This window comes from Glycine soja, chromosome 6 (assembly GCF_004193775.1).
Source record: "Glycine soja cultivar W05 chromosome 6, ASM419377v2, whole genome shotgun sequence".
Taxonomy (NCBI): Eukaryota; Viridiplantae; Streptophyta; class Magnoliopsida; order Fabales; family Fabaceae; genus Glycine; species Glycine soja.
In genome coordinates this window covers 8,564,105-8,626,613 of record NC_041007.1, presented here as the reverse complement: position 1 = coordinate 8,626,613, position 62,509 = coordinate 8,564,105, and the positions used below count along the sequence as shown (strand labels likewise).

The following is a 62,509-nucleotide window of genomic DNA, read 5'->3' as shown; positions in this document are numbered from 1 at the left end:
TGGCTATAACTAGTGTTATATTTGCAACAAAGCTATTTGGGGAATATCTTAGTATGATGTGTACCTGGGTACTTCTGGTACCACCTTTGTATGACTCCTTTACTCCCTGTTTATATATATACATATATATATATATATATATTTTGCTTTGTTTTGCCTAGAAAAAAAAATTATTTACTTTCTCTAGAATTTTGAGTGAACGTAATGTTATTTTTACATGCACATTATTAAGCCCATTTACGGTTTACTATATTCGTACAATATATGAAACAGGAGATGTTAATTTTCATCCTTTTCCCTAACCATATACTTATCACTATGACTACGACAACCAAAAATCGCCCAGTCGCCCAATGATTATTTTTCCACCGATATATTTATTTTCTGAAAGTAAAAATTTACCTATTAATTCTCTAGTTCACTTAATCTTTTAATTTAATTTCCTACATAAAATTGTTGATGAGAAATAAAAGAAAAATAAGATATAATTTAAAAAGTTTAATTATACTTTTATTTATTTTTAGTTTGAATTACACATGATTTTAATCGTGAAATATTTTTTAAACTAGTTAAGTATTTAATTTTTAAAACTAACAAAAATTTGTCCCTCCATCATTTATTTTAAAACTATCATATTTTAACTTTTTATCAAAATATTTAAGAGATTTATGATAAATTTGGGATATGAAATTATTTAAGTTATAAATTTAGTGAAACTTTGAAGGATTTTGTAGAATGTAAGATTAGAATTTGAAGAAAAGAATATTTGTGATTTTTTTATTTATTTTGAGTGAATTTAATATTTTGATTGATAAGTATAAAGACTCGTTTACTTTGGACATTTTATGTTTTTATTTTCATGTTAAATAGAAAATAAAATAACAATATATTAACTAGAATTTAAGAAAAAATTGAAACTATTTTAATTAAATAAATAAGTCCAAAGTCAAAAAAAGAAAAGAAAAAAAAATAATTTTCTTGAAACACTTTCATAAGGCCCACAATAACCAAAAAAGTCTAGTTTGATGGAGTAAGATATGTGACTTATTATGCTCACAATTTTATACAATATTTGCACCCTGAATCGTCAAATAAAGGAGTTCCTCCATCAAAAACGGTGTCTAATTAAACACCATTCGCAACCTTTACCCTCTTCCAACACCAACATCCTTACAACCACTATGGCAACGTGGATGATGATGAAATTCTTATGCTCAAACTTAAGTCCTCCCGATACATGATGGACACATTTAGGTTTTGGAAGTTTGCCATCGACTCATTGAGAAATAATTAGAAGGGTTAAGATCTGAGATGCTAATGACATTAACAAAGTGTGAGTTTTTTTATTTTTTATTTGTTGACACCAAACTCAAGTAATCAGGATATTTACAAATTACAAAAACATATGCATTGGTAAATTAAATCAATTGTGTTAGACTTTCTTAATAAGTATGAGTTTTAATGGTTTGATGTTGGATGAGTGTTGGCGTTTAGATGGTGGTGCAAATAAAATAGAAACAACAAGAAACATGCTTTATAAATCTTGAAAATTTCAAAATAAAATGTTATATTTAGAATTGAAATAGAAGACATTTTAGCAAGCTGAATGGGTCCTAAGAGACTTAGATAAAAGAAAATAAGTAAAGAAGCAATATTTGATTAATTTTAAATAGAGACCTAATTGGTGGAAACAAATTAAGGAATTAAAATCACTCGTACAATTAAACTTTTAAAAACATGAACTTTATTTTCTCCGCCGAATTAAGGAATTAAAATCACTCATAAAATTAATGCTATCCTACCTGAATATTAGCTAGCAACTATAGTATAAGGATGAGAAGAAAGGTACTACGATAGAAGGCTTTAACTTTAAAAATGCTTTGAGTTTTAATTTCACATTTTCTTTTACAATAAAAAGATGTGTAAACACCACAAACCTATTTAAAATAACAAAAAAAAGATAGAAGATAAAAATGCATGAGATGAAGATTCTCTAAAATTTGTATATAAAATTTAAGAGTAACAACATCCTTCCTCACAAATTAATTTGTATAACTTTTAAAATAATTTTATAAAAATTAATAAACTTGCATGCATGTAATTGTTTTTTAATGACAACTCAATCTTAGTGCATGACAATTTTTTTTCTTGAATATAAAGAACCGATAAATCTAGACCATAAAAAAATATTATTTTTAACATTGCCTGCATTCGTGGGATATAATTGCACCATCATGTAATTTTTTTCTTTGCACTTACTCTAATTCTAGGAGATGTAAAATGATAGGAAAACTATATAAAAAAAATATTACTAATAAATTATTTAGAGTGGAAGAGTGTTCTTGTATGTTACTCTTTTAAAATGGATGAAGGAAGTACCATTGCTCTCTACCAGAAAACCCGTTCGATCTCTAACATCAATTCAGATCCTACTTTCTAAAATGCATCTACCTAGAAAATCATCAAAAAGTTCAAACCCAAAAAACAATGGAGGATTAGTCAGTCTCATATCCCCTTCCCTTATCTGTCTCCCCCACCTTTCATCCTCTTTCTGCAAGTTTGTCTCTCCCTTCCTCCTTTACACCCATTTGCCTCCAATTGAGAAGAACTAAGCTGCAGAAGTTAACAAAATAAATATTTTAGAAAGGGTTGATTATTTATGATGACATTGCTGAACATTTGGATATTTTAACACACAAACCATTTGAACCTAAAAGCATATAAAAATCCATATTCATTCATGTCCGGTCGTCTAATCCAGCAAAAAGAAACAGTTTTCACATGTCTGTTTTGTTATAGTCTCTCACTCTCCGTGCGAAAGAGATGAAGACACCAACCAACCCTTCCTTGATTCGGTGCAGCAAAACCATCACAGCAAGTCCAAAAAAAGGAAAATTGAATAAGGAAAAGCACTCTGAGCATACAAACCAAGATTCTATTTTTAATCCCAATGAAACAACTTGGACTAATTCCCATTTGAATCCCATTCTTGGTCAAGCCATAATTTTACGTCCTTAATATATTCTCTCTATTCACACAACCTATTTCCCTCGTTACAAAATAAACAAGCACTAGGAAAAAAAAGCAAGCAGTTTTCTTTTTAAGATGTTTTGTTAAATTACAAAATAATTTTACGTTCCTAATACTCCAAATTTTGTTACACATACATTTTTAATTTTTCCGCTATGAGCATGGATAAACAAAATAAATCAGTGTAACCGTTGTGTTATGATGTTACGATTAATGTTAATCTTCATAACGAAGGAGACACTATACCTTTGAACAAACCCTTAAAACTCACCATTCCAAATGTTAGTGTTAAAAACTAAGAAATTCATAATGAAACAATAATGAAATAAAATAACTTAAATAAAAGTTGTTAATTTAGTAACTATTACAAAGTAGGGAATTAATAAGAAAAAAGGAACAGTGTTCCAACCTGGGTCGGTTTGAGGCTTGGGTTGCATCGGGGAGCGCATTAGGTGTTGGTGATGCGGAAGAGTAAGAGACTGCATCGGCGCGTGAGAAAAGGCGTGATCAACGGCAGGGGAAGGCGAGAATACGGCGGCGAGGTGGTTGTTGAATCCGCCGGCGTGGGAAGCCGAAGATGCGCCACCGTCGTCGTGGAAGCCGAAAAGATCATGCTGATGAGTGGACGCGGGTTTGAAAGGAAAAAGCGAAAAAGTGCGTGGCTGCTGCTCCGGCGGTAGTAGGGAAGGTGCTGGAGGCAGCATGGTGTGGGATCCGATGTGAGAAGCAAGTTCTTTCTTGGCGTGGTGGAGTTCATTCTGAAGCTGTTTGAGCCTGTGCTGGAGTATGGAGATGAGGCCCACGCAGCCATACACTGGGTCCCGCAAACGCGCTTCTGCCTCGTATGCTAATGACTTAACCGCGTCTTCGCGTTGCGCCGCGTTAAGCTCGTTGAGAAGCTTGGCCACGTTACTTGCCCCGAACACCTTATGCACGTAAGCGAACCGCTGCGGGTTGTCCGGCGGAAAATACGGCGCGAAAACACACTCCTGCGTGCACTTCCGACGTTGAATCTTGCACGCCGCACATGGCGAATTCGACGACGACGACATTATTACTTACTGTAATTAATAAATAAATTATTACTTTCCACTCTTCACACTGTGATTAATAGTTACAAAATGTTGTGGACAAAACAAAACACACCGCTTTAGAGAGAGAGAGAGAGAGATCCAGAAAGTTCCATGGTTAGAGGAGATGATGATGTTGGCTTTGGCTATCCCATTTTATTTTTCAGATTTTGTTTTGCTGCTGCAGCATCCCACGACCCCGACTTACCCGCTAACAGTGCCACGCACTTCACCTTTTATTAAATTAAATTGATAATTATCTTTAAATATATTTTTCCTTTTCAAATTTTAATTAATTCGTAGTTTAATTTGGATCCTACTGTATCATTTATCGTCACCCTTTTTTAGGAACATATGATTAATACTCGATTTTTAAGATATTGGCTGTGTGGCATAGATTTTGTAGTATATCACGACTGAATTAGAGAATATTTCCTTCAAATTATTTTAAAAACAATAATTTATTTGCATTAACTTTTTAATGAATAAAATTTACACATAATACATTTAGGATTTTTTTTTTCACATGGGAGATTAGAGAATATATATATATATATATATATATATATATATATATATATATATATATATATATATATATATATATATATATTCACACCTGGATTATATATTAATCACTTTAAAGAGGGAGGGAAGGTCGATTCTTCTTTTCGATTATCACGTGTTAGATTTTTTGATGGCAACTTCGAAGTAGTATATGTATATAGTACTGCTGAGTAATTGAAATAATTGAAAATAATGGAAATAAAACCTTTTTCTTTTTAGGGTTATAAAAGCTTATTCTTGAACCGTATCTTCAATTGCATCGCAAAATTATGGGTACGGATATCCGAATTTCGGCTATTAAAAAAGGATGATGTATTTTTTAGGACAAATGTAATTACAGTTATTTGTTAAAAATTAACAGTAAAGATTATAATTAATAAAAATCAAGTGCATGTAATTATGTATAATATATTCTAAATTTAGTTTAACCTTAATTAATAATTTTAATAAAAAGCAATAAAAAATACTTTAACTTCTAACCTTTTGACCTAAAAAAGTTGCCTGTTATGTTTTGATTTTTAAAAAAATTATTCTGTAACTACTATTTTAGTATGTATATTGCATAGAACAAATATTAGTTTTTATTAATTAAAATTCATTATAAATACTTATTTTAATATATAAACTACATTATATATGGTTAAAATTCATGATAAATAAATATTTTGTAATATATAAGTTATCTTTTTTTATAGATTTATAACAACTAGTTTAAATTTTCATATAAGATTAACAAACTATTAAAATTCAATTTAAAAATAAAGAAAAAAGACGATAGCCTGAAAGTGATAAATCATAAGTGATTAAAAATATAAAATATTCCAATAAAGATAAAAGAATGATAATTTTAGATGGTTGGAGATAATTTTTTGCTAGTTACAAAAGTAGTGTGAGAAATGTTAAATTAATTTTGAATGAAATTTATTTTAATTAAAATTAATTGTAAAATGATGTAATTTATGTTTGAATATTTTTACTCTAAAAACAATTATTAGAAAACAATTAATCAATACAAAATCTACTTAAAGTTATTTTAACTCGATCAATTTTTTGATAGGAAATCAAATTATGAATATTTACCTAAAATTATATTAATTGATATTTAATGTAATTTGAAATCATATAGCATGAATCCAAACCCGCTATTGATTTTTTTTTTCTTTGGAGTACATAAATTAAACTTGTGAAATCAAATTATGGTAGGTGGTAGATTGTATCCTTGGTTATATAAGAAACAAAAATAAGAAATAACCAAGGAGCTATAGGATGAATTCTTTTTTATTTCCTCTCCTTTTGTGTATGGATTGTTGTGTCATTAATCAATGAATATCTTTTGCTGATAAAATACAATAAAATGTAATGTGTGAAGTAAATTGATTTTGATCGAAACAAGGTTAATTCTATTGTCAGAATGTATAAAATATAAATGCAATAAAATCATGAAAAGCATATATAAATTAGTAGTACCGGGTAAAGTAATCAAGAGGAAGGTGCAGTTATTGGGTGATTGAGGTTGAGGGTGCATTGCATTGATGAAGATTGGTGTGTGGCGTGCGCGTTCCAGTGGCGCAACGCAATGACAATGATCCCACTTTCCTTTCCACCATTACGCAATGGACAGTTGTAATTGAATAATAATAGGTGCTAGTAGCACTTGTTTCTGGGTCAGAGACAGTATTTCGTCCGAGTTCTTCTCCATCACCTGCGGCACTGTCGTTTTGATTGACATACCGCTAATTACCTTCCTTGTTGTAACTTTTGCTGTTTTACTCACTCATTCTCATTTCCAACTGACAAAACCTTAAGCTCCCCTCCTCAACCGTCGCCTCTTCTTCCTCCTCTCTCAACCATGCAAGCATCCTCCATTCATTTTCTTATTTTCCACAACTCAAATACATATTATTGCATGTGCTCTCTGCTGCTACAATTAATAAAAAGAGTCGTTAGTATTTTCCCTTGAATATTTATTGGCGTACGTACTTTAGGGTTATTAGGATTATGATTTTATCACTTGTGGTTTTTGTGGTGGGTAAATGAACAAGAGAAATGTTGAGAGGAAGGGAGGGGGACAAAAAGGAAGGAAGGGAAGGAGATGGTGAGGACCATGAGATGAAATGAGATGAGACAGTGTCAGTGATTCAGTATGTTGGTTAGCAATTGCGTGCACACGGATTCATGCCATTAATGTATTCCCACTGCCCCCTCTGCTACCTGCTTCTTACTTGGTACATTTTTGAGTTGGCTACCAACACTCTGCATCTATCCATTCTTTTTGTCCTCCTCTCTCTCTCTCTCTTTTATATCATTTTTCGAGCAAATTACTTCTTTTGTTTTGCTCATTAATTCGTTTATTCAAATATATTTATAATTAATCAAATTATTTAGGCACTGGTTTATACATTAAATTTTTTTTATTAAAAGATTTCTATTGTGAAATTTGTTTCACGTGCATGGATTTGACATGTTGATATGAATTTCGAGGAAAGCTTTTTCATTAATGAATATTCTGATGCCATCACTAACATTTCTGCATTGCTGTGGTCTGAGCATTGAAGTGATGTGTGGTCTGGTGTTACACCTTTCAGCGCCAGGGACGGAGTGGAAAGAAACCAATCCTTTGACTAAGCTTTCCCTCTTTCCCATACAGTCGTATACATTGTGATATTAGTCCGTTTAAGTTTAGATTTACATTTGAATAAATGTGTTTGACCGTAAGAAAATAAAAGGAGAGAAAATAGATAAAAATAATAATAATGACAATCAGTTTATAAAAATCAATCAAATACTATGAAATTATCAATCATTATTATATTAACAGTGAAAATTTCTTTTTATCCATAAAAATTAAATATGATCTTAAGAATTTATATATATAACACTTCCATAACAATGAGAATTAGCAAAACTAAAAGAAAAAATCTATTAAATTATAGTTTGAAACATCCATGGATATGTCACATGACATTTACATGTGTGTTAGGCAGCATCCACATGCCACATTATCAATCAAGTGCCATGATAGTATTTTCTTTAAAAGAAACAGACTTTACTTAATTGCGGGACTAAAATAAGTGACGAATTATAATTGTTAATTTTTTTAAATTTTATTTATGTTAGGAACAAAAATAACAATAGGTGAGTGATTGACAATTTCACCAACAAAATTGGTTTTTTTTTTTATTGAAAAAGATATTTTTAATATATTATTTGTGTAAAAAATTTATAATGTAATTATATATGTAAACAGTAAATTTTTTTGCAATAAATAATCTTTTATAAACTTAAATTAAATTTTCTGTCAAAAAAATGATTTTGATATAAGTTTATGATAAATTATGCATATTACTCAATTAATTGAGTTGAACATCTCTCATTTATAAATTAATTTTAGTACTTTTTTTATTCAAAAAAAGTATCATATTTAGAAAAGGAATTATTCCAAAAAAGTGTCAACATTTGATTTTCAACATATAATAATTATTTTTTTATTAATATTTCTAATAAGTGTCATTTTAGATTTTTAATATAATATTAAGGTTAATTTTGTAAAATTATTTTTTAAAATTTATTTATTTTTTAAAATTTGTATAAAATAATTTAGAATGATACTTATTTCGGGGAATGATGTAAATTATTTTTTTTTCTTATAAATATTTGCAGAAAAAGTTGTATTGAACAAAAAAAAAAAACCAATTGCAATAGTGTTGAAATTGCAAAGCCCAACGAGAGTTTTGATCCTCCATTCCTCGTTGACCCAATGAGAGAAAATCTACCGAGAGTTGCTATTATCACTGTCATTTTTGTTAAGTTAACCTTCTACTTTTCATTTTTCTTACAAAATTAAATTCGACAAAAATACATTTCCATTGAGATGAACACACAATTTAAGTACAAAAGTGCATTTCCGTTGTGCACCTGAACAAGAGCTGTTGAGATACTCAGCATAAACTTATTTTCGTGGTATATAGTGAAAATACATTTGTCTCCTAATAAATAACATTTTGGAAGACATATTTTGATTATTTACATGTATAACCAATAAAAATTAAAACAATAAATATATTAATGATGAATGAGATTAAAAGAATTTAAACAAGTAAAAATATGTGGAAACAATATTATGTCTCATTAATATTTTCCGTAACTATAAGAAAAACCAAATCAAAAAATTAATAAAAAAACATAAAAAATTTAGGATAAATTTAATGTTATTAACTAAATTAATTATTTTTTAATTTTTTTAAAATTATTCCTATGGGTTAAATTAAGGCAAATGCTTTTTTTTTTACAGGAACTAAGGAAAATCCTAAGAACACTTCTTAAGGAATAAAAAAACACATTCAAAGTTGGAATTAATGCACATCTATTATGATTTTCAATACATTTTCAATGTAAATTCAGAGGAAGAAAAAAATTATTTTAAATTCCTTAACCAGTGCTCACAGTGGTGAGTAATATCCATAAACCAATTTACTAATAAGTATTGTATTAAAATTTCAAATTGAATAATATACATAAATTTGTAAATATATTTAAAATTATGAAACAATAATGTGTATATTTATGTAGAATCTTAGAATTTTTTATTAAAATAAAAAATTTTAGTATGATAAAATATATATTTGATTAATTCAATTGCATTTAACCTTAAAATAAAAAGAGTGGCATATCATTGTTTAAAAGAAAAAAAAAAGATAAGATACTTTTTAATTAAAAAAGTACGTCAATTTATTATACAAAGATAAATTTAAAAGCCATTCATTTGATAATATAAATAATAGATTTTTGGGTACAGTCAAATAGTTGAATTTTAGAGATGAAGATAAAATGTTAAATTTTTAAGAAGTAAAAGTAATTAATCTAGAACATAATAGTTGATTAATTTTCCTTATATTTGATTTTAGAGGAGGAAGAATAAGGTTTGTTCGTACACTAATCAGGAAAATTAATAAATTTTCTATTTTTTTAACGAAATTATAAGACCTTTTCCTTTTATATCTATGTATCTTAACTTTTTCTACTGTACTTATTTAATTTCTCCCTCTAGGATAAAATATCTCTTTCTCTAAGATGTGCAATAAAGTATTCACTTCCTTTACTACACCAATTTCTCTCTCTACAATATGGTATCAGTTTCTCTATTGGCAATAGAGTATTCACTTACTCAATACACACTTATCTCTGTCTATAGTACTTCATTGCACTGGGGCATTATTAGTAGCACTTAATGAATTCTGTTTATGACAATCAGGTTTGTCATTGCATTGTTTTCTCTCTCTTAAATAAAGTTCACACTTCTTTATTTTGTAATAAAGTGTCCGCTCCGCTAATCTCTATATGCAATAAAGTATCCATTTCTCTCTCTCAACAATTCCTCGTTGTATTGGTGCACACATCTCAAATAGTAACTTTTAATGGATTTTATTTGAGTGCAAGTAGTAAATCTTTTAATCATATTTATTTTAATTAGTGCATTAGAATTTTCGTAATCGATTAAATAATTTATGTATTAATATTGTAAAATATTTTATATTGTTGTCTAATTACAAATTATTATACATAATATATATTAAATTTATAATAATTACCTTAAAAATTATATTAATATTAATTTCAGATTATTTAAAAAAATATTTTTTTAAACAGTGCGTAAAAATTTCTGTAAAAAAAAGTTCTTAAAATTAAATAATTAAGTTTGGTACATTATAAAATAGAAGGAAGGATAGGAAAATAGTCTTCCTTTCATTGTTTGGTTTCCTTTCTTTTTTTTTTTTACAATTATTTGGTCATTTAATTTTGAGAGGAAGAATAAAAAGTAAGTGAATCTCACATGTTTAGTATTCTAGAAGTATTCCTTCTAGAATGAGGAGAGAAACAAGTAAAAATATTATTTTATATATTAAATGACAAAAAATATCCTTACTCAAATATATTTTTATTAGGAATATTTATATTATTTTTATACATATTTTATTTTTATCCTTTCAAATATTGTAGAAAATCATTTCATTTTTATTATTTGTTTAATTCTTTCTCTTTCATTCTATTCCTTTAATTCGTTTTCTTTCCAAAATGGAATACACCAAAAGGAAAAACAAACACACTATACGCGTCTTGTCTTTCACTCTTCGTTTCAAATGAACACAATCATCTTATCTGTGAGAATCTGATACACAGGAAACCTCGCTCAGCTTCACACGTGCACCAACTAGGTACAGGCAAGCAAGAACTTGCTTTGATTTTCAATCCTCCATAATATAGAAAATGAAAGTAAAAGGAAGGCAAAACTACCGTTATTGCTTTCAGTGCCCCTTTATCCTTTTGTGAACCTTCTTAATTTTTACTATATTTGTTAAAATTATAAAAGGACAGCATTATATATTTACAGACAAGTTTCTATTATAAGATTAATTTTCTCAAATTCTTTTTTGTTAAGTCTCTGTTTCTTTTCCTTAAATAAATTCATCCTATGAAGGAAAGTTTTGTGAAGTCATCCGGTTGTCCATGTACCTGCACTTAAATCTTACCGCTATATAAAATTAGGAAAATGGTAAACTAAACTACAAAATTGAGATGAATATTCTATATATATGTATATACAAAATTCTGTTCAGCTTCAAATGTCCTCATGTGTTGATCGGAGACAATACTATTTTTTATTTTTTGTTTTTGATTTTTATTTTTCTTATAATATTTTGTGAATAAACAAAAAAAGGTTGTGAACAATCTAATAAGATAAAAATTATTTTCTTTAACTTTAAAGCATATTTTTAATATTCAGATATAAAAGAGATAAAGCCATAAACCAAATATAAAAGAAAATTGTGTATAACATCACATAATATGCATTTAATTTTTAAATAATAAAATTGTTGTTAAAAAATACATATAACTTTAAATAAAAGCGCCCTTGAAAGATGTAAGATGAAGAGTTAAAAAAGCTTAATTGTGAAATTAATAAATTAAAAGAATATTCTTTTTAACGTCTGTCCATGCTAAATGACTCTTGATAGTGGGATCAATGTCCATGCTAAATGGAAGTTTTCTTGTAGTCCACAATAATTGAAAATTAGTTACAAGGTGTGTCAAAAGGTGATGAGTTAGGAGAAAAAATTACCATGTTATTGCTGACTCGAGGTTTAAGTGTGTTTTGGAAACGATTATGAACCCAAATTGACATGAATTTTTTAAAGCAACAATTTTTAGCTTCCACATCAACATAACATTTGATGTAAAATCATGAGATACGTGCGTTTAAAACGTCAGTCCAATACTACTTGGAAGAGTGTTAATGACATGCTGGAGTAGTCAGCAAAAATTTACCTATATGATTACTTTACAAACCCGAACTGGGAGTTGACATTCTAGAGTTGCCACAAAAAGTCTTCCTACCACAAGTAGTTCCATGCAAAAGTCTACCTACAACGAGCAATTCCACCCAATTACATCTATTTAACTAGCCTATAAGCATCAAAGCATTTCCTTGAAGAGGGTTGCCCACCGGTGAAGAAAGTAACTTAAGAGATATTGGAACCCACACCCATAAAATAAGTGCGTTTATATCAAATTTTTAACTACTTATGTGAGTACATATTGAAACATTAGTTAAGAGAATAATTATTTTTATTTGAAATGTACTCTTCCAAGTCATGTAACTAAAACATATTTTTATGCAGCTTCTTTTATTTCAAAATATCTTTCCTAATTTGTTATCTAAAAAGTGTTGCATGAACGAAATATTGGTTGGATTAAACCTTTTATTCTTGTGGCCGTTTTGCGCCTTTTGTTTTATATAAAGAAGTGAATTCAAGGACTTTCACCCCCACAAACACATATTATATAACCTCTGTGCAACTTGAGCTCCCATAGTCATAAATTTAATTTTCTGTCTCTTTTTGTAAGTTATTTCCTTTCTGTTGATTGGATTTGTATTTGTTAGTTCTTTTGATTCCTTCTTATTTTTACATATAAATTTTTTGTTATTGATAAAGATATCTAAATTCTCTTACTTTCATTGAGAGGGGAAAGCTTACATTCATAGTTGTCCCAACCTCTTTACTAACTTCTAATGACAAAAGCAATATAACTTCTTCTGATTTTGTTGATTTTTAGGGTGGGAAATTTATGTCCATATTAATTATTCCTATTTTGTTATCAACAATTATGGTGACAACCCCCCCCTCTTGAGAGACATGATATGCTCAAAAGGGATTGGATCGGTCTTATTATCATTTTATCAATTTTGATCGGCACATTTGTATATGTTTTGTTGTTTAGCCACACATATATTTCTCGACTTATTTTCTAGTATTTTTATTTGCAGGATTAAAATTGACACATCTATTTTCTAAGCCAGAAGATCTTAACTAAGGTAATTTTTTTTCCTTTGAGCTTTGGTTAACAGGAGAGGGACATTGGTCCCAATTTCATGATAATTACATCAAAGGAAAAGTTCTTGTTGCATTGAAAAGACATATGAATAAGATCTAATTGCCTTTTACTTATATACTTGTGTTGGGTGTATGTTTTTCAATTATGTGTATGTTTCGGAGAATGTGTGTGTAAAATTGATTTTGATTGAATTGTGTGTTTGAAATGATGATGCGTTAAATGTAACTAGTTTTTCTTTTATGTTCATACTCACATCAACATTATATCATTTATTGTTTGTTTTTATTATTTTTTTTATGGTGACACAATGATACTTGGCTGTTCTCCACCAAATCATCGAATTGATTTTGACATAGTGATTTTTTTTTGGGTTTCTTTTAACTCTAAATGCATTTTTAAAAAAATATAAAGTTTTGTTTGGATGAATGTTTATAAAATTGATTTTGAATAAAATTGATTTTGTAAAATTAATTTTTAAGTGAAGTAATTATTGTTTGGATGCTTTCATCTCCTAGCCAAAAGCAATTTTGCTACAACAGTCGGTGTAAATTTTTTAATTCAATGCAAAAGCTACTTTTTTTGGTATTTTTTTATCTATACTTCTAATCAAATTGAGGTTTTTAGGCATAATCAAATTTACCTGACAACATACAAATATCTTTATTTTGACAAAATCAAGTTAATTAGATTGAACTCAAAATCAATTTTCATTATTCTCACAATGAAACCAAATCCACTACTCTAAGTATAATTTTTTCAACCTAACAAAAATATTTTTTTCACTTTTAGTTAAATTAAGATTTAGAGGTAAGATTAATTTTACCTGACAATAACTCAACATCTGTATTTTTATTAAAATCACATTTGACAGAAAGCAAAATATTAGTCCTGATACTTTTCACTATGAACTAGTCACACACTAAATATATGTTTATTTTTTTACCTATTTTTTCTTGTACGACGACACCCATTCAGGCCATTCTTTCTCCAAAATATATAGGTATATCAACTAATGGCGAAATTTGGACAAATTGGAATCAAAAGTGTTCAGCCTTTTTCTCCTATGAGTTATGTGAGCTTAATTATAGTTATATAAATAGATGATATGGTGTGGTGGCTATTACACATTGTCCCTAGCGCTAACTATGGTTTACGGGATACTTTCTCATCTCAGTGAGTAGTCTCTGGTTTGGATTTAAGCAACTATCATTACTTAATTTTTTTTGCTTTCTAGAGACACGAAATCAGCCTCGGCTGGTGGTGGTTTGGAGGTGTATAAGCTCCATTTTGGTCACGAATATAACTTGTTTTATATTAGGGAATTACTTTAGTAGAGTCAATGTATTCAAGGTGAGCTCTTAATATATATGTATAACTATTGAAATAGTGTCATGTGTCATATTTAAATAAAAAACATAGATAATAGAAAAACGCGTACTAAAATTTTACTTGTGATCAGTTTAATATGAGTTAAAAATGCTTTAAAAAACATGAAATAAAAATAGAATAAAAATTGAATTAATTTTCAATAAAGTTTTATGAAAATTCACGTTTTTCTTTTAACTTGTATATATATGGCCTTTGCTTCAACTTGATATAGTTAAGGGAAGATTGCTATTACATTTAATTTTTTGCAAAAATGTCCGCATATATTTAGGATAAGATTAAATTCTTTGGTTATTGATTAGTCTAATGAATTCTATGTAATAAATAAATTCTTTATTACTCAGCGAGATGATTATAAGGCTATGCACCTCCCTTTTTAGGAAAAAAAATGGAAGGATAGATATATTTTATTAACTTAGTTTTTTTGTCTGATTTTTCCTTTTTATGTATTTTTTCATAAACTTGGAGATGGACATGGAAGATCTAGATATGGAATTTGATTGGACTGAGGTGGACATCCTAATTAGCAACTTTTCACCTTCATTGCTGAACAACCCCGCTTATTTTTCGCAGCAAGTCAATGTACCCAGTGTAAAAACTATCATTTTCCTCTTTCCTATTCCATTTTCTTATAAGTTAATTAATTAAGCAGTTAGTATACATTTTGTCTAAAAAAGAAGTAATTAGTACTAACAATAGTGAAAATAATTTTCTTATATAAAAGAGGGAAGAATAAATATTTATTATTACATCTTATGGTCATTTTTTTAAAGTTTATGATCGATGTTAAAATAAATAAATAATGTGAGTTTTTTTAAATATCACATAATATTAAATTTTAACTATTCATATTTAAGACTGTATGAGAGATTGATTCTTTTGATTTTCATAGTATGCCACATTGATTCTTTTCATATACAAATCACCTACTATTTTTTAAGAAAAAAAATATTATGAACACATTTTTCAAACTTTTGTTTGATCAGTAAGCTATTTCCCTCTTATAAGATATACACACAATAAAAAAAGAATGTTACAAAGATAATACCAAAATTAATATCCTGAACTTTTATTAAATCTTTAATTATATTTTTTGTTTTAATTAAGTTCTTAAACTTGTATTTATTTTTAAATTAAGTCCTTAATACTGCATTTTTTTAATTAAGTCCTTGCATTAGGAACCTGATTAAAAAAATAAATACAAATTCAGGAAGTGAATTAAAAATTGTCAAATACTTGAGAGCTCTACAAATTAATTTAACCAACCTATTATATGCACTTCGCACTTTACCACATAAGTAATATGAAGAAAGAAGAAGTGTTTTGTTTGTGCACATTAGGATTGTTTTCCAATTTTATGCATCACAGTATATATATACACATATTATTGTTCAGTTTCAGGACTCGGTTGGAGCTGTGGTTGCAACACCAAACATGGCTCAAAATACTGAACACACCTTCATCTATAGCCAGGAAGCAAATTCCTCAAGCATGGGAGGAAACCCTCCACAGCTTGCTGTGAATGATGCCAATCAGTTGCCCTTGTTCTCTCCAAGCACTTCAGCTCCATTACTGGATCCGGATGAAACTGAATCCAACTGTTATGTACCTTCCATGGTAACTATAGAGGAATAAGTTTGTAACTTTTATTCATGAATTTGATATTAGTTTACAGTGATATATATACAAGTGAACAGTCCTAATATGTAGTGAATCAAGCTACCAATCTCCTAATAATTCTCAACAAATCAGAATTGGAAATAACAGATTTGCACGGCTAAATAATTAAAGGAATTGAAGACTAATTATTATTATTGATATCCTCCCGCAAGTTGTATAATCTGGATGAGAGATGCAACTTGGACAGTAGCAATTCGAACCGAGGGCGAAGCAGAGGCTTTGTTAGTTATTATTGATAGTAACTGCATGATCAATTCATGTAATAGTATGGTATGTCATCATAATTCATAATACTTTGCCTTCATCGATATGCATTTGACTTATACGCTCACCGAGCATTGAAATACAAGTAGGTGTTTACCCAATATTAATATGTGATATCCATGGTTTTAAATTATGGTTGTGAACTAGGTTGCAATTTTGTTAGGATGATTGATATTGTAAAAAAGTGTAGAAAAATGAGATTAACGTAATTGCAATACAGCTGCCGTGATTTAACTCTCGTAATTGTGATTGCAGACCACAATTTAAATATATGTATATTATTAATTTTTTTTATCGATAAATGTTAGTTTTTTTAATTTTGTTAAAAATATCAGTTGGAGATTCAAATTCATGAGTTATTTTATTTGAAACTGACTAATTTATATAAATGCATACATTCAACAGGCATCTAATTATCTCTGATGATGTATTTGAATATATATGCATGCCCCAACAAGACACTTACGTTTGCAAGTGACTTTACAATAGTGGGCAATCTCTACATTTAAATTGTTTAACATTTGATTTGATTAGGTGGGATTGATCTCATCAAAAGAAGCAGGTTTATCGGTTCAAGCCCAAGATATGACTACCCCGACCCTGATGAACTACTACAATCAATATCATCTCACGCAAAACAATAATTTGCCTATGTAGGTCTTTCTACCATATTTTACAAATTGTGAAGTCATTATTATATCCTTTATCACAAGTTTTAGACATGTGTTTTTCCTATCTACTTTCTCGTGTTGTAGCACGCATGAGATGGGTCAGGTCAACGAGCACAACACAAGCAATAAGCAGTTGGTTCCAAATATGTTAGCAAACCAAAATTTCAATGAAATCAATCCACAGTCTTCCTCTTATCCACTCTTTTTTCAGCAAAACCCTGTGAATGTAAGGATCCTTATATACTTGTTCCATTACCATGTCTGTTTTACAAGGACCATGTTTTGCAAACCAAGTTGACATTATTATTGTTGTTGATCATAACTCATAAGCAGGTGCAAGCAGGAGCAGAGAATGGGGTAACAAATGGACATTTCATGACTAACCAAACCTCCCCGGCATTTGCTCTCAGCAACCATTCCATCAACCCTACTAATGCGTGGAATTTCCCGAGGTAAATTATACTTTTACTTACATACACATAACAATAACCTATTCACCTTGGTTTCTCAAAGATGGAAATAGGTTGTTAGACTTAAAAAAAAAATTGATCTATTTGAAAAAAATTCTTGAGTCAAATTTGATTTATTATCTATCATAATTTCTTTTATGTATGACTTTGACTTTTTAAAAAGTTTGATTTGACTTATTATTTTAATAGTCTATTCCATTTTAAAGATTTATATAGGTTTGACCTATTCTTAAGAAGGTTAATTGGCTAATAGACCAATGGATGAAAAAGATTCTTGGTAAAATCAACTATAAATTTTGAAATGATTTAATTATGTTTTTAGTTTAGGGGGTGTATTTTTTTTTTAAGTTTTCAAATTAAAAATTTGTATCTTTCTATCCCTCAAATACAAAAAATATTTTTTAGTCCTTTCGACAAAATTTGAGGTATTAAAAAATATAATTTTCTATTTGAACCGAGGAACTAAAAGGAATATTTTTCAATTTTGTGAGATTAAAAAGTGTAAATTTTTATTTGAGATATTAAAATAAACATATCTTTTGATTCGAGAGACTAAAGTTAATCATAATTAAATCTTTTGAAAATTAAAATAATTACTGTTAAAGGCATGAAGTTGGTGAAAATAATTGGATTAAACTTTATAAGCTTCAAGATTATCTTGTTTATTGCCTTAAAAAAAGATTATCTTGCTTATACAATATAAACATATTTTTATGATTTAATACGACTGTTAAGATATCTGATTTAAAAGTCTCTAAATAGGGTATAAATTTATGCTTTAACAAGTTCATAAACTTGACTCTTTATATAGATGAAGATACTTAATCTATATTGAAAAAAGTAAATAAATATATGATTTTAATATATTACAAAAATTAATGTAATAATGATACTAACCATTTTTTATTATTTTAGATCGACATGTTAGGTTACCTTTAAATTATTTATTTAAAGTAATTTTTTTAATCAAAATAGAATTTTTAAAAAAATCTTAATTTAGTTTATTTGATATAAAAAAATAGTCTCGTAATATAAATTAGGCCATAAACTCCTGTCCGAGGACATAATTGACCCCTAGAACAATTGAATGATTACATAGTAACTATTTCAAGAGAGTACAATATGTTGAAGATATAATATCAAGATGCTATATATACTTAATTAGTTTGGAATTAATTAGTTACACATAATTATAATTGGATGATAATTAGTTGGATTTAATCTTATACAAATCACATTGTGTGATTAGTACGTAATAGAATTCTTGCACACTCAATCAAATTCATTTGTACTGATCTCAACTCTCAAATATTTCTCTTCTCTTTTGGCCTCTCCTATCTCAACTCTCAAATATTTCTCTTCTCTTTTGGCCTCTCCTATGTTTTTCGACATAGTTTGAAAGCCCCCTTAAATATATCATGAGAAGAAAGTTGGAAGTTGAGTATTACAAGTATTTCTCTCTCATTTTTTGAGAGGCTTGTCCCTCTCTCCCTTTAGGAGGTTGTCCTTTTCTCTTGAGAAGAAACTTCTCTCTTACTTGCTCTTCACTACTCCAAGCTCTTCATTTATAGAAGGCAATGACCAATTCATAAATAACTAGATATGAACAAGATAACAATATATATGGCCGCTTTTAGTGGATAACCAGTTTCCTTTAGTTTTAGCAAAAACTATTTCTGACCTAATTAAGGACACTCTCCTTTATGTAAGGCTCTTTATATTTTTCCATTAACGATAGAGTAATTCTAACGGGAAGTGTATCTAATAGAGCCATACGAGGGCAAGTTCCTAGCTTACATTAACAAATGTTGGCAAGGGAAAATGCAGTACACTAATTTCAAACGTTGAACATTACTTATGAGTTCTACAATAATTTGTTATTTTCTATATTAACTCAGTAAATCGTTGATTTTCAAATTTGAAAGGTCCCTTTGGGAGCAAGATCAAGGGAACCAACACAATCCATTGTTGCAGAACCCTAGCTTTCAGCAGCAGAACTCCACATTGAATGGACCTACACCTATGTCCTCCAGTGGCTTCGCAACTTCTTCGGCATTGAATTCTGCCATCCTTGGGCTTTCAGGTACTAGGTTCACTGGAGTATCGAGTTCACAAGTGTTCAACACCCAAGCGCCTCAATTTGCAAGCCTTTTAAGGTATCATATTTTTCACTTCAGCATTTTATTTTCCCTATATGTGATGCTAACAATATTATATATGCCTATGTTAGCCATGCATGCCATTTTTTTTATTAACTTGTCTACTATATGTTAACATTTATTACTATTACTAGGCCTGAAAGAGCACCCGGGGTACAACAGCACCAAGTTCTCCCTCTTTCTGTGAACACAATCACTCCACAACATGCTGGTAATGGCCTAGCAGCCCTTGCTATGTCTTCATCTTTTAGGTATCTATGATTTCTTAAGCACTTAATATTCGGAGTAATAAAGGAATAGGCAAAATTCTTTGGTATTTCAAGTTCTTATTATATTGTTGAATCATGCTAGGGCTCAAACTTCAGTGCCAAGTAGTCTAAGCATGCTGAATCAGAATGGCAGATCAACGTTTGGTTCCTATGGTTCTTATTCTAGTACTCTACTGCCAAACCCAAGGGTAACACAATTTCTTAAACACTTCCTTGTATTTTTATCACAGCGATGATAATATAGAATGTCTGTTTTAGTGTTTTAGTTTAGTTGAAATATCTGCGGGTCCACACCATATTGGATTGTAAACCTTAGGAAAATGCTGTAATTGTATGTACCTGTCCATGCTAGTTAACACTTATAAGTATGATGGGTCATATATATAATAGAAGAAAGAGAACAGGAAGATTAATGTTGGGTGTCCAAAAACATTTTTAAATAGGAAGAGAGATAAAAAAAAATGATGAGGGTTAATAGAGTCTTTATATATTATTATTGAAAACCTTATTATCTTCACAAAAAGTTCTAGCAACATAGTGTCTAGTTGTTTTACTAGCCTTTGTCTTTATTTATTTACAAGACACAATAGTTCCCACTTCCCAATTCTCACTTCTTCCAATAGTTACCATTTTTGAAGAAGAAAAAAAACAGCCAAAAGCTGAGAGACAATTAAACTAAACGTGGTAAATTGCACATGAACAACAGGGACAGCGAGAACCACCACGTCGCGGGCGTCCCCGGAAACACTTTGAACCAGGCCAGGTACCTGTTCCTCCTTATAAACGCCGAAAGGTAACCATTTTTCTTGGCCATGCATGAAGATGTTGTTGTTTTGTTTTGTGTGGAAACAAAATGGGATTTTGTGGTTATTCTGCTTGGTTTTTTTTATTTGTTGCAGAAGGGTAATCCTGGGAAAACACCTTTATCCAGAGGAAACAACACTTCTGATGGTATGGTGAGGGAAGATCAGAACCCAACAAACCCCTCCTCTGATGCAACTGCTTCCAGGTTCTTAATTAGATGCATTTTACCATTTTGTACATTTTACTTTTGAGTTTTGAGTAATGACACATGGACACCTTCATAGTATATATATTCACCTAATTGACATTTTCCATTCTCTATATATCATATTACTTATTATATCTACAATTTTCTTTCTTTTATCTCCTACTTTCTCTAGGTGCATAGTAGCATCTTAGAGTCGATTCATCATTTCCCTTCACTTTTATTATTGAGTACAGCAAAATTGAATACTTTCATGGTTTTAAATTAATTTCAGGGAACATGTGAATGCAATGTATGACCCGGCATTTGAGAAGGCTGGCGTTCCCATCGATCCCATTCTCAGGTTGTTCAACGCAACATCAGGTAATTACTATATATTACTCTCTTTTAACATTTCGACTTATTAAGAGTAATGCTAGTAGCTCTAATTAGAAAGATGTTGTTCAAGATATATATCTGATAAGAAAGATGTTGTTCTTCACGCAGAGAAACCTGCTGATGAAGGGCCTGAAAATCCGAATTGAAGTCTTAAGCGCCCGGAATCCCGTGGCGTAGTTGAATTGAATAATTCCCGAATTCTCAACAAAGACATAGTGGGACAAATCGAGTTTCTTTAGTTTGAAGATTGTAATTTGAAACAATGGTTATGAATTTCTAGAAGTCCTCAATATATAATACAATATTTGATGGGTAGATATGGTGTTACCGTCCATTTTGTTTTTCATTTCCGACTAGAAGTTATAGAGGATTGATATGATTACATGCTCGGTCAAGTGAAATCACAAAATAGAATTTTGTTTTGACAAATTAAGTTGAACTTTAATTAATTAGCTTTATTCAAGGAGAACGGCGATGATTGAATTCGCCACTAGCTATTTGGTTTACAAGTTTTGATAAATGTCAAAGATGAGTTTTCTTAAAATTTTAAGATATTAGAATGTTATGGAGATTTTATATTTTTATAAAAAATTATGAACAAACAATTTTGTTGGATAAAATGTTTATGAATGAATACTTAATTACTGTTGTCTTTGAATAACATGTACTACATGGTCTGTTTGTATCTGTAAGGGAGAATACAAAAGCAAATTCTTTTTCTTTTGAAACATGTAGGGCTATTTGTTAAGAAAAAAAACAGTACAAATTTGCATGAAAAGAGATTTTCACTAATAAATGATAGTATTGACCAATCTGAAAGGGGTTGACTTAAATGTTTTGATTTTTCAAAATTTCTATTTGAAAAACTGGGTGCCAAGTGCCACCCATAACTGTATATGTTAAAAAGCATGTTACTTTCTTTTCATAGGTTAAACAAACAAGTCTTATAGTTTATGTCTTCAGAAAATTTCAAACTCCATTTTAGTTGGTCTATGAAACCTTGCGCTCCCAGATACGAGAGTACTACTATTATCGGGTGTCTATTTTTTTTTTTAAAGTATTTGATCTATGTAACTTTAAAGGTTTAAATTGAAGTTTTTTTAAACAATAATAGAATGAAGAAACTAAAAAAAAATTGCATGGTGGTTGAAGAAGAGCTGATATACAATGAGGGAAAAAGGACACGAAAAGGAGAGGAGGTAACAGTGATGCTGGGTTCATGGTTAGGTCATGCTCATGCATGCCATGCCACGTCTAAATTTTAGATGTGTATTCTCCACTAACAATTTTTATTTAACACATCTTGTGAAATAAAAATAAAAATTATATTTAATTAAAGATATTATAAATTTTTTAGAGAAAAATATATTTAAATCTTATTTTTAATTATATTTTTTTTCATATTTACCATGTTTGTTTTAAAGTGATGACACTGACATATTTTACTTCCTGGACCCTTATTTGCTTCTCCACCATTGGGGTGCTGTGAATATTTTGTTCATTGAAATTGTAGGAAGCAAATAAGTAGATAAGTAGATGTAGAAAGTAAAATTTATTAGTGTTAACTTAATGATAATTTCACATTCATGTATCACATCATCACTTATCAAATAAATACTAACAATAGATATAAAAACAAAAAAATAATATTAAAGGTATAAAAAAAAAATAGTTTATGTAATAATTATATGAAAAAATAAATATTTTACAAGTATGAAAAATATACTTAAAACTTATTTTTAATTATATTTTAATTAATACTAGAGAAAATGTTTACCAATACATTTTAATATTTTCTTCATACACCCTTTCTTTCTTATTGAGAGAAACATAAAATTCACAAGATATTTAAGTTTTATTTCGATTTAGGATCTTATCTCCAAGATAAATGAGTCTCACATAAAGTTCAATTAATATGAAAGAGTATGTAGATATAGAAAACTAGAGAATACATAAAACTTTCTTTAACAGAATAACTCTTTTCCTTTCTTCTTATTACAACAATTATTACATCTGTATTTTTTCTTTTCCTTTTATTTCTCTTTTCCATCATCTAATTTACCTCAAAATACGGTTAACGTTAATCATTTTCTTAAAAAATAGTAAATTGTCCATCATCCTTATCTAATATTTTTTTTTCTCTTTTTCCCCTTCTATTTCAAGCATATCATAAAACTTTCTATACCCTCTAAAGGTTGTACTTGTGTGACATTGGTGTAAAATAATTATTAGCTTTACTGTGACTAGTCTCTATTAAAAAAATTAGATAGTTATCTTTAATGTTATTTTTCCTTTCAATTATATTTTTTTTATTCATAAAATTCAAATAAAAAATTTTACTTAAGAAAATCGAGTCTAATACCACTTGAATCAACCATTTGTTTGTGCAATGAGTCTTATTTTAGATTAGAACAACAATCATTAATTTTCTACAAATGCGATCGTCTGAAGAACTTGCTTGTTGTGGGTGTAGAAATATTAATGTACAACCAAGACCAATCTAACGACAAATGAGATTAAAGTAATTTTTTTAAAAAATATTTTACTAATGAGAAAATTATATATTGGGTTTTTTTGTCAACAAATGTAATATTTTTTCTAATAAAATGTGACCTTTTTTGTTTTACCAAAACTAAAAATATATATTTGTTTGTGAACTTAAAATTTGGGCTTTAATTAGTTGCTTTAACTTTGGACCCTATTGTGTATATAACATTGTCGAATTAATTAATTGCCCACTTGTTTTTTTATAATATTTTTTAGTTTACAAAATAACAACATAATTCGAATTTAAGACATCAATGACCAAAATCAGCCAACCACTAGGTTCATGATATTGTTCTCCAAAGTCCTTAACAACAAACTATCACAATTGTTATCTCTTTTGGAAGAGTACTCTCACTTCCAAATCAACTAGTGATATCATAATGTTTACTTTTTTCTCTATTTTCCCCCTTCTATATCAAACATACCATAAAAGTTTCTATACCCCTTAGCGAATCTTGTTTGGATTAGAACAACATTAATAAAATTTTCTATACTTTTTAGGGGTTTTTATGTAAAAGTCAAACATATCTTAATTCATTTATTTAATTAAGTCAACTTAATTAATATTAATCTTCATAATCTCATCTCTGAACACAGTTTCTGAAATCTGAACATAATTGCTTGTTTTGGGCCAAGGAATATTAATATGCAACATTGTCCAATTAATTATCAAATCTTATTTATAATATATTTTAGCATACAAAAAATTAGGGAGTTAACCCATATTTATGCAAGATTTTAATTAATTGAAAACTAAACAATAGTAACTCCTAGAAAATTTATTAATTAGTTCAATACTTCTAATATTATAAATAATTTGCTAATTAAGTAATAATAAACAAGTGAGTTAACCCATATCATTATGACACTTTCTACATTTTATGTTATAAAACAAGGGGCTTGAAGGAGAAGGGACAAATCTACAACTAAGAGTGTGGGAGCGGTTGTCCCCGATTTTTTTTTATTCTGACCTCACTAAGATTTCGGTTTGTTTTAATATATATAATATATAAATGTTATATTATATTGTCCCCACTCTCTAACAAAAAAATAAATTGCCCCACTATTTATAAATTTTAAAATTATTAAAGAAGATAAACTATCATACCCCAATATTATCCTACTAACTTTCAGGAACATGTTAACTTTTCACACCACAATCCTTCAACATTAACTTTTTATGGTAGATAAAAAAATATTAACCTTTTTATGATTACAAATGTATTTATATAATTATTGTCCTCAATACATTAAATTCCTGAATCCATAAGTGTGAATGAGTGTTCTTGTCAAAATTGAGTTCGTATAATTTTATCCTCAGATCTCTTTTTTATCAGAGAAAAATAGATTATATTAAGAAAGAAAATAAAGGATACAAGGACTACCCACCCCTTAATTACAAGCCACTGTAACTTCATATATATATATATATATATATATATATGATGTAATCATATCCTCTAACTCAGCTTCCCTTCCATAAAAAAAATATTTAAATACCACAAAATATCAACAAATGTTTCAGATCCTCTAAACAAGCCCACCCAAAAAGCACTAGACATACCCGAGATCTAATAATCATAAAGGTCAACTTTCCCACTTTTGTAGCTCTGGACTTCTATTTTGTTAGACAGATCAAGTCTATTTTTTCACATCTAAAGCATTTTGCTTTCCTCAAGGATGGTAGGGGTATATAATAGTTCTCCCTTCTTTTTATTTTAATTGACAAGAAATATTTTGTTTGTTGCCATTGATTTTGAAGGATTGAGTCAAATTTATGCCCATATATAGCTTTCTATTTTGTTACTGTTGAAATATTTTAATCATAATACCCCCTCTTTTCTTTTTTTCGTTTTAAGGGATATGGGATGCACAAACAGGATAGTATTATTTCACCATTTTTTTATAATTTATTTGATATATATATTATATCACTTCAGCCATTCATGTATTCCCTCGCTACTATTTGAGTCATTCACAGGGTTAAAATCGGCACAACAAATTTCTAAGCAAGAAATACTTGAGGTAATTATACTCAACTGCTTTTATATGATTTTTATTGAGGAATAATGCAAGCAAATTAAGCATCTTGTTGCATGGCATGACGATTAAACATATAAACAAGAATCTTATATTTTTTTATGCGTATCTTTCTTTTGTTTTTTTGATATCAGATTTAGTTTACTAGTCGGTCCTCCTTTTCATAGTAAAATTCTACTAAATTGTGTTAGAAAATGCTAACTCAACTAACGTGATTTTTCTCAACCGATATTTTTTTTTTCTTGAATTGTTTGATTGCTGCAAAAATCATGTTTATTTATTAGCATATTTGGATCAATATATGAAATGAATAAAGTCACTTCATATTAATAAATACAGTATCATTTTATTTTTAAAGACACGCGAGTCAGAAGAAGTCAAATGCGGACCAAATAAGCATTATGCCATGATTTGATTAAGAAAAAATGTTAACTAATGTTATTAAAACATTTTTTAAAAACCTTAAAGTAAGAATATTTTTTAGGAAAACGAAAAATTATGATATTGATAATATTTTTACGTTTTACTATAATCTTCATAATATATAATTTTTTGTTGACTTAAATATATTTTTAGTCTTTTAATTTTGAGTTATTTTTTTTATTCCTCTAAATTTAAAATTATTTTATTTAATCCTTGAAATTCAAAATATTTTTTTAGTCTTCTTGTACATAATAAGACAAAAATAAAATAAAAGATTAATGATTTGCAGTAACTTTTAACTATCAAAATTTAATTTTTTATTTTTTATTTTGAAATATGCTTTAAAAGGTTAAAAATTATAGTAAAATATTTAAAACTCATTAAATACTTTAAAAATTATTTTAATTTTTTTATTGACTTGATATTCTGTTAGTTTAAAACCGTCAAAAAATCATATTCTAAAATAAAAATAAAAAATTAAATTTTAGCAATAAAAAATTTCTAAAATTATAAATTTTTTATTTTTTTTACTCATACTTTATAAAAAAAAGATTAAAAAAAATATTTATAAATTTCAAAGACTAAAAAAATAACTTTAAATTTAAAGAAAAAAAATATAAGTCACATTTAAGGAATTAAATTGAATTAAAATATATTTAAGTCTTTTTCTTTTAATTCGCTAATCAATACTTTAAATACATTGATTATAAAAACCTTTGATTAATTTATGAAATGAGTAAAATCATTTCTTACTTATTAAAAGTGTAAACGTCATTTCTAGAAAGTTGTTCATATGAAAGAGATATTAATAGACGTTACTCATTTTCTTTTATATATATATTTATTGCTTTGAAAAAAAAAACAAAATACTTTCAAAGATGAAACGCCTGCTTTAAAACTTTGTGTGCCCTTTAATAATGGTGGGTCTTAATTGCATGAGAACAACAATCATCAATTTTTATCCTTTTTAGGTGGGTTCACGTAAAAGTCAACACATCTTAATTATCAAGTACTTCTTCCCTTTCAGAATAATTGTAATTTTTGCCTTTTTGAAAAAAGTTTCAAATTGATTGATATTTTTTTTCAACAAAATATTAAAATATTTATTAATATTGTCTTGAAAAATTTAATAATATATTTATTAAAATTTAGAGAAAGAATAGTAATATTTTAATATAATTATTTCCTGATAAATATTTATTTACTTGAAATATTTATTTTATTGATGGTGTAAAAAAACCTTAAACATAGTGATAGAAAAAGTATTTAAGTTGACTTAATTAATCGTAATCTTCATGATCTCAATTAAACATGATTTTCAAAATTTGGACAACTTGCTCGTTGTGGGACCAGGAATATTAATATGCAACATTATTGGTCGAAGAATATTTGTTGAGTAAATTGATAAGATAAAAAATGTGACTGTAAATTAGTAAGATAAAGAATGTGTAGGACAGATAGATGTAATAATTAAATAAACAAAATATAAATGTACTTAGCAGACTTAATTGTTATTTTTTTATAAAATTTATTTGGTATACAAGAATGACAATTCAAATTTAAGACATGATGCAAGTTAATTACGAAAACGTCCCCCCCTCTAAGTCCATTATATTGTTGTCCAAAATTTTTAACAACAAACCATCCCAGTTTGTTGTCTCCTTTGGAGAGACCCTTGTCTTCCAATTCACCAAATGCTATTATAACAAGAGAAATTTTGTTGTGTTTTTTTTACTTATTAATTTATTATTTGACTAAAACTCTTTCTCTCTTTGGTCATTAACAAATGGATGGTGTACAGAACATGGATGGGAAGTCTAAGCCAGAAAGCCTTGGTGTGTACATTAACGACGACTTCCTAGATAACCTACCAACACTTTTTCCTTTCGGTAGTCTCCATGATGGTTTTGAAGAGGCGAATTTAATGGAATCTTTTAACTTTCAAGCTGATCTTCCTACCCAAAATATTCAGGAAACAATTTCCAATCTGAGTGTTGTTCCTGCACCTCTCGTAAGCACTATATATGCATTTTATAAATATTACTATATATGCATTTTTTTAGAATGGTCATTTTGGATACCTCTCGTTTAGGAAACAAAGTAAAAAAAAAAAGTGGAAAAAAGAAAAAGGATAGAAAGGAAAAAAAAATAGAGTGAAATGATTTGTAAATTGTTTAGTAGAAGAAAAAAGTCACCATTTTTTATTCGCGGTAAATTAATTATTCGTGATAAATTTATACCAATCTAAAACGTATTCCAAAAACACAAATTTAATTATTATATCTTGTATATCTTAAGATGTTTCTTCACGTATATGTGCCACTTGAGATGACAAGTAACTGTACATTCTTTAAAACATAATTTAATTAGGAGGGATTGACGTTGGAAGGGGCTGTTTCATCTATAGAAGGACAAGATATGAACCAAACTGGTTACTTGAACCAATTTCATGACATGCAAAATGAGGATATGCTTGCGTAAGTTTTTCCTCTCCTTTTATGAATTATGCGTTTTATATTATAAAATGTTAATGTAGTGTTTTTTTTTTTTTTTACTTGATAATCTTGAGTGTATATGTATTATATGTATTCCAATGTTGTAGGCTTCAAGGCATTCATCATTATGACGAGCAAAACCCAAGCAATCCATTGGTATCGAATATAACCAAAAACAATAATTTCAATGGTGTCAATAACCAGGCATCCCCTTATCCAGCATCGTTCCACCGAAACCCAGTGAGTATAATTGTTGAAAAAACATGTTACGTTCCACAACTAAGGTTAATTGCACTGCATATATAGGTTTTTCTTTTTGTGAATCTTACAGATGATTTTTGTTGTCAATATCTTGACTTGTATATGCAGGTACTGACATGGCCAAGGATTGAAACAGGGTTTTCAAGTGGACAACTTGTAACACCTAAAAGACCTAAGTTATTCCCTCCTCGCAACAATCATATTCATATCAGTAACTCTCATGCTGCGTGCAATTCAAGGTGGAGTTTAATTTTTTCAATTACTAGTACTTAATATTTACCCAACTATTCCTCTCCTTTGAAATTATTACTCTCTCCATTTTTATATATAATATCCAATTAGCTAAGAAATCAAGATTAAGAAAAATGTTTAATATAGTTAATTAATAATAATGAATTTATCTTAAATTTATAATTTTTTTAAAAATTATTTTATCATTAGTACTTCTCTCTTCTAATAATTTATCATTATATTCTTTTTCTTCTTTAAATAAAAGGTATTTTAGTCTCAAAATGATTAATATAAAAATATTATAGATTAAATCTTATAAAAAAATAATCAACATTTTAAATTTAAGTTTTATAAATAAAAAGGAAGAGAATATATGAAAAGACAACAAAATTGTTAGTCACACAATGGACTCCATTTCTCTTAGACTCACAATTTTGAATTTTAGCAATGACTAATAAATTGTTGGCTTTTACAGCGAGACATCATTAATTATTTAAACTTTCTTTTTAAGCACACATTAATTATTTAAACATAGAATTAAATGTTTTTGGATGTTTCATGTGCTCATAATAACAATCCATTTGAATTTGATTTGTTTTTTAACCATAGGCCCGAAACTTACCTATTATTTGCTCATGATTTCTATGGTGCACGCACACAACCACAAGTCGTATCATTCCATTCATCGGCTTCTTATTGCAATTACTTGATTAATTAGTTAACAACAAAATGTATGAACTATTTATTTTTTATTCAGGTGGTCCCGACCATTCAATACCATGCAGAATCAACAAGTAGGCCATGCGACTACAAGCAATTCCTTTCTACCCAGATCTTTAGTGCCTGCTACGTATAAAACCTCAAAATTTCCACTTTGCTTACTTGTTTTAATTTTTTTTTTTTCATTTAAAGCTTTATATATATATATATATATAAACTATTAAATAGCCTTAAGTTTAGAAAAATATAATTACATTTGACTAATTATTATATTTTTATTTTACTTTATCGATATTATCTCTTGTTTTATTTTATCGAGATGTCAAGACTATAGAAAAGTGAAAAAATTAATAATAATTAATGTCTTTTTCAGTTGAGGTGGGTCAAAATACTCTTTCCACTAATTATCTATATATATGAATTAATTTTATTAATCAAATAGTGAATTGAAAGTTTTAATTAAATAAATCAGGTTTATAGTTTACTTTATTAAATAAATTCAGTTTAATGTAAAATGAATTTCTTAAAAATATAAGTAAAAGTTGACTATACAAGTGGTACATTAATTTCTGTATGATAATGAATAATTCATTAATTTTACAATAAATAGGTCCCAAGGAGTGCCAAATCAGATTAGCAAATACAATCGAAGGATGAACACTCCTAATCTACAACGGCAGAGTAACACAAGTTGGCAGAGACATAGGGTGGCTGAGATTGCACCAGTTTTGAGGTATCAGATATTTTATTTTTTTCTCTGTCGTCTAAAACAACAAAGATTATGTTCATCTCAATGATATGATTTTACTGTAATAATGTCATTCATGCACCAAAATTTTCAACCTATTTTTACATTATCTTTTTAGACAATATAATAAAATAAAAAACATAATTTATTGTTATTTATATTTTTTTCACAATATTAGTGAAAGAAGCCCCTACTCAAGGCAACAAAAGAAAACTTCCTAGATCTTTATCGACTAGGTAATTTACTTCAAGTTATCTATGATTTCTCTTGCACTTTACATCATGTAAAATGAACATATTAGTGAATATTTGAAGTGTTCCGATTGATTTTCTTTTAAGGCATCGACCAAGTAGAAAAAGTAAAAAGCAATGACTTTTTATATTCGAGAAATTGTTTTTATATAATAATATTGTTAACAAATTTTACAAGCACGAGAGATATAAAACAAAGGAAATACTGAATTTCCATCCTAATTTGTTATAAATTGGAGTGAAAGAGAGAGAGAGAGAGAAATAGGAAGAAAAAAAATAAAAATATAGATTGATAATATGATAAACGTGACAGTGACGTGATATAAAAAAAATAAGAAAAAATGCAGTGAAAATAAGAGGGAAAAATTAGGTATATATTTATAACAATGCTTAGAAATGGAGAGTACATAAGCATAATCTATAGTATCATTAAAGAGAATATTTTTTTTTATGTTCACAAATTTTAGATAATTTTATCTTTTATTTATTTTTAAACTTCTACTACTTTCCTAATAACTAACTATACATTATCCTCATGTTATTAGTTTTTTTTAACTTCTAATTTTTTTATTATTTAAAATATGCAAAGAGACATAAGTATCTCTTTCCCCTAGTATAATGAAAAGAAATAAAATAATAATATTATATAAATAATATAATTCATTATATTTTTATTTGAAAAGAACACCCGAAAAAGAAGAAATAGAACTATAAGTATGACATGTGATATGACATTGTAAAGAGATAAATAATAAGTGTTAATGAAGTGTTTGATATACCATTTTTGTATACACTCCTAAAAGTATATATGTTGGAAATTTATAGAACTTTTTTCCCAAGTTAAGGGCCTTCTTTACTTGGTATTGCAATTTACGTTGTTGAATGTGTGGATAGGACGACACAACAACCTTCCGAAGCAATCCGAAGAATACTCAACATGAATCCAACAAGAACAGTTACATACAATGTTCTTCCCGCTCGGCAAAATCAAAATGGGAATGTGCAAATGGGAAGGGTAAAAATATCCGAAACATTTCTTATATTTTTATTTAAGGCAATGATGATGATGATAATTAAGGATGATATATAATCACAGTTATAAGTTATAAAATATGTTAAGCTCTACACTATTATTGTCAACAGGGGACGTGTAATTATGATCTAAGTAACCAACTGTTGTCACTGAGAAAGGTAAAACCCAGAGATCATTAAGATGTTCTGCTTTTGTGTGTCCATGTGCATAGAATTTTTAATTTTTTTCCTGAAAGATTACCATCCTTGGAAGCAACTAAACATAAAAAAATGGATGCTACACAGCAAAGACGTTATGAACCATCACGCTGTGGTCGTCCCCAGAAACGTCCGGTAGAGGAGTCGTCTTCTCAACATCAAAAGGTAAGTGTTTTACTCAAATTCCTAAATTATAACTTACTGTCACAAAAGTCTCCAAAACTAAAACTAAAATATCCTTGAAATTTTACGCTTTGAAGCTTTTTACTCAAGTCCTGAAAGTATAACCTGCTACATGGCTGGCCCAAAATTAAAATAACTAAAATTTAAACTTTAAACGTACTATCATTTGTTATTAGTTTTTTTTAAGTAAAAATCAACACGTTTCTTTATAAAAAAAAGTTTTTATCAATTTTGGTTTATGCTTCACTTTCTGTTGGACCGGTTTTGACATTTTAGAGTCCTAAAATGGTAGTTAACCCACCAAGCGGGAATATGTTTTTTTTTTTTTTTTTTTTTTTTTCTGTTTTCACTTTACTGTGTTAAAGCATTATGAACCCAGGAATGAGATGATGAGATTCTTGTGCTTGGTTTGTGTTTTGAGTCGCTGCGGCAGGTTTCTTCAAAAAGTGGGAAAGCTGCAACAAACCCTACATCCCAACAAGAACAAAGGACTCCTGACAGTGTAGTTAATAGAGATCAAAACGTCATACCTGCCAATCCCCCCGCTGCTCCTAGGTAGATTCCACTCCCGCTGCTCATTCTCACCATCACCTTTTGGATTTAACTCTCACAGCTTGAAAGTGAAGAATCGAAGAAACTAATTTTCTTTATGGTTTTGAATTTTCAGGCATTTTGTAAACACTGTTTATGACATGGAATTTGAGAGGAAGGGTATTCCCATTGACCCTCATCTCCGATTATTCAAACCCCCACCACCACCACCACCACCACCACCACCACCAGGTAATTACAATTCTCTAAACCACACACCTTTTTTTATATTTAAATATCAGTTGTTAATATGCAGAAATTTGATACTATATCATCAGTAATTAGTTGTCTTGTTATTCAGAAATATTCGAATAAGGCACTGTTAGTTTTCATCATTACAGAAAAAGTTCTATTGCAAGCCATTATTAAATATTTTGTGATAAACAAACTTCCGAATTTGTGTGACAAATAATTATTTTCTTCATGCAGAGAACGAAAGTGCCTAGCCTGCGCTCAAATGATGCGTCAAGTGCCTGGAATGCTCAAGAGCAGTTAAACTGGAATATAGAAACAAAGGCAATAGCTTTCGGTAATATTATTTGCACTTACAAAATTTGATAAAACTAGAAGAAAAAGGTTATGCAATCAATTAAATTTTAGTGTGCAAATAATATTATCTCGGCCTTGCATGTTGATGTTGTTTTCGTGTATTCCAATTCTACAAAGTAGTACCGGATAGATTTATAATTGGCTGGTGTTAATGTTTTTTGGGCCATCAGGCAGGATAAACCCTAAAGCCCTTGTCATTACTTTTTCCGAATAGGAATAATATTCTCGATGTATGCCTGCTTTTAATCAGTCGTTTTTTCAATATTTTTTTTTCCTGAGTATCCGAGAGAGAAAAAGATTATTAGCAAAAACTTTGAGTTGTTTAGTTTAAAAAAATAATTTTTTTAAAATAACTTTACTGTCATATTTTGAAGTTTTAGAAAATATGTTTATTTAGTTTCCTATTTTCTATTTTTAGAAATTGAGATCATTGAAAATGCCTTTGGTTATTTTTAATATATAGTTTGAAATTTATAAAATATTTTTACATGAAGTTCCAACACAAATTTTAAATAATAATAGTAACATATTCTTCTTTTAATGAATGAATAATTTATAACAGAAAAAAACATATAATATATAATATTAAATTAATTAAATTTTTTATTTAAAAAATCCCTGCATAATAAGTGTTATTTGTTTATACAGAAAAATAATACAAGGAAATTATGCAATTACCTCCTTCATGCACAATATACTTAGTTTAAAGTGTACTCTTACATTAAGTAACAGATTGCATGTATTGATACCAACAATCTTATTCAGGCACACGCATATATAGTTTCAATTAGAATAATCTTATTTTAAATATTTCACTAACAATCTTTTTATCTCTTTGTCCTCTTTCTTTAAAATAAGTTCTTGAATACCCCTTTTCAAATTAAGTTCATGGATATCCCTTTTATTTTTTCAGTATGAATTCGGGTTTCCTCCCACCAAATTTACTTCTTGTTTTGGAAAAAACTTTCTGCACACACGTTAAGAATTTGGGTTTCCTATAAATTAAGCGAATCTTTTAACGGTTTTTTAATTGTTATTTAAAAATTATCAAAAAAATATTTTTAATTAGGCAAATTATTTTCTTCCCTTCTTTTTTTTACTATTTTTTTGTTTTTTTAAAGGAACAAAATTATGGTATTTCATTCGATCCAAATTAAATCAAGTGTTGAATACATGAAGGAATAACATCAAAGACATGACTACAAGCATAAAATCTTGATGTCCTTGCAAGAAAATGAACAACATGATTGACTTCTCGTTTTACATAACTCATCCTGAAGTTTGAAGATGTGATAAAGTAGCTCTAAATTTAGATAAAATGACATGAAGATCAATTTGTCCAATTGATTTTGTATTGCACATATCAATGATCATTTTGCAATCGGACTCAACTATAATATTTGAAAGGATAAATTTTAATTTTCTTATAATTTTAAATCCATTATTTTGGTCCATCAGTTGATCTTATTGACATGATATTTATGTGAAAAAAGATAAAATAAAATAAAAAATAAAAATATCTTAATGAGAATTGAATTCATGATCATTTACTCATAAACATGACAATAATTCATTAATATACTTTATTTATTTAGTTAACTACATTAATATTATTATTAGTCAATAATTATTAATTTTTTTTCAAATTATCAAAACTTATAAATATTTAATATATAAATATTTTTAATTTTATTTTATATCATTTATATGTTTTTTATTTTGAATAATTTAGATATTTTTTTTTATCAATTTTTAATTAAATTTCATAAATTAATATGTTTATTATTTATATAATTTTTTTTTGTAAATTTTGATCATTTTAAAGAAAATAATAACTCTTAACTAATGATATATAAAAAATAATATTAATATAGTTAATTAAACAAAACACGTGTTTTATTATCATGTTTATGAATAATTTTATGTAAATAATTAGAGTAAAAATAAGTTGCATATTAAAATTAATTTATAAAAAAATCATTTAAATAATTTATCTATTAATGTATGAAATTTAATTAAAAATTAATAAAATAGAACCATATAAAATGATATAAAATTAAATTAAAAATATTTATATATTAAATATTTTTAAAATTTTAGATTTTGATAATTTGAAGAAAAAAAATAACTTGATACATAGAAAAAATATTAATATAATTAATTAAACAAAACAAGTTAGTAATTTACTATTTTGTTTATGAATAAAAGATAAGTTCAATATCTATTAAAATACCTTTATATTTTTCATTTAATCTTTTTTTTTAGAAGCATCATATCATTGATTTACCTAAGCTTCATGTTAATACTAATATGTCGCATTAAAGTTAACATTTGTGTTTTAATGATGATTATTTGAAAAATCAAAATTACTTATTCTAAAAAGATAAAAAAATTAAATGTTTTAATTTAAAAGTAAGAGATGAAAATTATGGATTTAAAATTATAAAAAATTAAAATTACAATTTAACATATATGAAATACTCTGTTCAGCAATCCATTGTAGAGGATGGAGTATAGCCCATCCTTCCGCATCTGCAGGTCGAGGAATTCATTTAAAATAAAGAGACTTAGCCTTTATGAAGTTATCTTGCTCATCTCTAATGCAGAGACCAGTGGCAAAGGATGATGAATCTGGAAATATGGTTGCGTCTAAGTTGCACTTCAAGAAACCGTGTGGAGGGGGCTGCCACTTTATTTGCTGCAGTTGAGTGCTGGAAGTGTTGGCACCGTGGTGGCTTTGTCTGGCCGAGAGCCATTCAGATTAATATTGTTGCAGTATAGAAATGGATGTTGAAGGAGGTAGATCATGGTTATTCCAAAGTTTTTCATTTGCGATTTTTCCAAATTGACCATAAGGTCAGCACGAAATGGCATGAAACTTGATGGTCCACTGTATGGAGAAGGTCAAAAACTAGATCATAGATGTCATTTACTGCAGGAAATTTTCGCCTCTATTTTGTGCCAAAAACCAGTTATCTTCCAGAATTGTTGAGTTTTAGGACAATCAACGAAAAGGTGCCTGTCATTTTCCACCAAACAAGAGCAATGAACACACTCGGATGAGCATTGGACACCTTTCCCGATTAACTTTTGTCTTGTAGGGAGACATCTTCTCAAGAAACCCCATAAAAAGTGTTATTTTTGGTGGAATATTGAGATTCCAAATCTTCATCCAGCTACCAGGCACTTGGAGGTGAGTTTTTTTTTTTTTTTTTTTAAAAATTTAGGATAAGATAGGTGAAGGAAGAGAACCTCAACTAGGTTGAGGCCCTCTCAGCACCCCCACATCAATCACTCCCCAAATATCATAAAAGAAAAGAAAAGAAACAAAACATGATGAGGGACTAGGCCAAAACCAGTGAAGCTAACAAAATCTATAGGCAAGAAGGGAAATTTTATTCCTAAAGAAGTCATGCCTAACAAAATGGGGGATAGAATCCCACCAAGAGTAAGTGTTGCGGGATGGGGCACCAAAATTAGTCAACTTGTCCGCATAAGAATTACCTCCTTTAAAAATATGAGGAAAAATCAAAACTATATTTTTACAAAAAAAACTTGCAATTTAACCATCTTCTGTGCAACCGCCAAAGAACAAGAGAGGGGTTGTGAAAGGCTTGAATAACCATAGATGAGTCACATTCAATCCATAGATTAGTACATCCCTTAAGAGAAGCAACTTCTAAGGCAAAAATGACAGCCAACACCTCAGTAAAAAAAGCATTCTACACCCCAATATAAGAAGATAGACACCCCAGAAAACCCCCCAAATGGTCACGAAAAATAGCTCCCAAACCAGCATATATTATCATCAGTATTGCACTTGGAGGTGAGCATATATTATCAATAATGGAATTCATAATATTATGGTATGCACTTTTCACATTGTCATCCTCCAGAACATTATATAAAGGCATTTGTTGAATTGCAGTTGCTTCCTCTTCGCTAAAAAACGCATCAATGAGATCCCTTTGCCATTCTTGTGATCACCAACAGTTAAATAATTTGGACCTGAAAAAGATGAAGGCATGATAGAAGAATTGGCATTATCTATCATCCAAGGTTGATTGCAAATGTTAACAGAATTTCCATTTCCCAATCTCCATCTCAAGCCTTGATTTACCATCACTTGTAAAGCATGAATACTACGCCAAACAAAACTTGGATTATTTCCTCACTGGGCATCCAAAAAATTCCCTGATGGAAAGTATTTAGCTTTGAATACTTTAGTAACTATAATATCATGGTTGGTCATTAATCTCCAACCTTGCTTTCCTAGCATGGTAAGATTAATAGCATAGAGATGTCTAAAAGCCATACCTCTAGATTCTTTCCTCATGGTCAGCTTTTCCTAGTTCATCGAATGGATTCCTTTCCCTGTCTGTTTGCTACTTCCCCACCAGAAATAGTTCATCATTTTTCTCAAGCTCACCCTGCAAGGTAATTGGCAATAAAAACACACTCATGCAGTATGTAGGGATAGATTGTGCCATTGTTATGATGAGAACTTCTTTTCCAGCTTTTCTGAGAAACTTGGTGGACCAGTGGTTGATTTTAGTCCATAGCTTGCCTTTTAGAAACCCAAAAATGGCTTTTTTCCTTCTTCCAATAATGGATGGCAGCTCTAAGTACTTTAATGTTCCAATTGTTTGTGATACTCCAAGCAGTGTGGCAATATTAATTGCTCCTGGATGTGTTGAAGTTGAAAAATATCTCTGATTTCTGATAGTTAATGTGTTGACCAAATGCTTTACCATTGATCTCCATAATGTTTTTTAGAGTAATTGTTTCTCTTTCCTCCGTCCTGCAAAATAAAAAATAATCATCAACAGATGTGTGAGGAGAGGAGCTCCTCTACACACCTTCACGCCATATATATCACCCCTCCTGTCATGATCTTTTAAGAGAGAAGAGAGGTCTTTTGTACATAATGTGAAAAGGAAAGGGGACAGGGAATCTCCTTGTCTTAAGCCTCTTCTTGGAGAAATTTATCCTTTAGAGCCACCATTTATATTGACAAAGTATAGAAAGGGGACAGTGTGAAGATGGAGATAAATCCAACCAAGCCATTTTTCATCAAATTCCATCTTTTTCATAACATTCAGGAGGTAATTCCAATCCACTTTATCAAAAGTTTTACCGATGTCAATTTTTAAGGCCACCTCACCAAAATTTACCGATGCCAATTTTTAAGGCCACCTCACCAATTTTCCCTTTCTGCTTACTTTTTATATGTTGAATTATTTCAAATGGTAAGAGGACCTTATCAAGTATAGAACGGTTCTCTACAAAAAGTTGACTGATGTTGGGATATACATTTAGGAAGGATTTTTTTGAGACAGTTAGCTAGGATTTTGAAATAATTTTGTACAGAATATTACAAAGAGAGATGGGTCTAAAACCTTTCGTACAAATTGAGTTTTTTTTTTTTAATTTTTGGGATAAGAACAGTGGTTGTTGCATTTACCTCATGAGGAAGAACATAGTTTTTTGAGCCAAGATATACTCGAATGAAAGACTTCATGACCACAAAGATGCTATTTTTTTTATAAAAAAGTTGGATTGAGTCCATCTGGACCTAGAGCCTTGTCTGAATTCATCTAAAAATGAGCTTCTTTAAATTCTTCCATAGTAAAAGATGCCAACTGTGAGTCATTTCATAGTGGAGAATGCAAGGAGAAATATTATTGATAATAGGCATGGAAGCATTACAGTTATTCTCAACTTGGTACAAATTTATAAAATAAGAAATAGCAACATCAGAAATTTCTTTATGGCTAAAAACAACAACTCCATCTTGATTGGAGAGAGATAGATTTTATTTCAATTTTTCCTTGAACTTGCAGCTGAGTGGAAAAATTTGGAGTTGATATCTCCATCCTTCAACCAATAAACTTTTGCTCTCTGACGCCAATATGTTTCCTCTGCGACAATCAGCGTATTAAGCTTCTCTTGCTTTTCCTAAAATTCAGCAGCAACATGAGGATTCATTGATTGGCGGATTAATTCCAGCTAGTGTCTAACAACATCAATCTGGTCATGGTATTTCTTACTTAAGCTTCTGCCCTATTTGTCCATTTCATCGATCCGTCCAACAATGAATTTTGGATATAACATTTTTAGTTAAAGATTTTGCCCATCAAACATGAACAATCTCGTCTAAATCAGGTTCCATGGGCCTAGTGTTCTCAAATTTAATTCTTCTTTTAAAAATGCATTTCTTTGAGGCATCAAGTTTAAACAATATAGGTGAGTGATCAGATTTTGATTATTTCGAATGTGAGAAAAGATCAATCCACTCAATGATTGCAAGCCCTCTATCAAGTTTCTCTACAACAACATCATATTTCCCCTTCTTCTAGCCCAAGCATACCGATAACCTCTCCCTTCTTTTTGGTCTTATAAATTTTAAAACTTTCATTTTGATTTTTTTAATTGTGAAATTTGACTTAGTGAAGTAATTAAAATTGTGTTTTGATGTTGTTCATAGGGTGACTTTTGCATTTTTTTTATAATATTTCTGATGTTTTATGGTTAAAAATTAGTTAAGTTTGATAGTCTTTATATGTAAATGAATCTACTGGTATTAGTTTTATATCTTGAATCGATTGAAAAAGACTTAAAAAAGCTATCTCAAAACGAAAAAAAAAAACATCTTTTGCTCTTTAATTGTTTAATGATGGTCAATTTTTGCATTCTCCTGCATATGAGATTATTTTGTACAAACAATAACATCATTCGCATTGTCTTTGTGTTAGTGAATGTGGCAGTACAACTTTCACCACTTGAATCAATTTAAAAAGACTTGAATATGGTGTATAAAAATTGTAAAAATTAGTTTTTATACTTAGTAACCTCCTTTTAGATTTAGCAATGAATGATTTTATTGTTTAACAATAAAAAGAAAATCACACCTCAAATTCATAAAAAGAAAATAGACTATTTTAAAAAATATTATTAGGCAAAAAAATTAAATACTATCAATAAAAAGTGCAAGTAAATATTTATATTCTAAAATATTAATAAATGATAAAACCAAACAATATATAACATTAATAGTTGTAACAAACTTATAATTTTATAATTTAATTATAATATAATTTGCCTAATTAAAAATATTTTTAATATTTTTTTAAATAACAAAATAAATAAATAAATGAAGGAGAAACCATTAAGAATTCGGTTATGGGAAAATCGAATTCTCAACGTGTGTGAATTTTTTTTCTTCTGAAAAAAATAAGTGAATTTGGTGGAAGGACAACCGAATTCACACTGCAAAAAAAAAATAAAAAAAATGGACATATCCGTGTACTTAACGCCCGGGAGTATTGAGGAACATAATTTGAAGAAAAAAAAGGTGACAGAGAGATAAAAATGTCTTTCATCAACAGCTCTAATTTATTTTTATTTTTCTCTTCTTATAAAATAAGTCTATCATATTTATATTGTTTTCCTTTTTTTCTTTTCTCTTTCTTGGTGTCTCATAGCACAATAGATGTTCAATTCATCAAACATTTTCCTTTCAATTATATGGCAACAATGAAACTTTAACAAAGGTAAGGGATTACTAGTTAGCTAGGACTATACAATGGCTCACAAAATGGTTTTTTTCCTGCGGGTTTTATGAGAGATTATTTTTTGGTGAATTGGATTTTAATTATGAAAGATGATGGCTCAGCAAATAAACAACTAGAGACAGTGGTAGTAGCAACAAGTTGACATGCAGAAACAAACTATAATTTCCTTCAAAGATATAGTGATGGGAAATAAGGATATGTCAGTCTGTAAATTAAGCAAATTAAGGATGACCTCTTCAAATAGAATGTTTGCATAATTAAATGAGGATGCATGGTAATCCTCTAAAGCCAATGGTGCAAGTTACTGATTCAGTTTTTCAAGGCCTTTGCACTCCAAGGCAAGTTACTGATTCAATTTTTCAAGGCCTTTGCAATCCAAGGCAAGATGCACTTGTTAAACTTCTTGGGAAGAATATTGGTTTTCATACTATGCGGGACAAAGTTTTGATTATTTAATTTATGGTCAAATTTGACAATGAAGTTGATAGTCTCAAAGTGACGGATGAAGGACTGTGGATGATGATCTTTGATCATTATCTCATGGTGCAAGTTTGGGAGCCAGGTTTTCTCTCTGACAACAAAATTTGATAAAACTAGGGTATGGATTTTGTTCCCTGGATTGAATTGGTACTATTATTATACAAAATATTGCACCAACGGATAACAAAATACAAGAGACAATGACAATCCATACTGTCAAACTAGTTCCCTAAGACACTCCAACAGATTATTGCACCAATTGACAAAAACATCAGACCACCGCGTATGGACCCCTTATGCATAAACCAGATCCAAGTCCAGTTCCGAAAATTTGAGTCAGTCCCAAGAAACACAGCTTTATTCCTCGGCAATCACAAACAACAGCAAGTGCAATGCCAGAACATAAACCAAAACTTGCTGATACTTTTGCCCTAAAGTAAACCCTCGTGCTGCATGTAGTGCTGTCTTACTTGAGAAGGTTGTACAACAGTACTAAACACCAACCACTTGTACACATAACACCAAACCTTCTGCTTCTTGTATTCTTTTTTATGCGTGTTTTAAATATACGATTTTCCTAGTCTGTATTCCTTTTCTTAGTGAAATTCCAATCAATTGTGTTAGAAAGATGTGGACCAAATAAGCATTATGGCATGTTTGAATCAATTTATGAAATGAGTAAAGCCACTTTTTATTTAAAAAAATGTAGATGTTATCTAGACAGATCTACATAAGAAGTCAAATGTTGGACCAAATAGGGATTAAAGCATGTTTGGATCAATTTATGAAATGAGTAAAATCACTTTTTACTTATTAAAAAATATTCTAGTTATAGTATCTCTTTATTTCTAGAAAGACGAGTTAAAGAAGTCAAAGGCGGAGCAAAGAAGCATTAATTAATTATAGCATGTTTGGATCAATTCTGTAAAAATAATATAAAAAAAAGACATGTTTGCGTCAATTTTTGAAATAAGTAAAATCAATTCTTATTAAAAAAAAGTTAGAAGTTACAATAAGTGGAATTTTTATTCCCATAGTTTCTAGAGATATGTGTATAAGAAGTCAAACACAGAACCATCAAATATTATTATATTTTTGTTAGGTTCAAGAGATAATGAGTATTTTTTAATCCCACTTAATCATAAACTAATTCCTTTTATATTATATGGTTATCGTTGATTTAATTTTTTTTCACATAAAAATCAAATACGAATTATTACATTAAATAAATTATTTTTAATCATATCAACATAATAAAGTGTTACACTACTATACAAACTCTTTATGTTACATGTTTGAATAATTTATGACAAAAAGAGTAAAAAATAATTATTATTTATAACTCTTTTCATGTATAAGTTATAATGTTACCTTCGTTTCAAAATAAGTGTTATATTAGAAAAAAAATTATTTCAAAATAAGTATAACATTTGGCTTCTAATGCAAATTAATTGTTCTTTTCCATTCGTAACTCTAATAAATATTATTTTAATTTTTGAATCTAATATTAATACTACTTTTTTTTTCTATCTATTTAATAAGGTTAGTTTTATAAAATTATCATTTCTTTTTATTTATTTTTTAACTTTTATTAATCTATGTAAAATAATCTAAAATGACACGTACTTAATTTGAAAAGGAGGGAGTATCTCTTTATTTCTAAATATATGTGTGCATTCATAAGAAATCAAAATGTGGGATCATGTGATCATAATAGTTAATTAGAGCAAATTATACTCACTTTTTGTTGAGTTTAGGACTTATGTCTTATTATACTCGCCTTCCCTATTTATTTTCACCCTGTATTAATCTCTCCTAATTTTCCATCATCTATTACACTTGGGACCCCTAACCTCCAAACACCATAAAAAATGTGTTAACCGAAGCTAACTTGTGCCCGGCATATATTCTTCCTTGGAAACCATCCTCAAACCTTTGATGCATCTTGGGCCCCTGCAGAATAAAATTCACTTGCTTTATGATCAAAATTTTCTTCAAATGCTATTTAGAATTCAACTGCAAAGGTTCAAGTTGATGTTTATTACCCATCTAACACATTGACAATGGAGAAGCTACTTTTTTCAAGTTTATCACAAGATCCACAAATATTATATATGTTGCAACAATACTTGATGCAGCTGCATTCTCAACAATACAAATTTCCATAAATTATCAAAGAAGATAGAAAACTCCACAGCTTCAGGATCCAAAACATGACAAAAGAAAACAAAAATCCAACATTTAAAAATTGCTTATCAGAATCTTCACCCGATCAAAAATTAAAATCTCATCAATGGTAATTCCCCAAAAATTCAATAAAAAAACTTATGAGACAACAAAGCTACACCCAACTCATTCGCACATACTCCCTTCTCCAACGCATCGGGTCCTTCGAGTGAGATCAAACTCCACACACTGAGACGATTCAGATTCGATAGATCTGGGTCGCAATTCGAGTAAGGCTGGGATGTGGAAAATGGCAAGGGAGAAGGCGGGCTTGATGGAGTGCGACTAGGATGTGGAGAGGTGGAGGTCGCATGTCGCTGAATGTCGTCGTCACAAGTGATGGAGAAATGATGTCATGGAGAGACGGTTTTCCATATTCGACAGATCTAGATCGCAGACAAAGTCTATCTCACACTACCTATCATCATTGAGATTTTGCAACCCTCTCTCTATTTCCTCTATTTTTGGCATAATTATTGTTAATTATAACACCCCTAATTGTTGTTGCTGTTTCTATAGTTCTTACAGTATGATACTTTACAGGGTAATATTCTTCAACATGTGCTGTTACTTTTAATATCAATTACTCTTCTTACAAATTAATATAAGAGTTTTTAACGATTTTATTATGACTCATTTTTTCGAAAAACATCTCATAAGATTACACATCTCATTATTATTTTAAGTCAAACACATTTATCTATTGAATTTTTAAGTAATAAACTATTAAAAAATAAATACACCTTTTATCAATTAATTCTTTTGAGTTATCATGTATAATTATATTTGTTTAATTTATTGATTATTTTTATTCAAGTGTGTGGGTGTTACATTAGTGGGTTAAATGAAGAGTGTTATTTCAACCTTTCACTACAAAAATAAACATGGTTAGTTAGCATTGACACGGGTGCAAAAGAAAAGTATTTTGAAAAAAAATGTGAGTATAATAAGTCATAAATTCATGAGAGATAAGTGTAATTTTCTGTAGTTATATTAATTAAATGTTTTATATTTTTTCTTTTTCTCTAACTTTATAATGGCCTCAAATTGTGTTTTTGTGAAAGAAATAAAAATTCCCCTCTCCTTGTTGAGGCGATATTATTTTCATTTTATGCCGATATGAATCTTCAGTAAAGAATTAGTTTTACAAATTATTTTGATTCTCAAAATTGATTTTACCGAGAGTAGAGTTAATTCTAAGAATATAAAATAATAACTTTTAATGAAAATAAACTTAATTTTGGATATGGAATTAATTAAATTTTAAAAATTGTATTTATATTTTCTTTTAAAAAAATATTTATATTACAAGCATTTTATTATTCAAATAAAAATATTGTTTTGAAATATTAATTAATTCTTAGTAATAATTTTTTAAAAAAGCAATTCATTCAGTATTAATTTTTTATGTTATTAAAATCTGAAAAAATTGAAGTGTGCCAGTTGTCGCACATGCACTAGCCCTGGCAAAGATGTTTTGCCCATCCATATTGTTTCTTATCATGTCAAGTATGCAAATTAATATTATTTATATATTCTTTTAACTATATTTTAATAAGAGAAATGCTTTCAAATGCATTTCCTAACTATTATTTTCTTTTTATACTCCCTTTCTTATTGGGTGAAACACGAGTTTTATACTAAATATGTATGTCATATTTCCATTTTAAATCCTGTCTCCAAATTAACGAGGCTCACATGAAGTTCAATTAATATTAGAGAATACTGCTAGATAACACATTCATATATATAAAAGAAATGTTTGTTTATATGTTTGTCCATTTACATGAATTGTTCAGGTTGTGGGACGAATAATGGAAAGACAGAAACAAGCCAAAACCATTGTGCCTACGTCTCATGAGGAATTCTCGATCTCCTCTACTCCTGAAAGCACTGCAGCGCCCACTCTTGTTCCTAATCCGCTGACCCTGTCACTATCAAACTCTTCAACTTCACTGATTAGTGGAACACAATCAAGTCACCCTTTTTTATCCCCGGTAAATTAATTATTTACTATAAATTTATATATACCACTTTGAAATGACAACCTAAACATACAATTATTGATTATATCTTCTTTTTTTGTGAGAAATTAATGATTATATCTTGTATCTTATGATGCTTCTTAAGTATATATATATATATATGCCACTTGAGTTCACAAGTGATCATTTTTTCTTTAATACATAATTTAATTAGGACGGATTGGCGTTGGAAGGAGTTGTTTCATCTACTCAAGGACAAGATATGACACAAACAGGTCACTTCAATCAATTTATCGACATGCAAAATGAAATTTCTTTTGCGTAAGTTTATCCTGTCAATTTAACTATGAATTATCATGCGTTTTATATATTATCATATAATGTTAATGCAGTATTTATTTTTTACTTGCTAATCTTGAGTATATATATTCTGCATTCCTATGTTGTAGGCTTCAAGGTACCAAACAATCCACACTTGGCACCAAACACAACCCAAACCCAAACAATCCACACTTTGTACCAAACACAATAGAAAACAACAATTTCAATGGTGTCAATCCAGCATTGTTTAACCCAAACCCCGTGAGTATTATTGAAGAAACATGTTCCACAACTAAAGTTAATTAATTGCATTGCATATATATGCTTTGCTTTTTGTGCATCTTAAATTGCCATATTTGTTGTCAATATCTTAACTTTGTATGCAGGTACATGCAAGGTCAGGGATTGAAATAGGAAATCCAATTGAAAAATTTGTAACCCCCCAAAGACCTACATTATTTCTTCCTCACAGTAGTCATATCAGTAAATCTCATGTTGCATGGAATTCAAGGTGACATTTGACATTTTTACTACAAATATTTAATATTTATCCAGTTATTCATCTCCATAAAAATTTTTACCCAAAATACAACAAAATTGTTGCTCTCACATATGGACCCATCTCTCGGTGTGAGACTCACAATTTTGTATTGTAGTAGTATCTAATAAATTGCTGGCCTCTATAGTAAAACTTCATTAATTATTTCAATTTTCTTTTAAAGCAAATATTAATTATTTAAACTTGGAATTAAATGTCTTTAGAAGTTACATGTGATCGTAATTATGACACTCATGAATTTGAATTTTTAACGGTAGGCCCAAAAACCACCAATTCTTTGCTCTTCATTTCTATGGTGCGCAATACTCATCCAACTACACGCAGTACACAACAAAATTGTTGATCTCACACATGGGTCCATCTTTATGTCTGTGACTCACAATTTTGTATCGTAGTAGTATCTAATAAATTGTTGGCCTTTACGGTGAAACTTCATTGATTATTTCAACTTTCTTTTTAAGCACACATTAATTATTTTAACTTAGAATTAAATATCTTTAGATGTTACATGTGCTCACAATGACGTTTGTTTGAGTTTGAATTTTTAATCATAGGCCTGAAAACCACCAATTCTCTAATTCTGATTTCTATGGTGCACGATACGCAACCAACTACACACAGTATGATTCCATTCCTCTGCTTCTTATTGCGATTACTTGATTAACTAGTTAACAACAAAATGCATGAACTATTTATTTTTATTCAGGTCGCCCCAACCATTCAATACTATGCAGAATCAACAAGTAGGCCATGCCTCTGGAATGCAGCAGATGTTTGATTTACAATCTCAAAATCCTATGAGGTCTGTCTACTCAATGTATAGTATATATATATATGCTACGTATCTAGACAATATTTCGTCTTATTTTGTAGAAACTTGCTTTTAAAGAAAATTTACTATGTATAATGTTATTATAATGGTCAAAATAACTGCTTACAAAATCAGCATAAAATAATAAGCATGTGTTATTTTTTGTATAAGGTTGGAACCATACTCAAATCTTGAGCCTGTTGTTGCAACAATGCCCCCAAATCCTGCTCAACAAGGTTATAGATCCGTGCTGGCTGATCCTGCAGCTCCTTCTGCATCCATACTTGCGACAACAAGAAATTCCTTTGGACACAGATCTTCAATGCCTCCTATGTATGAAATATTTGGCCTTAATTTTCCACTTTGCTTACTTGTTTTAAAAATTTTGTCATTTAAAGATTTATATATAAGTTTATATATATATATATATATATATATATATATACACACACACACATTAAAAGCCATAAGTTTAGAAAAAAATAATTACATTTGATTAATTTAACTTGATATTTTATTATGTTACATCTTGATTTATATTATAGAGATGTCAAAAGACTTATAGAGAAGTAAAAAACATAATTGAGGAGGGATGACTCCTTTCAATAACTATTTATGTGTGGTAATTTTATCTGTCAAAAAATTGAATTAAAAGTTTTAATTTATTGAATAATACAAGTTTATAATTCAATTTATTAAATAAATTAAATTTGATGTAAAATATATTTGAGTCTAAGTAATAGTCGACTCCAGATTACATCACTAGATGTGCTTGATTTATTTAAAATTTAATGTATATTATTGTTGAGTTCATATTAAAATATTACAAGATTGAATTAATAAAATTTAATATATATACATATAGTTTTTGAAGGGAATAGCTTCCAAAAAAAAAAGTTACTCATAAAGTAACTCCATCTCTTTTTTTTATATAATTAATCTGTCATATAAACAATCTATAACAACTTTTAAAAAATTGCAATTATTTTAAAATGAAGAACTATATCCATTATCAAACATGATATTATATTTTTTATGTTAACAAGATTATCTTATTGCAGGTATCCCCCGTTGTATGAAAACCAAGATCATCATCATCCCCAACTCATGATGCCTAATGGTCTTGGACAGCAAAGTGGTGCCTCTTTGCAACAGTGGTGAGCAACCTTTATAGCAATAACTTTTAACACTCTCGCCTAAAACTATATAGAAAGATGCTATGGCATTTTTTTATCAACTGCATAAGCGGTTCATTAATTTCTGTATGATAATTAACAATTGTAAAATTTTGAAATAAAGGTCCCAGGGATTGCCGAATCAGAATAGTGAATATAATCAAATGATGAACACTCATAATCTACAACGGGAGAGTAACACAAGTTCGCAGGCAAGTCAATCAAGGATTCTGGGCCACTCAAGTAATGGAACAATTGAAGGAACAAGTTCCCAAGTTTTTAGCACCAGGGAGGCTGAGATTGCACCCGTTTCAAGGTATCAATTTTTTTCATTTGGTTAATGTGATAATAAGTGATGTAATGCAAAAATAGAAATAAGAATGCAGTGAAAACGAGAATTAAGAAAAAAAGAAGTATATATTTATAAAATTCCTTAAAAGAAGTATATAATTAAACACAATTTAATGATAAGAGATAGTAAAAAGTAGTATTGTGAAAATTTATATAAATATTATAGTTCGTTATATTTTTATTAGAAAAGAACACTAGGAAAAGACACAGAAGAAATAGAACTACAAATATGATAAGAAATACGACATATTAATAACTATAAGGTCCTTTTATTTATAGTGATTTTTGTATATACCAGATTCATCACTCTTACAAAATGGAAAATAATACCAAGTATCATAATTTCAAATATATATTTGGTGTTATTATTTACGTGGTTGAATATATATGTGTGCATAGGGCTCAACCTTCGGAGGCTATTCGCAGAATTCTGGATATGAACCCCACCAGACTAGTTACGCATGCTCCTACTAACAACATGCAAATTGGAAGGGTAAAATCCAAAACCTTTTTATCTTTTTATTTAAGGCAACAATGACAAAAATGTATAATAACGACTGAGTTATAACATATGTAAAGCTCTATATGTATTGTTGCCAACAGTGTACACATAATTATGATCTAGGAAACCAATTGTTGTCACTGAGAGAGGTAAAATCCACATCATCATTCGTTCATAATCGCAAGACATAAGTATAGAAGTTCCCTCAATCAAGATGTTCTCTTTTATGTGTGCATGTGCATATAGAATTTATATTTTCCCTGAAAGATTACCATTCTCGGAAATAACTAAACATAGGAAAATGGATGTTACACACAGATACGTTATGAACCGCCACGTCGTGGTCGTCCCCGAAAACGACGTGATGATGAAGAAGAGTCATCTTCTCAAAGTGGAAAGGTAAGTGTTTTACTCCGTCATGCAAAGAGTAAAATACTATTTTAATTCTTGAAAATGTAATGTAATATTACGTTAGTCTAAAAAATTAATGAGTCTGAAATTAGTCTTTGAAAGTGTAACATACTCTCATGGTATTATACGTACACTTTCAGGAATTAATTAAAATAATGGTAGTTTACTCATCATGCCAGCATGAATAATTATGATCTAGGAAACCATTTGTTGTCACTGAGAGAAGTAAAATCCATATCATCATTCACTCATAATCTCAAGACATAAGTATAGAAGTCTCCTCAATCAAGATGATCTCCTTTTATGTGTGCATGTGCATAGAATTTTTTTTCCTGAAAGATTATCATTCTTGTAAATAACTAAACATGGGAAAATGAATGTTGCACACAGAAACGTTCTGAACCACCACGTCGTGGTCGTCCCCGAAAACAACGTGATGATGCAACTGAATCATTTTCTCAACGTGGAAAGGTAAGTGTTTTACTCAGTCATACCAAGAGTAAATCATTATTTTAATTCTTGAAAATATAATGCAATGTTACCTTAGTCTAAAAAATTAATGAATTTGAAATTAGTCTTTCAAAGTATAACGTACTGTCACGGTATTATACACTTTCAGGAACTAATTAAAATAATGGTAGTTTACTCATCATGCAAGCATGAATATGTTGTTTTTGTTTAATCGTCATAAAGTATGAACTAAGAATGAAATGATGAGATTCTTCTTCTTGGTTTGTTTTGAGTAGTCGCGGAAGGTTTCTTCTAAAGCTCAAAAGGCTGAAACAACCTATGCATCTCAACAAATACCACAACAGACTCCTGACAGTGTAATGAATACAGATCAAAATGCCATACTCACAAACACTGTCTATGACATGGAATTTGAGACGAAGGGTATTCCTCCACCACCACCACCACCAGGTAATTACAATTCTCTAAACCATGCACACACTTTTTTTAATTAAATAAAAGTTGCTAATATGCAGAGATTTAACTGTCAGTAATTAGTTGTCTTGTTATTTAGCAATATTCTAATAACCTACTGTTAGTTTTCATCATCATAGAGAAATTATAATGCAAGCCAGTGTTACATAGTTTGAGCTAAGAAAATCTTTAGAATTTATGACAAATGGCTATTTTCTTCGTGCAGAGAACTAATGTGCCTAGCCTGCTCTAATGAAGTGTCAAGTGCCCGGAATGCTCAAGAGCAGTTAAATTGGATTATGTTAATTCTTATCTTTTTTAAAAACTCATTATTGTTAGACATTTCTCAAAGAATAGAAACAAAGACTATAGCTTTCAGTTTAATGTTATTTGCATGTCAATGTTGTTTTCGTGTATACCAATTTTGCAATGCAGTGTTGGTTAGATTTATAATTGGCTGCGCTATTAATGTTTTTGGGGCCACCAGGCAAGCTAAACCCTAAACTATCATTACTTCTTCAAAATAGGAATAATCTCCCCCGATGCATGTCTGGTTTTCATCATTCTTTGCTATTTTTTTCTTCTTCTCTTGATCCGAGAGATAAAAAAAGATGATTAGCAAAAATGCATGTTGATGAGTTGTTTAGTTTAAGAAAATATTTATTTTTGTTTTTTTTTAAATATTTGTACTGTTATATTTAGAGGTTTTAGAAAACATGTTTATTTAGTGCCCTATTTCTATTTTTAAAAATTGAGATATCATTGAAACTTCCTTTGATTATTTTTCTTAGTTTGAAATTATAAAATATTTTTTATAAATAACAATATTATATTCTTACTTTCATCAATGAATATTTTATAAAAAGAAACATATTCATATTATATATAATATTTAATTCATTAAATTGTTAATTTATTTATTAAAAAAATCCTACGTAACAAGTGTTATTTGTTAATAAAGAAAACAATACAAGCATATCAATTAAAGAGGTTGATCCAGTGAATTATGCAATTACCTCCTCCATGCAGAATATACTTAGTTTAAAGTGTGTAAAGGTTGTGTGGAGACCTCTTCCTGAAGATTGGTTGAAATGGAACGTGGATGGGTCTGTGGTTCTCATAGGGTCTGTGGTCTCCTCCTAATGTAATTTAATGTATTAGAACATTAAATTATAAATTTTATATAAAAATTAATGACATAATTATTGAATATATTTTATTTTTTCTGATTGCTGCCCTCTCATCTCAGTCTAGGTCCGTCCCTGGTTCTCAATGGTTCGAAGGCTTCGTGTGGAGGGGTGTTGCGGAATTGCTTTGGTGCCTGGATTTCAGGCTTTCTTAGAAATATTGGAACCACTTACGTGCTTTCTGCTGAGTTGTGGGGTATTTTTTCTACATTAGATATCTCTTGGAGAGTGGGGCATAGGCGAGTCTTAGTTGAATGTGACTCTAAGGTGACGGCGAAACTCATGTCTAAGGGTTGCTTATCCTCCCATCCTTATAGCCCCCTGATTCATTCGATCCAGCGATTCTTCAGTAGAAGTTGGGTGCTGCGAGTTAACCACGTTTACAGGAAGAGAAATGCTGTTGCAGACTCGCTGGCAGCGTTGGCTCATTCAAAGCCTATTGGGTTGTTTTTACTTCAATCCCATCCCCCTCTTTGTTCTTCCCTTTTGTTAAAGGATCTGGTTGCTGGACCTATTGTTCGGGCTGTAGCTTTTGTGGCATTAGTGATGTGATCCTTATTAGGAGTTAATCGTTTGGTACAGGTTAAGGAATCAAATGACGTCACTTCTAAATATGAAAGATAAGTCAAGGTAAACATCAGAAGGATTCAACCTTAATAAGTTCGAGATTGGTTCAAAAAGAAACTCAAAGAAAACTACACACGTTCTTTAAATGTCAAAAGTCCCTTTTCTTTAAAATGAGTTGAATACATATGGTGTAGTAGAGGTGGAGTGGAAAATGCACCAATTTATTTAATTAAAATTACAAAAATAAAAAATATTTGATATGGACCTTCAAATTAGTTTAGACCTTTAACAGTCAAGATTCTTGGAAATGTTTTTGGGACTTCGTCTTTCTCCACTTAATCCTTGTCAAGTATGGTTATTATCATTTGTTGGAGGATGTCCTCTAATTAATTGATCCTATTTCTGATCATAAGTCTTTCTATTTCAACAGTTTTAAGATTCTCATCAATTAGTCCACATTGAATATAAAAAAAGGTGTTCTTACATTTAAGTTACAGATTGCATGTATTGATACTAACAATCTTATTCAGGCACACTATATACTTTCAAGTATATGGCAACATTGAAACTTTAAAAAGGTAAGGAACAACTAGTTAGGGTTATACAATGGCTCACGATCGATATGGTTTTTTCAGCTGGTTTTATGAGAGAGATTTTTTTTTTTTAATTTGGTGAATTGGATTTTATGAGAGATGGTGGCTCAAGAAATGAGCCACTAGATAGTGGCAGTAGCAACAAGTTGACATAGAGAAACAAACTATAATCTCCTTCAAAGATATAATATTGATGGGAAATAAGAATATGTAAGTCTGCAAATCGAAGGATGACCTCTTCAAAGAGAATGTTTGCAGAATTGAATATGAGGATGCTAAGCCTATGGTGCACGTTACTGTTTCAGGTTTTCAAGGCCTTTGCACTCCATGGCAAGATGCAATTTGTTGTTAAACTTCTTGGGAAGAATATTGGTTTTCATACTATGGGGGACAAACTCTAGGTTTTTTATATTATGGTCAAATTTGACAATGAAGTTGATCGTCTCAAAGTGACCGATGAAGGACTGTGGATGATCATTGATCATTATCTCAAGGAGTAAGTTTTTGGACGCTAGATTTTCTCTTTGAATACAAAAATTGATAAAATTATGGTATGGACTTGATTCCCTGGATTGAAAATTGGTACTGTATTAATATGAAAGCATTTTCATGGTTTTATCTTCAGTAATTGGGAAGTTCATAAAGCTTGATAGCGATATTTTAGATTCCTGAGGTCGTCGATTTGCTTTCTCGAGTATGTATTGAAGTTGATCTCAACAAACCTATAAAGGGAAAGTATGGATTAAAGGTTATTAGTATAAGGTTGTGTATGAAGGCCTTCCTTGTATTTGCACAAATTGTGGATGTTATGGTCATCTAGTCAATGACTACAAGTAGATTCAAGAGTTGTCTCAATTTTCACAAAATCCTAATGGACCTAATGCGCAAAGTTGCAATGTCTCCAAATTTTCACAATTATTTTCAGTTGGAACAAGAAAATAATCTATAATATATTCGCAGAAAAAATATAATTGTTTATAAAATATATAATCTTATAATAAAATAATTTATTTTTTCTTTTATCTCTTAAATTTTTTACATTCATTAAAAAAAATTATGAAAGTAACACCTATTTTTTATGGGAACAGTTTTTTTTAATAATTCTAAGTAAAAAAAAAAAACCTTTATGATTGCCCCCACTCTTGTCAACATGCATCCGCCACTGCCTTTCCCCTTTGATTCATTAATTGATCGGCAAACCATAAAAACATGTAGGAAAGCATAGAGAAAAAAGATGATCAATATTGTAAAAATAAAAGTTTTAAGGATTATATATATAATAAATATACAACACTTAATACATGGTTCACCTTAATCTGCGCCTTTTTTATTGCAAAACAAATGCTCTTGTTTTATTTATATTTGATTATTTGACTTTGGCATTCCTCCTGGCAAAATTGTCCATGCAAGGAGCTATTCCGCAAAACAACAATTTCCGTACAGGACACAATTCCACTAATAGTGGGAGGGCACAATGCCAAACATCGATCATTGCATTTTACGTAAGACAGTGTAATGCACAACTTTGTGGACCTATATATGCAATGGTGCAGTACATTATAGATAAGGCCCGTGAAGGTGAAATCATGGGTCAGGGAGTTTAGAAGATAGACATGCATCTACGGCTTCAGCAACAGTAAGGAAAACCCACTGCCTTCCGATTTTATCCACAAAATGTGCCACTTTGAGCTTGTGAATCACTAGCCACCTTGGGTTCACCATAGCCAACTGCAAAAACACATAGCAATAGCAAAACCGTTAGATTAGTTTTATAGGCTTGAGCAAACCACACCAACCATATAATTAGGTCCCAAAGACAAGAAATTAAGATTATCACAAGTTCATGGTCACAGTTAATCTCCACATGACATGAAATCAGTTTTTAATTTATGATTTCTTTTAATAAAACTCAATTACGTGTCAAATAAAGATTATTTGGAACCATGATAATCTCATATTATGTAATAGTTTCTCTCAAGATACATATTCGTGGCAGTATTCTCACTTGTACGCCACGCGAGAGCAACCTCTTGTGCAGTTCCTCCAGTATTAGAATCCCAGAAGTATCAACATTCATCAGGTCTATCAAAAGAGAACTGAGAAAGGGTCATTCATAAGGTTATATAATAAATTCCATGAAATGTTTAGCATTTATTAGTGTTATGAGTTCTGAGACTCACTGCTCATGTCTAAGATTACTGCTTGGACTCTTCCCTTAGCAAGCTCGTTTTCTTCTTCCGCGACCCATTTTAGTATTCTGGAACAATTGAATAATTTTAATTTCAAAGTTTGGTAATTAAATGTATAAAACTCTCCAAAAAATGTTGTAAATTGAAGTGCTTACCTTTCTCTAACAAAATTTGCATTTGCAAAGCAGAGTGAGCCAGAGCTTATGCGAATCACCAACATGCCTGGAGTGCTTGTGGCCATGGGATATTGACTAACATCACAGAAGGCTTCTGTTCTTGGAACTCTACCTAGAACTTCTATCCCAGGTCGAATTGATTGTATTAGTATCTTTGCAAATGAGATTGACACCTGCACAAACACACATCTCAGTCAGAGACACTAATAATAATCGATTCTATAGCTACTCTTCACTTTTTTTTACTTTAATTTGATTTAATAGGTAAAGTGAAATGACCACAACTAAAGAGAGCTTTAAGATAAATGATTGGTGGAGAAGTTTCAGATTTGAATTACTCTGAAAACTGAAAAGACACAACTCTTGGTAGATAGGGGACAATAAAAATTATTTGAGTTGAAAATGGATTTCCAGCAGTTGAAAAACATGTGCAGCTTGCTGATTTCACCTTTCTTCCATTAAAAACTAAATTAAAGGAGAGATCTATGCTACACCAATCAAAATTGGTAGTTGATTGGACTTTGTATAGATAAATTTCACGGTTTTCAATTAAAAAACTATGATGATTGTTAGAATTAAAGTAATGCTAATAAAAAATCTGAATTCAATGATACAAGCCATGCATGTGAGGCCAGATCTGTGGACCAGAGCCTATTCTTGAAGCCCGACAAGTAAGGGAGTTACCAAACAAGAAAACACAATTATCTAGGTCAAATTATTTGATGGATGGAACCCCACTAATAAGAGATGACAACACCAAGCCTTTCATCTATTCAGAAATCGTGTCAAAAACTCTATTCTACACTAGTTGCCAACCCAATTCATGTGTAACTATCAGCGTGAGGGAAGTTGGGTCCCTGCTCCCTTCTATTTTGTGGAAATTGTTAATCGTGTGAACCTTGGTTTCTGCTTGTATGATACGCGTTCACATTGCCTTATGATCGAACGTGTAAACTGATGTCATTTTAGTTTTTGAAAGAACGAAAATTCTGATTTAATCATTGAATGTGTAAAAAGTATGACAATTATAACTTCATGACAAATTGGTCATTGGATGTGTAAATTGTCATATTTTTTACACATTCAATGATTAAATTAGAATTTTCGTTCTTTCAAAGAGTTTTACATTGTTTATTAAAAAAATAAACCTGCTGATGAACAATACTGAATGAAAGAAGTCGACTGCTTACTGCAACAAGAAGACCAATTTCCACCGATTCAAACAAGACCCCCAAGAAAGCACCAATGCAGGCTAGAAAGTCAAATTTGTCAACCTTCCAAATATAGCAAGCTTCACTTATGTCAATTAATCCAGGAAGTGCAGAGAGGATGATAGAAGCAAGTATGGCCACTGGAGTGTAGTATAGAAGCCTTGTAAACAATTCAAGACACAAAAACACAGTAACTGCCATCACAATATTTGACACTGATGTTTGACATCCAGCACTGAAATTTACTGCAGTCCTTGAGAAAGAACCTGCCAGTGTTTAGCACAAACTATTAATAAATTTGATATATATACACTTTTGATTCTGCATAAAAATATTTCAGATTAATTACACAGTTATTAGCAACAGAAAAAAAAAGTTTCACCAGTTGCCACATAGCATGAAGAGAGCGATCCAGCAATGTTCATACATCCCATTGCTAGCATTTCCTTGTTGCCATCAAGATGGTATCCTTTAATAGAAGCAAAAGATCGACCAACTGCTATTGCTTCCTGAATTTGAAGTTCAGATATATTTCCATTAGTAAGACAGAGAAATTAATAGTTTGGAAAAAGAAATAACTATTTCCAAAAAAAAAAAAAAGAGCAAAGAAATTAACATACAGTAAGAGCAATAACGGCAGAGATCAATCCAATTTTTGCTGCTTGACCAACTTGTGGACCATGGAATTGTAACTGTTGAACTGAACTTGGATTCAAGCCTCCTTTGACATGCTTTATTATGTTAACCCCATTCTTATCAGCTTTTGATAAATACACAATTAAAGTTGATAATATAACTGATAGAAGAGGAGCAATAGCAGGCAACCAGAAAAGTTTTTTGTTTCTTCTGCCCTGAAAATAAATGGCATATACATTATCAGAATCTCAAATCAAACAGAGGAAGTGTAGCAGTGGTACGTGGATGCCAGAAATTTCATTACTTACAACAAATCGGGCAATTAAAAGGAAAATCAAGAATGAACACCCGATGACAAAATTCAGAGGGTACCACTGTCAATGGAAAAAACAAAGAATAATGTTAAATACTCAAATATCAACAGAAGTTACAGAACTTAAATAAATTGTTCCTTTTAAGAAATTATAATTTATCACCATCTTCATTAGAAATTTTTAACCATCAATAGAATGATTGTTTTCTGAGTTCAAACCCAAAACATAAATCATTTAGCAAGATCTACTCACTTTTTCTCCAGATGTGATTTGTTGGTGGAGCGACTTATAAACAGATTCCAATACAGATATTACATCAGTTTTGTTGGTAAAGTGAGTAATCCCCAGCAACCCCTTGAGCTGCTGAAGACCAATCATGATGGCTGCGCCTGCCATGAATCCAACAAGTGCAGCATGTGAAAGAAAATCCACAAGAAACCCCAACCTGCAGAATTTTAGTAGAATAAACTGATTACTTGATAAGGAAACCAACACATTTAAAAGAAAATCCACAAACAGATGAGGAAACTACCTGAAAATACCAAATGCAGCTTGAAAGATTCCAGCAAATAAGGTAACAGTAAAGACGACATTCCTGTAGGCATCAGGATCAACAGCAGGATCCACCACTTTGGGGACCAAAGAGGATAGCAGCAATGAAACTACAGCTACAGGCCCAATTGCAATTTCTCTTGAACTCCCCATCACAGCATAGATAAGTGGAGGAACAACACTGGTGTCTGAATACAATGAAGACCGATAAAAAAAATGAAGCATGATGCGTGATGCATCAGTATAGTAGTATATATAATAAATATGAGTATATATATAACTGAAGTCAGATACCTACATAGACCATATTGAGGATCAAGTTTTGCCAAATTAGCATATCCTATACTCTGCAACATCAGATAGAAATTAGAATGTACTGTAATGTAATGTAAATGTTCCACATCTGATATGCACTGCATGAAATTAGAAGCTAAAGTTAGTGAATATCTATACACCTGAGGTATGCTGAGGCTGGCAAGAGTTAAACCGGCTAGCAAATCTTCTTTGAATTTGGAGGCCTTGTAATTTGTGAACCATGTAAGGATTGGGAATAGACTCTCCAAGAATGAAACAGCATGTCCAAGGCAAGTTTTCTTCTTGGATGAAAAAAAGGACACAGTTTTCTTCAGTGGACTAAATAGCTTGTTCCTAAGAGGTGGTGGATTGGGAGGATTCAGCACCCAAATAGACCTCTCTATGTCACTAGTATCCTCAAGATGAAAGTGCTCTTGCTCGCTGACTCTCATACTGGGAGCTGAACTCATGATTGTTTGAAGTTTGAAGTGTTTGGTTGAACTCTGCTACTACTTGTACTAAATGTACATTAATGTAAGTTCAATATAGCATCTTATTATCTACACGACTATTGTTGACACGGGTCAATCTATTTGGATGATTGCGTAAAAAGGGTTGCAGCAAGCTCTCATAGAAGCCTCTGCAAGATGAGGCTGAGAGGGTTAGTTGTGGCACCACTTTGATTGGCTAATCTCAAAAGTTGGGAATGTCTAACGATTAGTACGAGTCCTCTTTCGACAAGACTATTCTCATTTATAATTCCCACGCCATTCTTTTCACCACTTTTCAGTCTTTTCTTGTCTATATCATGTTACATTTCTCATTTGCTATACGTTTTTTTAATTATTTTTTTTGGATGACATGGAAGGTGCTGTGAGATTTTTACCCATCCCCTTTTAGAGTCTGTATGAAACTTGATTGCGCTAATCCGCGAATCTACTCATCTACTGTGAGAGGAGAAGAAATAGAGTTGAACATTCCTGAATTTACAAAAGCAAATATGTTAAGAGTTAGTTTGGAATTCATTTAGACTACGTTAAATTGAGGTTTAGCGTTTCAATTCACCAAACTTGGAAAGAACCTAAGAATGGATTGATGTTTACTGATTTATAAATACATATTAGTCTTCCATTTAGAATGTTTTCCTATAAATACATGTGTAGATAGAATCTCTTAAGTAAGGTTTTTTTTTAAAAAAAATTACATATATTTTTTACTAAAGACAATCTTATTTGATTAGGATCACTATGATCAATAAAATTTTTGGTCCAACTATTATTTAACACCCACTAATAAGAGATGACAACACCAAGCCTTTCGTCCAACTATTATTTAACACCGAGTTGTATGCATCATTTTCTTTAAAAAAAATTAAAAAACAAAATTATAAAATTTAATTTAATAAATAAGTAATTTTAAAACCTATTAAAAATTATATAATATAATATTTATATTTTATAATATTTTAAATTAAAAAAACAAAAAGGAGAGAGAAAGTTTCAAGTAATGTATGAAAATTAAATTAAATTAAAAAAATAGAAGAGAATGTGTATTCACGAAAAAAAACCTTTATTGTCCAATGTTTAGGAAGAAAATAATAGTAAGCCGTAAGTAAAAAAGTATTAGATTTTTTAATTTGAGACGATTTTTAACCTTCACAAATTATATTTTAAAATTTAAATTTAAAAAAAAAAAAGACATAGGCTTCGTTACACCCAAATCCTATTCTGAATAAAAAATATCACACTACAAACTTTACATAAACAAAATATATATTTTAACCTATTCTTAATTACGATCAATTCAGTTAAGATCATACCTTGATGCATCAATTCAATTTAATTCAACTCATGGCAATGCAGCAAAACACTTCAATTGATATTACGTTGAGGGAAAGGCTGATTAGGTTGCAAAAACATGGATAATAGCGTAAACGTGTAAATGATTCGTCAAAGGTTGTGATAAAAAAAAAAATAGAAATTCACTTTTTATTTTAATCCATGTGTCAAATTTTATTGGTGGGAATAATTTGCAACACACAAGAGAGATTGATGATTTAAATCCGTGTCTATTGATCCTCGCACTTAGTATGTAACAAAAATTTGTGAGAAAGAACATAAATTTAGTTAGTATATTGTGTACCAATTTGAGATAGTTTTTAATTGACAAAAAAATAGTTTTACTAAATAAACACTATTATGAAACATCTTCTATAGCACTTTGAAGCGTCAGAAAATAAACAGATACAAAACATAATAAAATTAACGTCCTCTTCATTTAACGGCTACATTTGTTGATAGGGACCAAAAGTTGTAACTGACAAAATAAATTTAAAAATTTGACCAATTAAACTGTTATTTAGAAACTGAGAACTGAATTTTTTAAAAAAATATTGGTTAATCTTATAATATATGATCAAGGCAAAAGAAATCTACATTTATGTTTTACAATTTTTTTTTTTATAAATGAGATCCTTTCTCCTTTAGCATTTAGATACTAATTAACTAATTGAGGACAGCATAAATTGATTCACACACCAATTTAACCGTCATATTAATTGAAATGAATCGATCAATTTATATATATACAATCACGTGCTTTTTATGATTTTTTTTCAGTTTTATACTAATATTATCTTTAAATCTCTCATCGAACATTCGAACTTCCTTACCACGCAAATAGCCAAATAGGTGCTTTTAGGTATTGACAAAAAAAAAAGGTGTTCTTAGGAATATAACCAATCAACTAATAAAAAATTAAGGAATTATTCAATTCAGGATTAATTTTTCAACTGAAATTAAACACGTTGAAATTTAACGTGAAACCTAATATGCCCTTATAAAACTTGAACGGTTCGATTGAAATAAGATGATATCCTCAATCAGATCAAATTATAACTTCGAACCTCCACTATTTTTTAACAAAAAAATTGCTTAGCAAGAAAGTAAAATCAACTTATAAGTTGTGATGCAAATCTATTCTACTACTACTAGTTGCTAAATAAGGTGCATGTACATAACCAAAATATCTAGAAAACAATTAGATGAGGCACAGACACTTTATGCATGCTTGATTACCTAATTTATGATCCTGGTAAAGTGAACTAACGCGACTATGCGTGCTTGGAAAGTGATCCAAAATAAGCTTAAGCAAGAAAATTAAGACTTGGATGAAATTGAGTCATGTCAAGAGCATAAAGTACAGCAATGTGATGGCAAGTGTTAAGATATGGATATAGATTGTGAGCACAACAGTGGGAGTGGCAGTGCCACCACTTAAATTAGACAGTTTGGTATATGTATGGAGGAGGTTGAGAGGGAGAGCATAGTGGTATCTGCCATATTGGTCCCCTAGCCTTTGGTTCCTTCTGGTTTTAATTTCAATGGTCGTGAAAAGACGTATGAGCACCACCACCGCCCTATATTACTATGACTTTTAGAGCCCACCCACTAACTAGTATTATTCCTAGCATGTAGCATATCACCAACTCTTTATAATTTCAACCTTACCACAAACATTTAATTCTCTTTGTAGTAATCTTCCTCCTTGGCCCTTGCGGCTTCAAAGATCCATCCAATCCCTCTCATGATAATGTTTATGGGGGAATTTATCAATGTTGAAATCGATTGCGCGGCTGCTAAAAGCCTCATTTCTTTTTTTTGTCATTTCATTGGTTGCTTAAAACACGTAAAATATTTAAATTCATTTCATATAACAAAAAAATTGAAAGGATCGATGTAACGGTAGAATGATGTTCACATAGGTGAATAACGGAAAAATTTATATTTGATTTCTGCAAAAATAAAAAAAAATTAGGCCAGTGACAACCACTGGTCACAAATAAAATTAGTCTTCAAT

The 62,509-nt window shown here is 29.8% G+C and overlaps 4 protein-coding genes across 5 annotated transcripts; 2 read left to right on the top strand and 2 right to left on the bottom strand.

Moving 5' to 3' along the window:
- Positions 1 to 2,322: 2,322 nt before the first annotated feature.
- Positions 2,323 to 4,189, bottom strand: LOC114414007 (LOB domain-containing protein 36-like). The gene is made up of 2 exons (XM_028378386.1): positions 3,440 to 4,189; positions 2,323 to 2,613 (listed from the first exon to the last, which is right to left on the bottom strand). The coding sequence occupies exons 1-2, from the start codon at positions 4,080 to 4,082 to the stop codon at positions 2,609 to 2,611; spliced, it is 648 nt and encodes a 215-aa protein (XP_028234187.1). The 5' UTR covers positions 4,083 to 4,189; the 3' UTR covers positions 2,323 to 2,608.
- Positions 4,190 to 25,399: 21,210 nt separating this feature from the next.
- Positions 25,400 to 33,862, top strand: LOC114415351. The gene is made up of 14 exons (XM_028379987.1): positions 25,400 to 25,574; positions 25,873 to 25,916; positions 28,156 to 28,365; positions 28,725 to 28,831; positions 28,957 to 29,089; positions 29,219 to 29,349; positions 30,099 to 30,191; positions 30,672 to 30,794; positions 31,955 to 32,075; positions 32,204 to 32,251; positions 32,378 to 32,455; positions 32,907 to 33,028; positions 33,141 to 33,256; positions 33,494 to 33,862. The coding sequence occupies exons 3-14, from the start codon at positions 28,159 to 28,161 to the stop codon at positions 33,508 to 33,510; spliced, it is 1,296 nt and encodes a 431-aa protein (XP_028235788.1). The 5' UTR covers positions 25,400 to 25,574; positions 25,873 to 25,916; positions 28,156 to 28,158; the 3' UTR covers positions 33,511 to 33,862.
- An 11,838-nt stretch (positions 33,863 to 45,700) lies between these two features.
- On the top strand, positions 45,701 to 51,495 carry LOC114414113. Its single transcript, XM_028378461.1, has 14 exons — positions 45,701 to 45,890; positions 46,093 to 46,199; positions 46,328 to 46,460; positions 46,586 to 46,710; positions 47,313 to 47,378; positions 47,465 to 47,560; positions 47,741 to 47,902; positions 48,631 to 48,726; positions 48,869 to 49,060; positions 49,495 to 49,588; positions 49,916 to 49,996; positions 50,399 to 50,479; positions 50,755 to 50,929; positions 51,159 to 51,495. Exons 1-14 carry the CDS (start codon positions 45,708 to 45,710, stop codon positions 51,164 to 51,166), a joined length of 1,599 nt encoding a protein of 532 aa, XP_028234262.1. The 5' UTR covers positions 45,701 to 45,707; the 3' UTR covers positions 51,167 to 51,495.
- A 3,089-nt stretch (positions 51,496 to 54,584) lies between these two features.
- LOC114415350 (low affinity sulfate transporter 3-like) lies at positions 54,585 to 59,384 on the bottom strand. Of its 2 annotated transcripts, XM_028379984.1 has the most exons (12): positions 58,813 to 59,380; positions 58,656 to 58,704; positions 58,338 to 58,545; positions 58,058 to 58,250; positions 57,800 to 57,865; positions 57,476 to 57,706; positions 57,238 to 57,364; positions 56,835 to 57,121; positions 55,624 to 55,817; positions 55,460 to 55,536; positions 55,285 to 55,361; positions 54,585 to 55,007 (listed from the first exon to the last, which is right to left on the bottom strand). In XM_028379984.1, the coding sequence occupies exons 1-12, from the start codon at positions 59,119 to 59,121 to the stop codon at positions 54,864 to 54,866; spliced, it is 1,962 nt and encodes a 653-aa protein (XP_028235785.1). In that variant the 5' UTR covers positions 59,122 to 59,380; the 3' UTR covers positions 54,585 to 54,863. The 2 variants fall into 2 exon arrangements, with proteins under 2 accessions (XP_028235785.1, XP_028235787.1); XM_028379986.1 differs by lacking the exon at positions 54,585 to 55,007 and having other exon boundaries at positions 55,287 to 55,375; positions 58,813 to 59,384.
- Positions 59,385 to 62,509: the final 3,125 nt, after the last annotated feature.

Excerpts from the sequence above, each read along its gene's own strand:
- LOC114414007 (XM_028378386.1), bottom strand. The coding sequence starts at position 4,082 with ATGTCGTCGTCGTCGAATTCGCCATGTGCGGCGTGCAAGATTCAACGT.
- LOC114415351 (XM_028379987.1), top strand. The coding sequence starts at position 28,159 with ATGGATGGGAAGTCTAAGCCAGAAAGCCTTGGTGTGTACATTAACGAC. Across the intron at positions 28,366-28,724 it reads GTGTTGTTCCTGCACCTCTC|GAGGGATTGACGTTGGAAGG; the intron begins GTAAGCACTATA and ends TAATTTAATTAG. Across the intron at positions 32,456-32,906 it reads CGTCTTCTCAACATCAAAAG|GTTTCTTCAAAAAGTGGGAA; the intron begins GTAAGTGTTTTA and ends TCGCTGCGGCAG.
- LOC114414113 (XM_028378461.1), top strand. The coding sequence starts at position 45,708 with ATGGAAAGACAGAAACAAGCCAAAACCATTGTGCCTACGTCTCATGAG. Across the intron at positions 46,200-46,327 it reads CAAAATGAAATTTCTTTTGC|GCTTCAAGGTACCAAACAAT; the intron begins GTAAGTTTATCC and ends CCTATGTTGTAG. Across the intron at positions 48,727-48,868 it reads GGTGCCTCTTTGCAACAGTG|GTCCCAGGGATTGCCGAATC; the intron begins GTGAGCAACCTT and ends TTTGAAATAAAG.
- LOC114415350 (XM_028379984.1), bottom strand. The coding sequence starts at position 59,121 with ATGAGTTCAGCTCCCAGTATGAGAGTCAGCGAGCAAGAGCACTTTCAT. Across the intron at positions 57,707-57,799 it reads TTTTAATTGCCCGATTTGTT|GGCAGAAGAAACAAAAAACT; the intron begins GTAAGTAATGAA and ends ATTTATTTTCAG. Across the intron at positions 55,008-55,284 it reads TGCTCTCGCGTGGCGTACAA|TTGGCTATGGTGAACCCAAG; the intron begins GTGAGAATACTG and ends GTGTTTTTGCAG.